General features: G+C 32.9%; 2 protein-coding genes across 2 annotated transcripts; both read left to right on the top strand.

Annotated features, from left to right (window-relative positions):
* The first annotated feature begins 17,428 nt into the window (after positions 1–17,428).
* LOC143084044 (uncharacterized) lies at positions 17,429–59,143 on the top strand. Its single transcript, XM_076260462.1, has 13 exons — positions 17,429–17,515; positions 20,686–20,761; positions 26,942–27,184; positions 27,852–28,340; positions 29,467–29,573; positions 39,335–39,788; positions 42,910–43,682; positions 44,361–44,391; positions 46,080–46,351; positions 47,139–47,166; positions 51,041–51,367; positions 53,429–53,728; positions 55,759–59,143. The coding sequence occupies exons 1-13, from the start codon at positions 17,444–17,446 to the stop codon at positions 56,091–56,093; spliced, it is 3,507 nt and encodes a 1,168-aa protein (XP_076116577.1). The 5' UTR covers positions 17,429–17,443; the 3' UTR covers positions 56,094–59,143.
* Positions 29,973–32,167, top strand: LOC143084096 (uncharacterized). Its single transcript, XM_076260503.1, has 3 exons — positions 29,973–29,979; positions 30,205–30,447; positions 31,735–32,167. The coding sequence occupies exons 1-3, from the start codon at positions 29,973–29,975 to the stop codon at positions 32,124–32,126; spliced, it is 642 nt and encodes a 213-aa protein (XP_076116618.1). The 3' UTR covers positions 32,127–32,167.
* Positions 59,144–71,650: the final 12,507 nt, after the last annotated feature.

Genomic DNA, 71,650 nt, shown 5'->3' with positions numbered 1-71,650 from the left:
AGAAATACTAAAAACTATATCAAGAAATATTAAAAGACAAACAACAATCCCTAAAACATAGCAGCTAAAAAAACATAAAATATGTCATTACACCATTTTGTACACACTACACGGAGCAGCTCAAAAAAACATAAAACGTCATTACACACTACACAGAGCAGCTCAAAAAACATAAAACATGTCTTTGCACACTACACAGAGCAGCTCAAAAAACATAAAACATGTCATTACACACTACACAGAGCAGCTCAACAAAACATAAAACATGTCTTAGCACACTACACAGAGCAGCTCAAAAAACATAAAATATGTCATTACACACTACACAGAGCAACTCAAAAAAACATAAAATATGTCATTACACACTACACAGGGTAACTCAAAAAAACATAAAATATGTCATTACACACTACACAGAGCAGCTAAAAAAACATAAAATATGTCATTACACACTACACAGAGCAGCTAAAAAAACATAAAATATGTCATTACACACTACACAAAGCAGCTAAAAAAACCATAAAATATGTCATCACACACTACACAGAGAAACTCAAAAAACATAAAATATGTCATTACACACTACACAGAGCAACTCAAAAAAACATAAAATATGTCATTACACACTACACAGAGCAGCTCAAAAAAACATAGAATATGTCATTACACACTACACAGAGCAACTCAAAAAAAAATAAAATATGTCATTACACACTACACAGAGCAGCTAAAAAAAACCATAAAATATGTCATTACACACTACACAGAGCAGCTCAAAAAAACATAAAATATGTCATTACACACTACACAGGGTAACTCAAAAAAACATAAAATATGTCATTACACACTACACAGAGCAGCTAAAAAAACATAAAATATGTCATTACACACTACACAGAGCAGCTCAAAAAAACATAAAATATGTCATTACACACTACACAGAGCAACTCAAAAAAACATAGAATATGTCATTACACACTACACAGAGCAGCTAAAAAAACCATAAAATATGTCATTACACACTACACAGAGCAGCTCAAAAAAACATAAAATATGTCATTACACACTACACAGAGCAGCTAAAAAAACCATAAAATATGTCATTACACACTACACAGAGCAGCTCAAAAAAACATAGAATATGTCATTACACACTACAGAGCAGATAAAAAAAACATAAAATATGTCATTACACACTACACAGAGCAGCTAAAAAAAACATAAAATATGCCATTACACACTACACAGAGCAACTAAAAAAAAACATAAAATATGTCATTACACACTACACAGAGCAGCTCAAAAAAACATAAAATATGCCATTACACACTACACAGAGCAACTAAAAAAAACCATAAAATATGTCATTACACACTACACAGAGCAGCTCAAAAAAACATAAAATATGTCATTAGGCCAATTAAAATTAATTGATAGATTTTCATCCCGACCGCCCCTCTGAAATCTTCCCGCCCCGATTTTTTTTATTTTTGAGAAAATTACGATTTCCAGATTTTGTTCATTTCCGTTACTGGTAACCGTCGATAATTTCGTTTCATGTGAAACTTCCTGTTTCTAGTTTCGGTTTTCGTATTTCTTAGAGAATTCTTACTGAATGATTAAGTCTATATATTCTGTTGATATATGATGACAACATCATTTACCGAGAATAGAGATTGATTACGAGAAAGGCGTGAAATATTCGGGTTACGAGTAATACGCTGTGTCTAAGAACGCAAATCGCAGTATGTCACAAATGACACAAATGTTTGTGAGAAAAACACCTTGGATATCTTTTATTTATACAATGACTATGTGTCAAGAAATTTGGACTGGGAATGAAACCCAAAAGCGTAAGAATTGTGGAACACGTTTGACTGGAATACAGAAATTGACACAAGCATGAACTTTATAGATTGGTGACCGTATTTTGAGTTCAGAAAATCGACAAACATACACATTTTTAATTTATTAATTTATAGCAAGCTCTTAGATTTTAATAAATTTTTCCATGCCTTTCGTTTTTTGTAGAAAAACAGCAATCATCCTCTGTCCCAATACCCACGATAGAGTCATTAAACAACTTTATGTTCTACATTGTAATCATATTTGCATCTTGCATATTCAGGACCAACCCTATTATTTCAACACTGTTTGAGTTTTCATTTTATTCCGTACTTATCGTACTCGTGTTGCATACCAATGCCTTTGTTTCATTTTATTAGGACAAAAAAAAACATTGCTTAGAAAGCAAAATACATTTGATATAGATAGTTCAACTTCAGAGAGCATTTCTCCACATTTCTGTTGTTTACTATAAAATAGGTTTCTAAAGTGGCAATTACATGTAGAACAGTGGTTGCCAATCAGATATATATATTTACGAATTTGAAAAAGCGGCATCAGCATATGGAGTATATGTGTCTCAATTGATACGTTACTCTAGAGCTAGCTAAAAGTACCTTAATTTTGTTGAACAAGGAATACTGCTTTCTCAAAAGTTGCTAAGACAGGGCTCATAATGAATCAATCAAATTAAGGTCATTACTCAAGCAATTTTATGGTCGCCATCATGAGCTGATTGGCCATTATGACAAAAGAGTGTCAGAAATCATATCTCAGTGATATTCTTCCTCAATCATAACAACCTTCTATCATTACCGAACTGAACAAAGAAATAACATGATGGGTGCCATATATGGTGCAGGAAATGCTTACCCTTCCGGAGCACTTGATTTCACTCCTGGTTTTTAGTGGAGTTCGTGTTGTTTCCTACTTATTATTTGTAACTGTTGATGTAAATGTATTTTGGTTTTATGAGTCTTTGGTTACTCCTTGGTTTTGATTGTTATTGTCTTATTCACGATACCTTATGGATGTATTTACATGATATAAGCTTATTATTTCACTTGCATATATGAATAACATGTGACAAGAAGGTTTCATATGAAATCAAATTTAAAAAATAAAATCCTCCCACCCGCCCCTTTTTTTTCAAAAATTTGGATAAAAATCTAATTAATTTTAGTTGGCCTTACACACTATACAGAGCAGCTCAAAAAACGTAAAATATGTCATTACAAATTACACAAAGCAACACAAAAAAACATAAAATATGTCATTACACACTACACAAAGCAGCTAAAACAACATAAAATATGCCATTACACACTACACAGAGCAACTCAAAAAACATAAAATATGTCATTACACACTACACACAGCAACTAAAAAGAACATAAAATATGTCATTACACACTACACAAAGCAGCTAAAAAACCATAAAATATGTCATTACACACTACACAGAGCAGCTAAAAAAACATAAAATATGTCATTACACACTACACAAAGCAACACAAAAAACATAAAATATGTCATTACACACTACACAGAGCAGCTAAAAAAACATAGAATATGTCATTACACACTACACAGAGCAACTCAAAACAACATAAAATATGTCATTACACACTACACAAAGCAACACAAAAAACATAAAATATGTCATTACACACTACACAGAGCAGCTAAAAAAACATAGAATATGTCATTACACACTACACAGAGAAACTAAAAAAAACATAAAATATGTCATCACACACTACACAGAGCAGCTAAAAAACCATAAAATATGTCATTACACACTACACAAAGCAACACAAAAAAACATAAAATATGTCATTACACACTACACAAAGCAGCTCAAAAAAACATAAAATATGTCATTACACACTACACAGAGCAGCTAAAAAAAACATAAAATATGTCATTACACACTACACAAAGCAACACAAAAAAACATAAAATATGTCATTACACACTACACAGAGCAACTAAATAAAACATAAAATATGTCATTACACACTACACAGAACAACTAAAAAAAAACATAAATATGTCATTACACACTACACAGAGCAACTAAAAAAAACATAAAAGATGTCATTACACACTACACAGAGCAGCTAAAAAAAAACTTAAAATATGTCTTTACATTTATGTCACTAGGTTGCTGTCTCCAAACTTCATAATTATATAAATTGTAATGTGTTTCATTATAGTTCATATGCACTCCTATACTCTACACACATATCCCTTTGGATTTCTAAAAATATTGCAAACATCATAACACAAAACATGAGATATATCAATTCTTCCTTACACAATACATCATAACACAAGACATGAGATATACCAGTTCTTTCTTACACAATACATCATAACACAAGACATGAGATATATCGGTTCTTCCTTACACAATACATCATAACACAAGACATGCGATATATCAGTTCTTCCTAACACAATACATCATAATACATGACATGAGATATATCAGTTCTTCCTTACACAATACATCATATTACAAGACATGAGATATATCAGTCCTTCCTAACACAATACATCATAACACAAGGCATGAGATATATCAGTTCTTCCTTATACAATACATCATAACACATGACATGAGATATATCAGTTCTTCGTTACACAATACATTATAACACAAGACATGAGATATATCAGTTCTTCCTTACACAATACATCATAACACAAGACATGAGATATATCAGTTCTTCCTTACACAATACATCATAACACAAGACATGAGATATATCAGTTCTTCCTTACACAATACATCATAACACAAGACATGAGATGTATCAGTTCTTCCTTACACAATACATCATAACACAAGACATGAGATATATCAGTTCTTCCTTACACAATACATCATAACACAAGACATGAGATATATCAGTTCTTCCTTACACAATACATCATAACACAAGACATGAGATATATCGGTTCTTCCTTACACAATACATCATAACACAAGACATGAGATATATCAGTTCTTCCTTACACAATACATCATAACACAAGACATGAGTTATACCAGTTCTTCCTTATACAATACATCATAACACAATACTTGAGATATATCAGTTCTTCCTAACACAATACATCATAACACAAGACATGAGATATATCAGTTCTTCCTAACACAATACATCATAACACAAGACATGAGATATATCAGTTCTTCCTTACACAATACATCATAACACAAGACATGAGATATATCGGTTCTTCCTTACACAATACATCATAACACAAGACATGAGATATATCAGTTCTTCCTTACACAATACATCATAACACAAGACATGAGTTATACCAGTTCTTCCTTACAAAATACATCATAACACAATACTTGAGATATATCAGTTCTTCCTAACACAATACATCATAACACAAGACATGAGATATATCGGTTCTTCCTTAGACAATACATCATAACACAATACATGGGATATATCAGTTCTTCCTTAGACAATACATCATAACACAAGACATGAGATATATCAGTTCTTCCTTACACAATACATCATAACACAAGACATGAGATATATCAGTCCTTCCTTACACAGTACATCATAACACAAGACATGAGATAAATCGGTTCTTCCTTACACACTACATCATAACACAAGACATGAGATATATCAGTTTTTCCTTACACAATACATCATAACACAAGACATGAGATAAATCGGTTCTTCCTTACACACTACATCATAACACAAGACATGAGATATATCAGTTTTTCCTTACACAATACATCATAACACAAGACATGAGATATATAGGTTCTTCCTTACACAATACATCATAACACAAGACATGAGATATACCAGTTCTTCCTTACACAATACATCATAACACAAGACATGAGATATACCAGTTCTTCCTTACACAATACATCATAACACAAGACATGAGATATATCAGTCCTTCCTTACACAGTACATCATAACACAAGACAAGAGATAAATCGGTTCTTCCTTACACAATACATCATAACACAAGACATGAGATATATCAGTCCTTCCTTACACAGTACATCATAACACAAGACATGAGATAAATCGGTTCTTCCTTACACAATACATCATAACACAAGACATGATATATACCAGTTCTTCCTTACACAATACATCATAACACAAGACATGAGATATATCAGTTCTTCCTAACACAATGCATCATAACACAAGACATGAGATATACCAGTTCTTCTTTACACAATACATCATAACACAAGACATGAGATATACCAGTTCTTCCTTACACAATACATCATAACACAAGACATGAATTATACCAGTTCTTCCTTACACAATACATCATAACACAAGACATGAGATATACCAGTTCTTCCTAACACAATACATCATAATACATGACATGAGATATACCAGCTCTTCCTCATACAATACATCATAACACATGACATGAGATATATCAGTTCTTCCTTACACAATACATCATAACACATGACATGAGATGTATCAGTTCTTCCTTACACAAGACATGAGATATATCAGTTCTTCCTTACACAATACATTATAACACAAGACATTAGATATATCAGTTCTTCCTTACACAATACATTATAACACAAGACATGAGATATATCAGTTCTTCCTTAGACAATACATCATAACACATGACATGAGATATATCAGTTCTTCCTTACACAATACATCATAACACAAGACATGAGATATATCAGTTCTTCCTAACACAATACATCATAACACAAGACATGAGATATATCAGTTCTTCCTTACACAATACATCATAACACAAGACATGAGATATATCAGTTCTTCCTTACACAATACATCATAACACAAGACATGAGATGTATCAGTTCTTCCTTACACAAGACATGAGATATATCAGTTCTTCCTTACACAATACATCATAACAAAAGACATGAGATATATCAGTTCTTCCTTACACAATACATCATAACACAAGACATGAGATATATCAGTTCTTCCTAACACAATACATCATAACACAAGACATGAGATATATCAGTCCTTCCTAACACAATACATCTTAACACAAGACATGAGATATATCAGTTCTTCCTTACACAATACATCATAACACAAGACATGAGATATATCGGTTCTTCCTTACACAATACATCATAACACAAGACATAAGATATATCAGTTCTTCCTTACACAATACATTATAACACAAGACATGAGATATACCAGTTCTTCCTACACAATACATCATAACACAAGACATGAGATATATCAGTTCTTCCTTACACAATACATCATAACACATGACCTGAGATATATCAGTTCTTCCTTAGACAATACATCATAACACAAGACATGAGATTTATCAGTTCTTCCTTACACAATACATCATAACACATGACATGAGATATATCAGTTCTTCCTTAGACAATACATCATAACACAAGACATGAGATATATCAGTTCTTCCTTACACAATACATTATAACACATGACGTGAGATATATCAGTTCTTCCTTACACAATACATCATAACACATGACATGAGATATATCAGTTCTTCCTTACACAATACATCATAACACATGACATGAGATATATCAGTTCTTCCTTACACAATACATCATAACACATGACATGAGATATATCAGTTCTTCATTACACAATACATTATAACACATGACGTGAGATATATCAGTTCTTCCTTACACAATACATCATAACACATGACATGAGATATATCAGTTCTTCCTTACACAATACATCATAACACAAGACATGAGATATATCAGTTCTTCATTACACAATACATTATAACACAAGACATGAGATATATCAGTTCTTCCTTAGACAATACATCATAACACATGACATGAGATGTATCAGTTCTTCCTTACACAAGACATGAGATATATCAGTTCTTCCTTACACAATACATCATAACAAAAGACATGAGATATATCAGTTCTTCCTTACACAATACATCATAACACAAGACATGAGATATATCAGTTCTTCCTAACACAATACATCATAACACAAGACATGAGATATATCAGTCCTTCCTAACACAATACATCTTAACACAAGACATGAGATATATCAGTTCTTTCTTACACAATACATCATAACACAAGACATGAGATATATCGGTTCTTCCTTACACAATACATCATAACACAAGACATAAGATATATCAGTTCTTCCTTACACAATACATTATAACACAAGACATGAGATATACCAGTTCTTCCTACACAATACATCATAACACAAGACATGAGATGTATCAGTTCTTCCTTACACAATACATCATAACACATGACCTGAGATATATCAGTTCTTCCTTAGACAATACATCATAACACAAGACATGAGATTTATCAGTTCTTCCTTACACAATACATCATAACACATGACATGAGATATATCAGTTCTTCCTTAGACAATACATCATAACAGAAGACATGAGATATATCAGTTCTTCCTTACACAATACATTATAACACATGACGTGAGATATATCAGTTCTTCCTTACACAATACATCATAACACATGACATGAGATATATCAGTTCTTCCTTACACAATACATCATAACACAAGACATGAGATATATCAGTTCTTCATTACACAATACACCATAACACATGACATGAGATATATCAGTTCTTCCTTACACAATACACCATAACACATGACATAAGATATATCAGTTCTTCCTTACACAATACATCATAACACAAGACATGAGATATATCAGTTCTTCATTACACAATACACCATAACACATGACATGAGATATATCAGTTCTTCCTTACACAATACACCATAACACATGACATAAGATATATCAGTTCTTCCTTACACAATACATGAGATATATCAGTTCTTCCTTACATAATACATCATAACACAAGACAAGAGATATATCAGTTCTTCCTTTTACAATACTTATGTAAACCAATTCTGTTCTTAACATATACACACTTTACAAACAACTTTGTCATACTAAGCACACAGCATTTTTCACCTTAATAATAAAAACTTATACTGATTTACCATACCTCTACATGTGACACTGGATCATACAACATGCATTTACCACTCTTGTACTGAACATGACATGTGACACCTGATTATACAACATGCATGTACCACTCCTGTACTGAACATGACATGTGACACCTGTTTATACAACATACATTTGCCACTGCTGTACTGAAAATGACACAGGACACCTGATTATACAACATTCATTCACCACTTTTGTACTGAACATGATATGTGATGCCTGATTATACAACATTTATTTACCATTTCTGCACTGATCAAGACTGTGTCACCTGATTATACAACATGCATAAACCACTCCTCTATGAATGTGATATATGACACCTGATCATACAATATACATTTTCCACTCCTGTAATGAACATGACATGTGTCATCTGATCATACAACATTCATTTACCACTCTTGTACTGAACATGACATGTGTCATCTGATCATTCAACATGAATTTACCACTCCTGCACTGAACATGACGTGACAATTGATCATACAATATATGACAATAACATGAATTTACCACTGCTGTACTGAAAATGACATGTGACATCTGATCATGCAATATTTACTTACCACTCCTGTACTGAACATGCCATGTGACATCTGACTATACAATATGCATTTACCACTCCTGTACTGAACATGCCATGTGACACCTGATCATAAAACATGCCTTTGCCATTCCAGTACTGAACATGACATTTGACACATGATCATACAACATGCATTTACCACTCCTGTAATGAACATGACATGGGACACCTGATCATACAACATTCATTTACAACTCCTGTACTGAACATGACATGTGACACCTGATCATACAACATTCATTTACCACTCCTATACTGAACATGACCTGTGACACCTGATTATACAATATACATATTCCACTACTGTACTGAACATAACACGTGTCACCTGATCATACAATATTCATATACCATTCCAGTACTGAACATGACATGTGACACCTGATTATACAACATACATAAACCACTCCTCTATGAATGTGATATATGACACCTGATCATACAATATACATTTTCCACTCCTGTAATGAACATGACATGTGTCATCTGATCATACAACATTCATTTACCACTCTTGTACTGAACATGACATGTGTCATCTGATCATTCAACATGAATTTACCACTCCTGCACTGAACATGACGTGACAATTGATCATACAATATATATATTCCACTCCTGTACTGAACATGTGTCACCTGATCATTGAACATTCAGTAACTACTCCAGTACGGAACATGACATGTGACACCTGATCATACATTATACATATTCCTCTCCTGTACTGAACATGACATGTGTCACTTGATCATACAGTAGTCATATACCATTCCAGTACTGAACATGACATGTGTCATCTGATCATACAACATTCATGTAGCACTCCATTACTAAACATGACATGTGACACCTGATCATACAATATTCATTTACAACTCCTGTAGTGAACATGACATGTGACACCTGATTATACAACATTTATTTACCACTCCTGTACTGAACATGTCATGTGACACCTGATCATACAACATCGATTTACCACTACTGTAGTGAACATGACATGTGACACCTGATCATACAATATTCATTTACAACTCTTGTACTGACCATGACATGTGACACCTAATTATCAAACAACATTCATTTACCACTACTGTACTCAACATGACATATGACACTTGATGATACAACATGAATTTACCACTCCTCTACTGAACATGACATATGACACCTGCTCATACAACATTCATTTACCACTCCTCTACTCAACATGACATGTGACACCTGACCATACAACATTCATTCACCACTTATGTACTGAACATGATATGTGACACCTGATCATACAACATTCATTCACCACTCCTATTCTGAACATAACATGTGACACCTATCATACAACACTAATTTACTGCTCTTGTTCTGAACATAACATGTGTCACCTGCTCATTCAACATTTATTTACCTCTTTCACTGAACATGACTTGATCATACAACATTGATGTGACAACAATGACACTCTTCTACTTTTATACCGACGTGTAACATAGCAATAACACTTTTAACACTCACACCAACATTTGACATAAATATGTCATTCTGTTTCCCCATACAAACATATGACATAACATTGATATTTTTATACGCAACACCAACAAGTGACATAGCAATGACACTCTATTACTCAATCTTATAATATGACATAGCAATAACACTTGCATACTCAACACCAACATATAACATAGCAATAACGTTCTTTTACCCAACACCATCTCAACTCCATCAAGTAACATAAAAATGACACACCATCTAAACACCATCATGTGACCTAGCAATGACACTTTATTACTCAATCTTATAATATGACATAGCAATGACACTTGCATACTCAACACCAACATATAACATAACAATAACGTTCTTTTACCCAACACCATCTCAACTCCATCAAGTAACATAAAAATGACACTCCATCTAAACACCATCATGTTACCTAGCAATCACACTATTTTACTCAATCTTATAATATGACATAGAAATTACTCTTATACTCAACACCAACATATAACATAACAATAACGTTCTTTTACCCAACAGCATCTCAACTCCATCATGTGCTCAAAATCAACATGTGATAAAGCAATGCCACTCTTTATTAAGCACCAACATATGACATAACAACGTCAATCTTATACCCAACACTAACCTCTGACATAACCATGACACTCTTATACCCAACACCAACATGTGACATAGCAATTACTTATAAACTTAACAGCAACATGTGACATAGAAATTACTCTTATACCCAACACCAACATGTGACATAGCAATTACTTATAAACTTAACAGCAACATGTGACATAGAAATTACTCTTATACTCAACACCAACATATAACATAACAATTACTCTTATACTCAACACCAACATGTGACATAGAAATTTCTCTTATACTCAACACCAACATGTGACATAGACATTTCTCTTATACTCAACACCAACATGTGACATAGCAATTACTCTTATACTCAACACCAACATGTGACATAGACATTTCTCTTATACTCAACACCAACATGTGACATAGAAATTTCCCTTATACTCAACACCAACATGTGACATAAAATGTAGCAGTGACATTATTATACTCAACATCAATTCGCTACATAGCAATGACACTCTTACACTCAGCACAAACAGAAGGCATAGCCAAAACACTCTTACACTTAACACCAACATGTGACATAAGAATGACACTCTTATACTCAACACCAACATGTGACCTATCAATGACACTCTTATACTCAACACCATCATGTGACCTAGAAATGACACTCTTTTATTCAACACCATCATGTGACCTAGCAATGACTCTTTTATTCAACACCATCATGTGACCTAGCAATGACACTCTTTTATTCAACACCATCATGTGACCTAGCAATGACACTCTTTTATTCAACACCATCATGTGACCTAGCAATGACACTCTTTTATTCAACACCATCATGTGACCTAGCAATGACACTCTTTTATTCAACACCAACATGTGACCTAGCAATGACACACTTTTACTCAACACCAACATGTGACCTAGCAATGACACACTTTTACTCAACACCAACATGTGACATTGCAATGACATTCTCACGCTCATCACAAACGAGTGACACCTTTTATAGGCAATGCAAACTTGAAACAAATACAAACATGGCTTATTGCAGTTCTTCACACTTATACTCAACACAAACACACACCATTGTTACATTACGCTTATAACAGCTCATATGATATGAAGCAGCTGATATACACCAACATTTTACACAGAAACACCACTAAATACTTTCTAAGCTTTGATCATTATTTTGAATCGACACAAAATACTGTTAATCAGACAGGTTTAATGGACAACAAATATTTGTTAGAATTATATAAAGTGGGGCCTCATTTTATTCGTAACACAGAACTGAATCAGATAGTAAAGGTTTTATTTTGTTTCCTGACGAAAATTATTTTGTAAACATTTGATTTTAATGAGAAGTTGATGAGAACAAGTTGTGTTAACATCTTTAGTCAGATAATGTTAATTCTACAGATCTAATGTAAAACATCTTTTAAAAATAACAAATACTTGACAGAATTATATAAAGTGGGGTCTTATTTTTCTTGTCTCGTCGTACTGAATCAGAAAATATAACTCGTTTTAATATTTCTTGAAAAAAGGTTTTTTTTTAACTTTTTTTTATACTGATTCTAAACAAAATCATGTTGTTGATCATTCTACTGAATCATTGTTAATCAGACAGATTTAATGGACAACAAATATGTGTTAGAATTATATAAAGTGGCGTCTCATTTTAATTGTCATGTCCAGCTGAGTCCATTGATATAAATATTGTTTGTGTTTCTTGATAAAAGTTTTTTTTTAACCTGACAGTTCTGATGGAAGTTCTGACATCTCACAATAAAACATGTTGTTTATTTGTTGTTTATGTAGAATATAAATACAAGTGTGACTGGTCATTAAGTCTCCCAAACAAAGTTTGGAGACTTATTGTTTTTGCTCAGTTCTTATTATTTTTATTATTCTTCTTTTTCTTTTTCTTTTTCTTTTTCTTCCGCCACATTAAAAATGAACTTGTCCGCAGCGTTTCTCCAAAACCCCTGGTCAGATTAACTTAGGGTTTCATAGAATGTTAGACTAATATGTCAAGGTGAGCCCTCGATCTTTCTTTTGTGGATTGGGGTCTATTAAGGGGTATTTTAGGGGGCAGAAAGAAGGGAGGGTTTTACTATAGAACCCTATGGGATTTTTTTTTCTAAAATTTTCAAATGAATATAACTTGAAAACTGTAAGTGATAGATACATGTAGTCTTCAGAAATGATTAAAGGACAATAAAACAAATCACATGAAATATAGGGGGAGTCCCTGGGGGGGTCATCCCCACCCCCTTCAATTTGAGAATATGCTTTTATCTTGTAAACGGTCCAGATCCCCACCCCTAAACCTCCTATATTCTTGAATGGGACAATAAAACAAATCAAATGAAATTAAAGGGAAGTCCCCGGGGGTCCTCCCCACCCGTTCAATTTGAAAATGTGCTATTATCTTGTAAACGGTCCAGATCTCTACCCCTTAACCATATATATTTTTGTAGGGGACAATACAACAAATGAAATGAAACAAAATGGAAGTCCCTAGGGGGTCACCCCACCCCCTCTAGTTTGAAAACTTGTAAACGGCCAGATCCCCACCCCTAAACCTCATATATTCTTGAATGGGACGATAAAAGAAATCAAATGAAATTAAAGGGAAGTCCCCGGGGTCCTCCCCACCCCGTTCAATTTGAAAATGTGCTATTATCTTGTAAACGGTCCCCAGGGTCACCCCACCCCCTCTTGTTTGAAAACTTGTAAACGGTCAACATCTCCACCCCTAAACCATATATATTCTTGTATGGGACAATAAAACAAATCAAATGAAATGTAGGTAAAGTCCCTGGGGGTCATCACCACCCCCTCCTGTTTGAATACTTGTAAATGGTGGAGATCCCCACTCGTAAGCCATATATATTTTTTTATGGGACAAAAATTCAAATCAAATGAACATGGGACCATATGAATGGTGAGTTATGGGAGCTTGTTTGGGAGACTTCATAACAGCATCCTGTTACAATTACTTCTTGTTTTATTCAGTTTTGACCACTGATTCATGTAATATATATTTTGTTTATATTTATTACACAGTATTGTCCAGTTTATGACACAAGTTTTGATGTCTGTTATATGTTGATATTACAGGAAGGAAGGACACCATTAATGTTGGCGGCTTGGGTAGGACACCTGGAGGTAGTGACTTACCTGGTCAGTCACGGCAGTCAGTTAGAGGCCACAGACATCTACGTAATGATAGATATAATCACCTTACTCTGACAAAACATCACTTTATACAGAATCTACACAAAATCATGTTGTTAATCAGACAGGTTTAATGGACAACAAATATTTGTTAGAATTATATAAAGTGGGGTTTCATTTTATTCGTAACACAGAACTGAATCAGATAGTAAAGGTTTTATTTTGTTTCCTGACGAAAAATTATTTTGTTAACATCTGATTTGAATGAGAAGTTGATGAGAACAAGTTGTGTTAACATCTTTAGTCAGATAATGTTAATTCTACAGATCTAATGTAAAACATCTTTTAAAAATAACAAATACTTGACAGAATTATATAAAGTGGGGTCTTATTTTTCTTGTCTCTTCGTACTGAATCAGAAAATATCACTTGTTTTTATGTTTCTTGAAAAAAGTTTTTTTTTTTCACTTTGATCATTCTACTGAATCATTGTTAATCAGACGGGTTTAATGGAGACCTAATATTTGAGAGAATTATATAAAGTGGGGTATTATTTTTCTTGTCTCTTCGTACTGAATCAGAAAATATAACTCGTTTGATGTTCCTTGAAAAAAGTTTTTTTTCAACTTTGATCTTTATACTGATTCTAAACAAAATCATGTTGTTAATCAGACATGTTAAATGGACAACAAATACTTGCTATTATTTAACTTGTTATACTTATATAATTAAGAGGTTACTATTTGTTTACTTGTTTTGTTGAACTTAATGAGGGTTTGGATGGGGTTAAATGATTAAAGAATAATGCCCTTAAAAAAGTAAAGATTAAAGAATAACGGGCACAAAAAATGAAGATAAGAGAAACATGAGAAATGCGTGGTCTACTTTTTGAAGATAAGAGAAAAAAGGGGTTAATTTTTTTAAGATTACAGAAAAAAGGGGGTAATTAAATGTTTACAGAATAACAGACCCCCCCCTTCCAGACCCTCCTTAATCAGAAAATATTTTTAAGTTTATATATTTTAATCTAACATTTATTGTTTTACCCGATGTTATATTTCTTACATTTTGATAAATTGTTTGACTCCTCTTTTGATTTACTATCACACACCATTGATATGTTTATATTGTTATATTGTTATAGGATGGAGAAACAGCTTTACATTATGCTTGTTGGTTTGGACATATTGACATAACAAAATGGTTAATAGATCGAGGATGCAGTCCTTGGGTGAAAACAAAACAGGTAACATTCACTTTTATTCTTATTAGACAGACACTTTATTCTCTAAAGAATAAATACAAGTCAACAGAGAAAGTAGAATGTATATACAAATACAATAGTTAAGTGTAAACAGATGCAGTACAATGTAAATACAAATACAATAGTTAAGTGTAAACAGATGCAGTGCAAAAATGTAAAATATAGTACATCTTTATAATGACATACCTATATAATAAACAGTTAAACTAAATATGAAGAAATCAGTCTGGTGCTTTACGTTTACATGGAGGAACTATCTTTATTTACCAAAAAATGTATACTTTTTGAATTCATATATAGAACAAAAAATTCACTTGATATGATGTGAACCAAGTATTTAGAATGGTGTAGGGATTATCAATTATTAACATAAGTCGTAAAACTGATGAACCACAATTCAAACAATATCAACACAAAGATAACTAATACAATCTTTTCATCTGAATGGTAACCAATCAAATTGTTTACTTGTGTACATACATAATAAATCTTGTTAAATTTTATTATTAATATGTGTCTTTTGTTGGCTTACACTACCAACATACATTGAAACAAGCGAAAAAACAAATGAGACCTTGGACCCCGTAATACTTTATATTTTAATACTTAAACTTGACCATTTATTAACCAACACCAGAGGGTGTGTCATAATGTTTGTACAACTTTCTAGGTCAAAAGTTGGAAGTCAAAAACTTTAGTTTCAGTTGACAACCCCATGTCCTATGGTAAAGATTGTGATCACTCTATATCTTGAGATGAGAGCCATTGTGATTTCAAAGTTTATACTTGACATGTATATTAACCATCAACAGAGGGTGTCATAATCTATGAACAACTACCTAGCTCAAAGGTCAAGGTCAAAAACTGGTTTCAGTTGACAACCCATGTCCTATGGTCAAGATCGTGTTCGCTCTAATTATTGAGAACCGTTATGCTTTCAAAGTTTATACTTGACATGTATTTTAACCAACACCAGATGATATGTTATAAAGTATGTACAACTTCCTTGGTTAAAAGTCAAGGTTTAAATCTTTGGTTTCAGTTGACATCTCCATGTCCTATGGAAATATACAAATTTTTTACGACACATTATTTACAGCTTCACCCACAGAGATGGCTCCGATCTCAATGATGTCTAGTTTATTCATGTTCTTAAACAGTAAAATCTCAATTATTTGTTCATGTATCGCTTATGTCACTTCATATTTGTTGTTTGTTTAGGTTGACTGGTTTTATGTCAAGTATTGTTTAGGTAAAATTAGTACAACAATTGCCTATTATTTAAAGAAGATGTATATATATTTGTATGATTGATAAAAGAGTTTTTGATTGTATTTCAGGGTAAGACTCCTTATGATATGGCAACAATAAAAAGCGATGATTCTGAAGATAAAAAAAGGAAGAAGAAAGAAGTGATGAACTTCCTGAAGGTAAATATTCTGTCATAATTAAAAAGAGATATTTACAAATAGTCACAGATTGTTAGAGACACAACGGTTACCTGTAGTTTTCAATGTCATTGTAGTATTTGTTGTCAGTTAACAATGTACCCAGTAAGTTGACAATTCCAAGCCTGTTGCCTAATATAGAATGTTGAAAGACAAATGTTTGAAATCAGTGTCTGACATCTGTGTTTTTTTGTGTCATTAGTTTCCTGTCTCCTATGTATATACATCACGTCATCTCCTTTTATGTAAACATAATATGTATCTCTGTGCGGAAAATGGGATTTAGATATGGGAAGATGTGGTGTGAGTGCCAATGAGACAACTCTCCATACAAATAACAATTTAAAAAGTAAACCATTATAGGTTAAAGTACGGCCTTCAACACGGAGCCTTAGCTCACACCGAACAACAAGCTATAAAGGGCCCCAAAATTACTAGTGTAAAACCATTCAAACGGGAAAACCAACGGTCTAATCTATATAAACAAAACGAGAAACGAGAAACACGTATATATTACATAAACAAACGACAACTACTGTACATCAGATTCCTGACTTAGGACAGGTGCAAAACAGGTTTATGCAAATATTTATTAATCATGTATGAAAACAAGCACATCTTTACAAAATGTTTAGTATGCTGTCAACCTGTGTATATATTATAAACCTTTCAGTATGTCGCAGGTTGACAAATTCACCTACATAGATAAAACCTCTATGAAATGAGTAAACTCAGTAAAATTAAATTTCCTGCACAACCTTTTTAAATTACATACAAAAACAAATAAATCACATCATCATTAAATAGGCCATGTGCAGTAAATTTTACTCATGTGTGATATGGCATAGAAGGAAAAACAATTACTGTGGCGATTAAACATGTGGTAAAGATGTCAGACCACCAATTCATTCACTCCAATTTATAATGTAAAGTTCTATATTAAATTAGTCCTTCCCTAAAAAATATGTAGTGCTCTTGATTTATTGTTTACTTGAACTAACCAAAAAATTTGCAGAAATGAAATTTTTGGTGACAGAGAAATATATTTAAAGCATTTTTAGACATAATTTACTTGTTCGTGAGTTTCCATTAAAAAAAAATGAGGATTAATGCGCTCCATACTATATTTATTTAAGATTTCCAGAAAAACCAGAGGCTATGTTTAGTATTTACCTTCGGTCGTTGGTATTTTACTATAAGACATATGCATTACACATGAATTATAATTGGCAGGTAGATATATGATACATGTACAATTCAGTATACACCTACGTTCTATAAAGTTATAATTATGTAAAAATATTATAAAGCTGTGAAAGTTGTAAAAATTGTTGTAATAGACAGGGATTTCCATTAGAGGTCTGACACCTTTAAAGCAATGACATGATATCACAAAAATCAGAAAACAACCTTACATCAGAATTTGTGCTTTTTTGCCATTAAACAATGAAAGAAATAAAAAAACAATATGAATATATATATTTTCTCCATGATGATTTTGGTTGATACCATTACTGTTTTTGAACTTGGCAATAGCTGCTTCTGAAAAAAAATGAAAATAAATAAATAAAATAAACATATTAATTATCTTAAAAAGAAGGAATATTACAAAATTTTAGTTAAATTTTATTTGTCGTCCCTTAATTTAGATATTCAGATTGATGATCCCAATCGCCGTAACAACCATGTCTGTGGTCTTTTATCCCCACCTTCTCCATAAAGACTGCTTTGTCTGATCTTCTGCATTTCCAAACATTATATGCAAATTATGGGCAAATTTTGAATTGTTCTTACAATCTTTATTGTCAGTGGCAAAAAAAGGACTTTAAAATAGATGTAAGATGTGGTATCGATTGCCAATTACACAACTCTTCACAAGAGACCAAATGACACAGAATTTAACAACGAGAGGTCACTGTACATCCTTCAAAGAAGCTATTTGACACGTTTTTATACGCCCGTTGTTTTTTAGACGGGACGTATTATGGTATACCGTTGTCTGTCCGTCCGTCTGTCCATCCGTCCGTCAATCGTCCACACTTCGGACAATAACTCAAAAATACTTTCACCATTAAACTTAAGTGAATTGTTTATATCTATTGACGTAATCTACCTTTCGTTTTTTTTTTAATTTCAGATTTTAACTTTTGGAATTATGGGGCTTTATTCATAAAAAAGGGGGATTTTCAACACTTCGGACAATAACTCAAAAAGGCTTTCACCAATGTCCATGAAACTTTGGTGAATTGTTTATATCTATTGATGTAAGCTCCCTTTCAATTTTCATAAATTTCAGATTTTAAGTTTTGGATTTATGGGGCTTTATTCATAAAAAAAGGGGGGATTTTCAACACTTCGGACAATAACTCAAAAAGGCTTTCACCAATGTCCATGAAACTTTGGTGAATTGTTCATTTTATTGATGTTAGCTCCCTTTCAATTTTTATAAATTTCAGATTTTAAGTTTTGGATTTATGGGGCTTTATTCATAAATCAAGGGGGATTTTCAACACTTCGGACAATAACTCAAAAAGGCTTTCACCAATGTCCATGAAACTTTGGTGAATTGTTTATATCTATTGATGTAAGTTTATAAATTTCAGATTTTAAGTTTTGGATTTATGGGGCTTTATTCATAAAAAAGGGGGGATTTTCAACACTTCGGACAATAACTCAAAAAGGCTTTCACCAAAGTCCATGAAACTTTAGTTAATTGTTTATATCTATTGATGTAAGCTCCCTTTCAATTTTTATAAATTTCAGATTTTACATTTCCGTGTTATGAATTTTTATGCTTAAAAAAGGGAGGATTTTCCAATTTTGGGACAATAACTAACACTTTCACAAAACTTTATGCAACTTTGAAAAATTGTTTATATCTATTGACATAAGCTCCCTTTCCATTTTCATAAATTTTAAATTTTACGTTTTCTTAAGTAATGAATTTTTATACTTAAAAAAGGGGGATTTTATGAAACTTTCGTGAATATATTAATGTAACATCCCTTTTGATTTGTATATATATTTCTAGTTCATATAAATTCATTTAAAGCATAAAAGACAAGTTAAAAGAGCAACGGGCGTATCATGCGCTAAAGCGCAGCCATTTATTACATGAGGCATGATAGTTTAATAGATGGGTCTTTTTGTAGACTGTCATGTCAAAGACACCTCCAGAAGTTACTCCTGACACCCAATCACAGGAACATGCAGCACCAGTAGTTGGAGGTAATAATCTAATATTAATTATTCAGATACTGGCTGAAATTATAATTACTTGTTTCTAATATATGGAAACCTCGATGTCTGCTTATAATGGTGGTATTATCATTCCTACTGCTTCATCACACAAGTCTATCATCTAATGTTAATTATTATGTATACTGGCTGGAATGATTTAAAGTTACTTATTTCTAATATATGGACACTGAAATGATTTATAGTTACTTGTTGTCGAGCCTGCAACTTTTGTTGCAGAAAGCTGGACATAGGGATAGTGATCCGGCGGCGGCGTCGTTAGCTAACTTCTTAAAAGCTTTATATTTTAGAAGGTGGAAGACCTGGATGCTTCATACTTTGTATATAGATGCCTCATGTTATGAAGTTTCCGTCAGTCACATGTCCAATGTCCTTGACCTCATTTTCATGGTTCAGTGACCACTTGAAAAAAAAGTTCAGATTTTTTGTAATGTTGAATTCTCTCTTATTATAAGTAATAGGATAACTATATTTGATATGTGCGTACCTTGCAAGGTCCTCATGTCTGTTAGATAGTTTTCACTTGACCTCGACCTCATTTCAAGGATCAGTGAACAAGGTTAAGTTTTGGTAGTCAAGTCCATATCTCAAATACTATAAGCAATAGGGCTAGTATATTCGGTGTATGGAAGGACTGTAAGGTGTTCATGTCCAACTGGCAGATATCATCTGACCTTGACCTCATTTTCATGGTTCAGTGGTTATAGTTGAAGTTTTGTGTTTTGGTCTGGGTTTTTTTCATACTATATGCAATAGATCTACTGTATTTGTTGTATGGAATGATTGTAAGATGAACATGTCTAGCGGGCAGATGTCATGTGACCTTGACCTCATTTTTATGGTTCAGTGGTTATAGTTAATTTTTTGTATTTTGGTCTGTTGTTTTCATACTATATGCAAAGTTTTTGTGTTTTGGTCTATTTTTCTTAAACTATAAGTAATAGGTCAACTATACATGTTGTATAGAAGCATTGTTCGCTGTACATGTCTGCCTGGCATGGTTCATCTGACCTTGACCTCATTTTCAAGGTTCATTGGTCTTTGTTTAGTTATCTTGGTTAATGTTAAGTTTATGAGACAGTTGTAATAAAGCTTCATATTTAGGACTATCAACATAATATCAATGATTAGTATAGAAGGCGAGACATTTCAGCGTATGCACTCTTGTTTCTAATGTATGGAAACCTTGATGTCTGCTTACAATGGCGGTACTACCATTCCTACTGGTTCATCACACAAGGCAATCATCTAATGTTACTTATTATGTATAATGGCTGGAATGATTTAAAGTTTCTTATTTCTAATATATGGACACTGGAATGATTTAAAGTTACTTATTTCTAATATTTGTCATTTGAACACTGGAATGAATTATAGTTACTTATTTCTAATGGAAACCTTGATATCTGCGTTTAATGTAAAAATAATAATAACTTTAGTATAAGTAAATAGAAATCTATGAAATTTAAACACAGGGCTTATGACCATAAAAGGAAGGTTGGGTTTGATTTTGGGAGTTTTGGTCCCAACAGTTTAGGAATAAGAGGCCCAAAGGGTCCAACATTGAACTTTGTTTGATTTCATAAAAAATTGAATAATTGGGGTTCTTTGATATGCCGAATCTAACTGTGTATGTAGATTCTTAATTTTTGGTCCCGTTTTCCAAATGGTCTACATATATAAGGTCCAAAGAGTCCAAAATTAAACTTAGTTTGATTTTAACAAAAATTGAATCCTTGGGGTTCTTTAATATGCTGAATCTAAAAATGTACTTAGATTTTTGATTATTGGCCCAGTTTTCAAGTTGGTCCAAATCGGGGTACAAAATTAAACTTTGTTTGATTTCATTAAACATTGAATAATTGGGGTTCTTTGATATGCCAAATCTAACTGTGTATGTAGATTTTTAATTTTTGGTCCCGTTTTCAAATTGGTCTACATTAAAGTCCAAAGGGTCCAAAATTAAATTAAGTTTGATTTAAACAAAAATTGAATTCTTGGGCTTTTTTGATATGCTGAATCTAAACATGTACTTAGATTTTTGATTATGGGCCTAGTTTTCAAGTTGGTTCAAATGAGGATCCAAATTTATTATATTAAGTATTGTGCAATAGCAAGAAATCTTCAATTGCACAGTATTGTGCAATTGCAAGAAATTTTCAATTGCACAGTATTGCGCAATAGCAAGAAATCTTCAATTGCACAGTATTGTGCAATAGCAAATATTTTCAATTGCACAGTATTGCGCAATAGCAAGAAATATCTAATTGCACAATATGTGCGATAGCAAGAAATTTTCAATTGGAGTTATCTTTCTTTGTCCAGAATAGTAGTTGAATCAATTTAAATCATTGTTTTATACAATATACAATGTATATTCACTTTTACTACCAACTGATAAATTAAAACAATCTTTACAATTCAGTGATAGCAAGCTTTATTTTACATTTTTATGCCCCACCTACAATAGTAGAGGGGCATTATGTTTTCTGGTCTGTGCTTCTTTTCGTTCGTTCGTCTGTCTGTGCGTCTGTCTGTGCGTCCGTTCACTTTAGGTTAAAGTTTTTGGTCAAGGTAGTTTTTGCTGAAGTTGAAGTCCAATCAACTTCAAACTTAGTACACATGTTCCCCATGATATGATCTTACTAATTTTAATGCCAAATTATAGTTTTGACCCTAATTTCATGGTCCACTGAACATAGAAAATGATAGTGAGAAATTGTTTTGACCCCAATTCCATGGTCCACTGAACATAGAAAATGATAGTGAGAAATTCAGGTTAAAGTTTTTGGTCAAGGTAGTTTTTGTCGAGCCTGCAACTTTTGTTGCAGAAAGCTTGACATAGGAATAGTGATCCAGCGGCTACGGCGGCGGCGGTGTTATCTCACTTCTTAAAAGCTATATATTTTAGAAGTAGGAAGACCTGGATGCTTCATATTTTGTATATAGATGCCTTATGTTACGAAGTTTCCGTCAGTCACATGTCCATTGTCCTTGACCTCGTTTTCATGGTTCAGTGACCACTTGAAAAAAAAAGTTCAGATTTTTTGTAATGTTGAATTCTCTCTTACTGTAAGTAATAGGATAACTATATTTCGTATGTGCGTACCTTGCAAGGTCCTCATGTCCGTCAGACAGTTTTCACTTGACCTCGACCTCATTTCATGGATTAGTGAACAATGTTAAGTTTTGGTGTTCAAGTCCATATCTCAGATACTATAAGCAATAGGTCTAGTATATTCGGTGGATGGAAGGACTGGAAGGTGTACATGTCAAACTGGCAGGTGTCATCTGACCTTGACCTCATTTTCATGGTTCAGTGGTTATAGATAAGTTTTTGTGTTTTGGTCTGTTTTTCTCATACTTTATGCAATAGGTTTACTATATTTGTTGTATGGAATGATTGTAAGGTTTACATGTCTAACCTGCAGATGTCATCTGACTTTGACCTCAGTTTCATGGTTCAGTGGTTATAGTTAAGTTTTTGTGTTTTAGTCTGTTTTTCTCATACTTTATGCAATAGGTTTACTATATTTGTTGTATGGAATGATTGTAAGGTGTACATGTCTAGCTGGCAGATGTCATCTGACCTTGACCTCATTTTCAAGGTTCAGTGGTCAAAGTTAAGTTTTTGAGTTTTGGTCTTTTTATCTAATACTTTATGTCATAGGTCAACTATATTTGGTGTATGGAAATATTTTATGATTTATATGTCAGTCGTGCAGGTTTTATTTGACCTTGACCTGGTTTTCATGGTTCATTGCTCAGTGTAAAGTTCTTGTGTTTTGGTCTATTTTCTTAAACTATAAGCAATAGGCTCAACTATATTTGTCATGTTTGTTGTATGGAAGCATTGTTAGCTGTACATGTCTGCCTTGCATATGGTTCAACTGACCTTGACCTCATTTTCATGATTCATGTTAAGTTTATGTGACAGTCGTAATAAAGCTTTATATTTAGGAGTATCAACATAATATCAAAGAAGGCGAGACATTTCAGTGTGTGCACTCTTGTTGATGAAGTTAAAGTTACATCAACTTGAAACTTCGTACACATGTTCCTTATGATATGATATTTCTAATTTTTATTCCAAATTAAAGTTTTTACCCAATTTCACTGTCCACTGAACATAGAAAATGATAGTGCGAGTTGGGCATCCGTGTACTATGGACACATTCTTGTAATATTTTATGATGTATTTAAATGAGTAGTTATTGTTGCAAACTCCATTAGAAATTTGAATTGAGATCAGTTTTGGAAAAAGGGAAAGGGGGATGTGAAAAAAAATGGGGGTGGGGGTTAAATTTTTCTCATTTCAGATTTCATAAATAGAAAGAAAATTTTTTCAAACATTTTTTCCAGAGGATTAATATTCAACAGCATAGTGAATTGCTCAAAGGCAAAAAATATTTTAAGTTCATTAGACCACATTCATTCTGTGTTAGAAACCTATGCTGTGACAACTATTTAATCACAAATCACAATCCAAATTTAGAGCTGAATCCAGCTTGAATGTTGTGTCCATACTTGCCCCAACTGTTCAGAGTTCAACCTCTGTGGTCCTATAAAGCTGCGTCCTGCGGAGCATCTGGTTTATTTTGTTAAAATGTATAAGTGGGTCCTTCTTTTATACCTCATTGATGTCTAAAAAATTTAAATTTAAAAGTTTAAATGAAATCAACACGTTTTAAATTTCAAGCGTCCGAAGGGCTTCTCTGGATTAAACTTGATAATTAATGACACTAAAGGCCTTAACGTTTGAAAGCCACGGATGTATAAGAACCGAAATAGTTGAAGCGCCATAGTATACATAATACTTATTGTTTAAATGTGTATTACCCCACGGGTGACTGGGGAAACGAAATATAATCACTTTGGTCTGTTTAGCTGTGCGGGATGTATCGATGTAAAGAGAGGCCACGCTCTTTGCACTTAAAGAACCCTTCCAACAACTCTTTGAGGGATCTGTAGGTCGCCTTTTGCACAGCAAAGTTTCTGTCCCTATACATCCAATGTACCTGCATTTTCCAGTTGCACTCCAATTTTTCCAGACCATCAACCCGGATGACTTCTTTTATGACCAAACCTACCTATTGTATTTATTGTTAACGTGTTCTCGTCCTGAAATAGAAAGGGAAAGTGATCGAGACGGGAAATTTTGTAAAATAAAAATATTTTTTTTGCAGAAGTGCGTCATGAGCATGTGTGTAAACAAGACTTGTGAAATAAGTTTATAATGTAGCATATATTGTATCCAAATCCTCAGATTAAAACCATGCAGGAATGATGAAGATGAAAATATGCAGAAAATAGGTCTATTTTTTTAAATACAAACATGCAGAAGTGAGATTGAAAACGACGTGTAAACCTGAGCCTAATATTAAAACCGACCAATTTATTCTGTGTATACCAGGACAAATTCAAACTCAATATTTGGTTCATAATTTTTTTTTAACAACCCATGCAAGCATTATAAAAGGTGCGGAAACCACTCTAATATAGAAAAGATGAAGTTAAAGTCTACTGTAATTTGCGGTAAATTTAATCACAAACTTATGACAGAAATATTCTTTAAAATTAGTTAGTTTATTTCCTTATCAATTTATAACACTAGATCATTTGTAATACATATGAAGATGAGTAATCACACGGTCAAAAAAACAAACTTCAATAAGGAGTAGCGTAAAAACTAGACTAAGCATGGTTGCTAAGGACTTTCTTTGCACAGGTGGATTCGTCTTTCATTTTTGAATCGTATATCAATTTTAAAAAAATCTATTGACCAACAAAATAGAATATCTTGATAATGTAAAAATATCTGCTAATTTTGATAATTTTCCCTACAATCCTTTGTATTTTTGGCACGTCATGCTGTTAATTTCTATCTAAAAAAACATCATTTTCTGGTGTAATTTTACAAGCAGAATTCATATGTGAAATTTGAAAAAAATCTGTTGTGTAGTTTAATTACGTACACTTCGCCTTCAGATAAATTTGTTAAAACAAAACGTTTTTCAAAATGAAGAAAATTTGTCTTTGACATTGTCCAGTTTCATGGACAAAAAGTGGAGAAATTATCTTCCAGTGTGTGTATGCATACATTTTTATCCTCAAACATAACGAAATTTAAATTTCAAAATTTTTTTTCAGATCCCATCGGAAAAGGGCAACAGTCTGCCATGTTAAATCGTTTATTAGGGAAGGGCAGCTATGAATCATTTGATATGAGATGCATGGTAACTGGCCAGTTTTCCGTTGGGAAGTCGACTCTTGTAAAGCTGTTAACTGGAGATTGTATACCAGATGGTCGACAGCCGACTGACGGCATTTCTCTCGTTGAAGGTCGCTGTGGCCTTGACGTTGAGACACAAGAGTGGATTCTTATAGATCCAGGTGAGAAAAGGCATAAGTAGAAATATCTGACCACATTTCAAAAAAGTGCTACTTGGTTAACCTCACTATCAGCAGACATGTTAATGATGTTATATTTGTTATACTCGTGGGATTTCGTCTGATGCTTGGTCCGTTTCTGTGTTTGTTACATTTTAGTGTTGTGTCGTTGTTCTCCTCTTATATTTAATGCGTTTCCCTCGGTTTTAGTTTGTTACCCGATTTTATTTTTTGTCCATGGATTTATGAGTTTTGAACAGCGGTATACTACTGTTGCCTTTATTTAAAGCACTGAATTAATAGTAGCACACTGTATGTTGTGCCTTCTATTCACGCACCGTATTAATTCAATATAAAATCTTATTTGTGTATGAAAATCTGAACATCAGTATTAATCTTATTAGAAGGATGTTAAGATTTTCTATTTTGAAATGGAATTTAAATGTTAAAATTATGCGATGAATTAACATTTATTTTCCATAATCAATAGTGTCATCAATCAATCAGTTAAACTATGACTCTCTTTGAAATATGTTAATATCATTATGTGAGTGTTACACCTGATACGATATGATTTTTATCTTAATTCTAATTTTCTTACATTCTTTACTTGGTTTTGACAGTCTGCAGCTGTTTTGGATTGCTCATGATGTATTAAATATAATTTCAGACTCTTATAATGCCCTGGATGTTGTGTATAATAAAGTATTAATGACCTCTCTGGAAGAAGAGGAGGAAAGTGAACAATCCGTAAAATTCAACAAAACTTCAGATACAAGCCCAACTGGTTATACCAAAGCCACACTTTCCTCTTTGCACTCAGAGCAGGCTGCAACCGCACAGTCTCTACCACCTACAAAATCCTCCAATGTGCCTCTCACGGTAAAACAGATGGAAAACAAAATGAGAACAAGAATGACAAAAGAGGAAATAAGAAGGAAAATGGAAAAGGTCCTCAAAAGTGGAAAGTATAAGATGAAAGTTGGACGTCTTATCTTCTGGGACTTTGGTGGACAATATGTTTATCTAACAACACACCAGACCTTCATGACGTTCCGTGCATTGTTTCTTGTGGTATTTGATGGGAGCAAAGATTTGCATGAACAGGTCCCTGATGTGATGTGTTTTCCAGGGCAACACATGACTCCAACTCCAGCAGGTAATAAGCATGTTTATTAACTGACCGATAATGCAAGTAGGGTATCTTTATATCTTTCTATAACAGCAAGGTGATAATTTAAAAAAAATACTGATTTCTCAAAATATCGACCCAAAGACTAAAGATCATTACGTTGGTATTTTGAAGGTGTTGCTTTGCCTGAACCAAAACCTAACACTTTCATATTAACCTGTCTTAGACAAATCATAGCATATGATATATTGTAGTTTGATCCATCAACATTTCATAAAAAAGTCAAATTTTCTTTTTATCAGTTCTTTTACGCATGTTTTAATTGAAGGAATAAAGCTTCTTTTTGATTTATATAATTTTCAAATGATATAATTCCAGAGTTATGGAACTTTGTTCACTACATGATTTAAGTATTATTGAATCTGTACTGAACAACATACATCGTTAGAAACCCACATTTTGTATCCATATTTCCAGTTATTTCATAGAATTTAAAATTTATATACAATGTTACCTTCTTAGAACTGATTAAAATTAGTCAAAATTAATATGAAATATTTAAATAAGATCAAATTCTTGAAAAAATGCTTGATATTTTAGTTTTCCGTTTTGACTTCCTAAAAAAAATCAAAATAAATCTTAGGAAATGTAGACTACTTATCAACTATATTACCTTGCTTAAATATCTGTTATCAAGACAAGGGACACAGTTAAATATAGACCCTACATGTAATATGGACAGTGTTTAACTTGCAAATGGTTTCCATACAACCTGTTAAATTTATTTCCTTATATTTTATGCATAAAAAAAGTAAGTAGGGGGATGACATTACATGTAAAAATAATTTCGGACATCCATTTTGGTAAAGTAGTGATTTGGTCGAGTTTGAACAGGTCAAATTTAATGTATACAAATAAAGCTGTCAAATTTGATTATAGAACCTTAACCTGACATTTTCTATATTTGAGGTAGAGCTATAGATTTTTTAGATATAGCAGGTGTCATTTTTTAATTTTTTCATTATTTTTTTCAATAACGGGTTAACAAGACAAAAGACAATGCAAAACTTTTGTAGGATCACAACTTTTAAAAATGCAGAATGTATATACTTTTTTATACTTCTTTTACAACCGATTTGATTTTATTTTGCAGTATTCTTGCAATATTGGGTTAATTCCATCCTGACCTATTGTAAGGTTGTATATGCAGGCATTCCTAAGATCTTGTTTGTTGCCACTCACAAGGATAAAGTATCAAGGGTAAGCGATATCTTGTTAGCTTTTTAATAGTGAGCTATTGCTATTTGTAATACTTTAATAGTGTGTACAAATTTGCCTAATAAAATATTATGCTTACATAATGATGTCATGACCATATGTATCAACTTGACCTGCATTGTTGTGAAATTACAAATTGAAAGAATAAGATCCCTATTGATTTGTAGGTAGTACACTTAAGATCTGGGGTCTGTTGTTCAACTTGTCGTTAAACTAATCATATGATTAATTTTAACGAGTCGTTAAAAGTTAATCGCATGATTAGTAAATACAATGATTAAATTGTGTTGCTCAACTTATTTTAATCATTGTATTTATTAATCACTGTATTAATTTTTAATCATATGATTAATTTTGGGTAATTAGCAAGTGCCTCCCACAATGCATTGTAAGTCAGGGCCTCTTCAACTTCCTGTTCTGCAATAATAATTATGGCTGACCAGACCATTGATAATCCCTGCCCTGCAAAGCTCCCTCGACTCAGGAAAACCAAATATTCAGTTGCTGAAGAGAACCTGATACAGGAAGAAGCAAGTAAATACCACTATACAAGAGAAGCATAGTAATGAGATTACAAATAAAAAAAAGAAAAAGATTTGGGATTGTATTGCAGTCAAAGTAAACTCCCTGGGTGTTGCCTACAGAACTGGAAATGAGATAAGGGATAAGTGGAGGAACACTGTTTCAAAAGCAAAGAAAGCTTTCACGGAGCAAAGGAGGGAAGTTTCAAAAACAGGAGAGGGTCCACCACCTAAGCCTATCCCTCCACAATTTGAGGCTGTGATCGATTTGATGAAGGACAGTTCAAGCTTCACGGGAATTGATGGAGGACTTGAAACAGACATATTTATTTCAGGTAAATAAATTGAAAGTTAAGAGCTTCCATAACTATTGAATTTTAATGATAGTTTTGTATTAACTTTCATCAAATATAAACATAAACATTTCGCCGTCTGCAAACGTTGTCTACCGGAAAACCCCTAGTCTTTTTTGATAAATGTACGACCTTCACCCCGTCTGGAATTTCTATTTATATAACGCAAGCATGGTCGCTGAAATTATACTGAATTTGACAATCAATGCATGAATACGAACTGTGCACACTTCTAATGGGACATCAAACATACTTAAGAGGGGTTTATATGTCAGGACTCCTCAGTTCCTCATATTTATTCACAGCTTTAAAACGTGCGCCTGTGTGTGTTTTCTGCTGCTGTTCTAAAATCTGGTACCCGGGAATGCTTGGACCAATCGGATTCATATCACATTGCCAACTCGTACCTTTGCTAACTCGTACCCTATTTTAACGCACACGCACTTTCATCGTTCAGTTGTATTTATTCTTTCAAATTAAAAAAAAACCAACAACATTTTAATCAGAAAATTTGTTATATGTTAACCAAACGGCCATCAGAATGAGGAAAACAAATACCGTGTAATTCAGTATTAACTATTTACCATGAAAGGCCGATTTTAGGAGTTTATATGAAACAATATAAGACATGGAGGAAAATAAATAACATTAACCAATTATATATATGTATACCGAAACTTAACTCTATTGTTATTTCTATTCTCTTTGATAAAAACCCACATGTGTATCTAAATATGTACAAACAAATTAAGCAAGATAAAATGAATATCTCAGTATCCCACTGATGGATACCGGCCGTACAAATTCAATATATTTATTCCTAATAAAAGGGCCTATAAAGAGTATATAAATCATGAAAATTACAAAGTTCAACCACACTAACAACACATCTAATCTTACATACATATCAATCGTAAATAATTAAATGTGATTTAAAACAAAAAGATAACCAGTACAAAGAGGAATAACTCTTATTTATTATATAAAATATTTCATTTTATTATATAAAAGTGTTTTTCTGTTTCAAATCATGATGTATTGTTCTATGTGTACATGTTATGCTGTCCATCAAGGGCCCTTCATTGGAATAATAAAATATTCTTATTCTTATTCTTATTCTTATTCTTATTCTTATTCTTATTCTTATTATTCTTATTCTTATTCTATCTATTTATCTTTACTTTTGTCTCTTTTTTTCCTGTCTGATCTGGAAATTTTTATTTAGGTACAATAATGTATATACTAAAATTTGTATCATTTCATTTTCAGGAACACACAATACAAGTCACAGCGATGATGACTTGTTTACAACTCCTTTAGCCAGTCCAACCACCGACACCACTGACACCGTCGCTGAAACTCCAAGCCCTAAGCCGTCAACATCAGCTGCTTCTGTTCCAACAACTTTACCCAGTAAACCAGTATCAACTAAGACTGCAGTTGTTGATTGTAACCATGTACTGCCAACATCCAGAAAACGCAAAACCAGTAGCGATGACATCCGTGAATTACAAGCCCAAGTGCTAAAAGGACAATTAGAAGAGCAAAAGCTGAACAAACAGAAGTTACATCTACAAATTGAGTTACTTAGAAAAGTTACTACTGGTCAAGACTATACCCTGTCATCATCTCAGATGGCTTTACTGACATCTTTGGTTTAGTTATTTATTTAGTTATTTATAATTATGTTTTGAGATTTCATGATTTAAAGTTCATTGTTGAAGAAATGAAATGGTGTTGTTTACTAACTAGAAGATAGCAAACTACATGTATCCACCACTCAAATTTAAATGAAGTTGATACAAATCTCCAACAATAGAAAAAAAAAAAATTGGCTGATTAAGGTCAGAACAATTCAACTTACCAAAAAATGAATACGGAAACTATATATAACCTGACGTGGAAAAAATCAAGCAGATAATGTGGCGGGGTTTAATTATTTGTAAACCCACAACCCTCTACCCAAAATTGGACAGTGATGATACAGCACAACATAAGCACAACCTGTCAAAAGTATTTTCAATGGGCTGACTCAAAAGATTAGTACACTAACAACAATTTGCCTAAACTCAAAAGATTGGTACCATCTACAAAATCATAATTAACATATAAAAAAAACCCACACAAATCACCGAATTAAGAGAGTAAGTATTCGCAGTTTATGAGATCAAGAGCTATAGTTTCAACTATTTTTAAATTATCATGTTCTCCCAGCATACATTTTTAATCATTACTTTACAACGGATTTAGTGTAAAGACAACACGAAAACCTTGATGAGTACTATAAAATGATAAACACAAAATTTAGGAAAAGAAATTTATTGCAATGTGATCTCTAATCCCTTGTCCGTCTTGTCTTCCAACATAAGCAGGTATTACAGGTTGGACATCTTCCTCCTGTTCACCGTCAACATCTGGTTCAAGTCTAAGAGTTGCAATGTTATGCAATACTGCACATGCAGTGATGATCCTACAGGCCTTTCCTGGTTTCATTCTTATCTGAAATACACATAAACTTTTTCAAATAAGTTTTAAACTCCATTGAATAAACAATTGAAAAAATAGAAACAGAAAAAGGCAGTTTTTTTTGCTCCTTTTTTAAAATCATATACAAGCTTAAAATTACTCCATTAAGACAATTTAATGTAATAAATGAATTTGTAGCAGCATATTCCATGTTATGACCCTGATATTGGATTATTTTTTTCCTTTCATTTTTGGCCTCGAATTATTGCCAGTAAACAATTGCTTAAGACATTTATATTTAAGACATTTATAATATAAATGTCAAGGAAACAACAACACATACCAGGAGTTTTAGAGCATTTGAAACCATACCATTCAATCATTTACTTGAAACACATTGTGTTAAACTAACATGACATGCATGACAACAGCTAGAGGCTACAATTGTACTGGCATAATGACTGAACAGGGGAAGAATTAAGGCGGAGGCGCAACTAGTGTGCGTCCCCCTTAAATTTGTAAATCATGGAATGTCCTCAGCTTAATAAAGAATATTTCGATGATTTTAACTCAAAATTAAATTTCTACTGGCTCTGCAGCTCGAAAACTCAAGACTGAACTCCCTATCTTTAAAATCCTGGATGTGCCCCTGACCTATATATCGGAACAATGGAACACTGACTTTTACTTGTGGTAGCGTTTTAGGTGGTCCACTAATGTTTCCCTATTACTAGTCTATTGCAGTTTTGGGGAAATCACCTATAGTATTGATCTGTAAACTTATTGAAGTAGTAAAGAGATGAATTACCTCTGACCCTAATACGTGGAACCTTTTTTTCCAAATTCCAAATACTCTTTCTACTGTAGATCTGGTAGAACAATGACTTCTGTTAAAGCGTTCCTGCATTCTGTTTGCTGGTTGCCTGTGTGGTGTTAGCAGGAAAGGTCTGCATGGATATCCGCTATCACCCAACAACAGTCCCTGTTCAATGCCTTGATAGTTATCTTCAAGATACCTTCCAACTGCTGACGTTCTAAAAACATGGGCATCATGTGCAGATCCAGGCCAGTTTGCATTCACATTCGTTATCATTCCTGTAATTAAACGCATGGTTGAAGTTTAAAATATTCCTAACGTTTGACACAATGTTCTGCTTAAAAAACGTTTGTGTTAAAGGTATTTTTATGGGGTACTGCACTGACAAGCTTTTTCATTGTCCGTTCTTGTATAGGCGACTACCAGTGGCGGATCCAGAAATTTTTAAAGTGGGGGCCCACTGACTAACCAAAGAGGGGGCCGCTCCAGTCACGCTACAATGATATCCTATATAAGCAACCATTTTTTTTCCCAAAAAGGGGGTCCCTGACCCCCTGGGCGCCCCGTTAAATCCGCCTCTGACTACTTTACAAGATCGACCATTATGGTATAAGAGGGACATCAATAAACTGGCTTAGAAATTTTCTGTTCGAATGACAGCATTGTTTACTTCTGGAAGGAGAATCTTCTGACACCTCACCAGTGTTGTCTGGAGTCTCGCAAAGTAGTGTGCTTTTATAGCTGACTATACGGTATGGGCTTTGTTCATTGTTGAAGGCCGTACGATGACCTATAGTTGTTAATGTCTGTGCAATTTTGGTCTCTTGTGTGTGGACAGTTGTCTCATTGGCAATCATACCACATCTTTTTTATATCAGCCCGCTGATTTTTCTCAATTTTATAAATGAGCTCCCAGAGTATTTGTCAGTATCAAACGTTAGACTTTTCGCAGACGTTAGTTTTGGTTCATAACTTTTCTAAAACTGTTTTAGTCCCCTACCGACGAAGTCAAATAGGGCTTTGGGTTTGCACTCTGTATGTCCGTCTGTCCATTCGTCACTCGAGCAAATAAGTTTTCCATTTTTTATTTTATGCTTAAACATGTTAAAAATATTGATTGATATTTGGTGTAATTATTTTTATCATAACAAGTTACAGGTCAAGTTCAATTTTCACGATTTTAGCATTACTCCTTGTTTATTCCGTTGTCGATTCAAAGTAATTTATTTGATAAAAACCGACTACACCATAATATCGGAAGGTCTAGTAGAAACAAGCATACAATTATTTTAACATAACTTGTCAAAAGTTCGGTGGGGTGTACCTGTGATAGCATGTTTTCTGGTAAGCAATTTATTATGAAGTGTTGGTAGGTACAGGAGTATTTGCAAAAAGTAAGCATGCGTGATATTGTTTCATAATATATATATATATTAAATATATCATAGATCGGGTGAGTTTTCAGTTATTTCGGTGGAGCGTGCTACAGTATTTTGGTAAGATTAGTGAACAACGGTCGTCAGAATTATTCCGCAATACTGCATATTATTTCTATATTGTATTGTATGCATTGTATTTGTTAGGGCGAACTTGATCTTGTTTCAAGGTAATTTAACTAGTTTTTGTCAGGGCAGTAATTTCGCTGAAGCAATTTTAATAATTCCAGTCTTAGTGCTATAGGTGGCGATCTGACATACAGCCTTGTACTGTAAGATTATTTCACGCACCTGCTAAAGGTATATTTTGTACAAGTGCATCATATAGATATATAAAGATGTGGTATGAGTGCCAAAATCCAAGTAACAACTCATCAAACTAAACCATTATTTTTCAAGGTACGGCATGTTTATTGTGTGTCTCTGGACAAATGATATCTTATATAGTTGACATGTAATAATAAGGTGGTCTAAAAGTTAAGCGCGAAACGTCGATCTGTCAGTGCCGTTTTCCACATGATTGCTTGTTTTTTTTTAAGCTGAACAGTACTGCCTATTTCTGGCTCATGTCATATCTTCTCAAAAGTATGTGTGGAGGGGGGGTGCAATTAAAAAAAAAGTAATAACTCCTGTAATTATCAACAGTTTATAGATGTATTACATGTATAATAAACCCAATATCTGACTTCACAAGAAAATAGAAGGGTCACCTCGTACTTTAGAAAAAAATGTGAACTGTTTATAAAAACGTTCAAACGTAGCTATACAATATAAAAAGAAATTGTATTTATTCCTATGAAGTAAATATTATCAGTCTAGTGATTATATCATCACGTTTAATTGCCGAATGGCATAGTGTTTAAGAGTGGGGCGAATTGATAGTTGAAAATGTGGGGACGATTTGGTCTAGCTTCCATTTGAGTTGTCGTTCTTATGAAGACTTATTCTCTGTACCTTGTCGAGCAAGGACAAGAAATAGCTGAAGGAACCAGATTTTCTATCGTCCTCGAATATGAACGCAGGAAAAAAAAACAAACGTACCTTGAGAATCACAAATAACCTGGACATTGATACTGTGAAACCCTTTCCTGTTCACATAAGCAGGTTCATCTTCGATAGGTGCTTGTATATGTACATGTGTCCCATCTATACACCCGATAACATTAGGAAACCCAGCTTTTTCATAAAAAGCACGTTTGTTTATATTTTTCTGTCTTTCTGTAGGCCATTTTATGTACTGGTCTTTCCTATCTACCAAGGCGTCGGTAACATCTCTGACTACTCGTGACACAGTAGACTTGTCATAGCCCATAGTATCTCCGACCACTTGCAGCTGGCTTCCACTCCCATAAAAACGAAGGGCAATCATGACTTGCTCTTCAACTGACAAGGCTGTTCTTTTTATCGTATTTCTCTCCAAGTCTGCTCTCAACTCATTGGCTATAAATTCAATGCTTTCTCGTCCAAACCTGTACCTTTGTCGTAGTTCCTCATCACTAAAATCTTTATTCAATGGATTAAAACCTCTGTAATGCTTTTCTCTCCTAACTCTTGGTAGAAACATATCAATGGCAGCCATTTTTTGATATCTTAATCATATGATTAAGATTTAATTCACCTCAAAGAGGTCGATTAAGTTTAACGACAGTGTAAGCATTTGTAACGACGCGTTAAAATTAACGACAAGTTGAACAACACACTAACCATATGATTAATTTTAATCGAATGATTAAGAAATTTTAACGAGTCGTTAGCACTAACGACAAGTTGAACAACAGACCCCAGATTACGGGGCCATTAAATATAGTAGAAAATATGAAGAACCACTAGTAGATTAGGTAAATAATCAATATTCAATTTGATATATCTCATTTTCATTGAGCTCATTTGGCCACACCATTCTCAGTAATGGTCTATTGACTACAACAATTGCTCAGTTTATATGTTAAAGTTAGTTTGTATTTGAGTAAGTTTTATTTCAACGAATATGTTGTCAGTAAGAAACTTTAGCATTTAGTTGTACTGCACCAGATGCATTTTTCAACAATACATTTCAAGGATGCAAGAGGCCAAAATGTTTAAAAGTCCAAAACATAATACACAAATAAAATAGACCAACAATGCAGCCAAAACTGTAGAATGAATGCACGAGGACAATACATTCTTTTTTTAAAAATAAGTCTAATCTTTTATAACTACAATTTTAAAAATATACAATATCCGTATGTTCACGCAAATACCGAAATACTGGGTACTGGGTACTATGCTATTAATAGCCCTGTTTTAGATTTGTTGACGATTCATTATAATGTTACTTATTTTTACTAGTGTTTCCAAAAGCTGGTTATACAGTGTAAATTACAAAAATAAATGCAATAGCAAGTTGTTAAAAATTTGAAAAAGATGTCTGTGTTAACGTTCGTTTTGTAAAATCACAAAAAAGGTTTCGTTAGTTTGAACTAAAAAAAATATTTAATATTTTGAAAGATTTACATTTAGATACAATAACTTTAACGGTACCAATTTTCCTGCACCAGCTGCGCATTGCGACAATACATGTCTCTTCAGTGATGCTCATAGCCAAAATATTTGAAATCCAAAGCTTAAATGAAAGATGAAGAGCTATAATCCGAAAGGTCCAAAATGTTTAGCCAAATCCGTGAAAGGAATCAGAGCTTTGAATGAGGGAGATACATTCCTTAATTTATAATAATTTCTAACAATTTGTAACAGCAAATTTTAATAACACAAAAAAAAATCTGTATTTTCATGCCAGCCAGTACCGAAGTACTGGCTACTGGGCTGGTGATACATCGGGAACTAACAGTCCACTAGCACAGGCATCGACTCAGAGGTAGTAATGACATTAACTGTACCAATTTTCCTGCACCAGATGCGCATTTCAACAATACATGTCTCTACAGTGATGCACGTAGCCAAAATATTTGAAATCCAAAGCTTAATTGAAGATGAAGAGCTATAATCCAAAAGGTCCAAAAAGTTAAGCCAAATCCGTTAAAGAAATCAGAGCTTTGCATGAGGGAGATACATTCCTTAATTTGTAATAATTTCTAACAACTTGTAACAGCAAATTTTAATAACACAAAAAAAAATCTGTATTTTCATGCCAGTACCGAAGTACTGGCTACTGGGCTGGTGATACCCTCGGGAACTAACAGTCCACTAGCAGAGGCATCGACCCAGTGGTAGTATTGACATTTACTGTACCAATTTTCCTGCACCAGATGCGCATTTCAACAATACATGTCTCTACAGTGATGCTAGTAGCCAAACTATTTGAAATCCAAAGCTTAATTGAAGACGAAGAGCTATAATCCAAAAGGTCCAAAAAGTTAAGCCAAATCCGTTAAAGGAATCAGAGCTTTGCATGAGGGAGATACATTCCTTAATTTATAATAATTTCTAACAATTTGTAACAGCAAATTTTAATAACACCAAAAAAAAATCTGTATTTTCATGCCAGTACCGAAGTACTGGCTACTGGGCTGGTGATACCCTCGGGAACTAACAGTCCACTAGCAGAGGCATCGACCCAGTGGTAGTAATGACATTAACTGTACCAATTGTCCTGCACCAGATGCGCATTTTGACAATACATGTCTCTTCAGTGATACTCGTAGCCAAAATATTTGAAATCCAAAGATTAAATAAAAGATGAAGAGCTATAATCCAAAAGGTCCAAAAAGTTAAGCCAAATTCGTTAAAGGAATCAGAGCTTCGCATGAGGGAGATACATTCCTTAATTTATAATAATTTCTAACAATTTGTAACAGCAAATTTTAATAACACCAAAAAAATCTGATTTACTGGCTACTGGGCTGGTGATACCCTTGGGGACTAACAGTCAACCAGCAGAGGCATCGACCCAGCATACAACTATAGAACTTCATAATTTCTTAATTGAAAATTTATTAAAACAATGATTAACAAAACTTTGAGAATGTAAGTATTCTAGAGAAATTTAACCTTTAAGAGTAGATGTATCTATTCTGAAAATTTACGATAAATCTAATGATAGTCTAGTTGGATTATTCCATCATTGAAGATGCACATGAATCATGGTGTGCGATACATGCTCTTTAAGCCTCATTTATATGTATTTATATGGCAACTCTTAATATTTTAATAGGAGAATGTTGATGCACGACGTGAAGAACTTTACAATGGAATTGAGGAGTTGTTTAAAGACCACGAGGGACAACATCATCTGGTCCTTAAGCCTCTAATATTTGTCAATGCCAAAGATCAAGGTGACCCAGAAATAGAAGTTCTAAAGAAAACAATCACAGAGCTAACATTCAGCCACCCATGTTGGGGAGAGAGAATGCCTAATGCATGTGTACCACTAGAGCTCGAGATCGCCGAATTAGTAGCAGAAGGAAAACAAATTATGTCATTGGTTGAAGTTGAAGAATTAAATGCCATCAGCGAGGTGTCTGTCCTGTCTCCTGAGCAGCTGACTGATTTCCTTCATTATCAACACTCTCTTGGGAAGATTGTTTATTTTGACACACCACAGCTGAGAGATAATGTTATCATAAGTCCCCTTCTTATGGTGGAAGTTATGAGATCTTTCATTACAGGTGTGTATATATTTTCATTGAGTAGTGATGCTATTGCTGGTTAAAAAAACAATATGCCAAATATTGTTGATCAGCCATTTTTAAAAGCACTTGGGACAATTGAACGGTGCCCTATACGAATCTTCTTGTTGGTTTGTCAGAGCTTTAGCATGTTTAAAAACATTAATTTTATACTTTTTTCCTCACAGCGTTAATATTTTTGAAGTGCACACATTTGTTTTATTCTGTTAATGCTTAACCAAACTTTTAGAATGCAAGTATTCCTACCCTGTTTTAAATTATTAGTACCAACACAATTATGTTTTGAGACAATATGTCGTTGTTATATTCATACCGCAACTCTTACACCTAAGGGAGTATTATTTGCCAATGTCCAAACAAAATGTCCAAAATTAATATTGTTGATCAGCCATTTTTAAAAGCACTTGGGACAATTGAACAGTGCCCTATACAAATGTTCTTGTTGGTTTGTCAGAGCTTTAAAAACATTTATACTTTTTTCCTCACAGCGTTAATATTTTTGAAGTGCACACATTTGTTTTATTCTGTTGTTAAAAATTTGAAAAACGATGTCTGTTTTAACGTTTGTTTTGTAAAAACACAATTGCAAATTTTGAAGAAAAAAAGTTTTGTTGGCTTAAACTGAAACAGATAATAAATATGCTAGAATATTTAGGTATAAGTATAGAACTACCTAACTTATTAATTTAAAATTCATTAAAACAATGCTTCACCAAACTTTTAGAATGCAAGTATTCCTACCCTGTTTTAAATTATTAGTACCAACACAATTATGTTTTGAGACAATATGTCGTTGTTATATTCATACCGCAACTCTTACACCTAAGGGAGTATTGTTTGCCAATGTCAAAAATGTAACTCTACTCACTTTCTAGTTGTATTGGGAGAAAGAAATCTCACCCAGAAATCTAAACCTTAACAATGGAACATCAATTCCTTGTAAAGTTAATATCCTATTTATCTATTAGAATTACACTGCCTGCGATTAATCCAGTAATCAGTTGTTGAAATATCACATACAATTTCTGTAAAATAAAACTAAAACTTTACCAAAACGAATGGAATGTCTTATTTAGATCAAGTCAAACTCTTAAAAAAAAAGTTTCCACTAGAATACTAGTATACTTGAAGTAGTTAACTTTACCCAAAAAAAAACAACTAAAAAAATGAACATAACATTAAGATCAAGGACAACAATTGACTGACAAAGTGTCAACATAAGTTACTGCTAAGTATCATCTTTTGTAACTCTGAAGTGAAATTTGGCGTAATATATTAAGGTTATTGTCATAATGGTAACACATTCGTCATCACTTGCATCATTACTATACGATTGTCTTCTACCCAATATATTGAATATTTACCAAAGTTGAAATTTAATGAAAACAACCATATATTGGATTAATAACGACTATCTGCCTTCAAATAAACAGTCACTTACAGTATACCAATGATTGTTAAACCCAACAAAATCAATCAGAATTAATAACGACTATCTGCCTTCAAATAAACAGTCACTTACAGTATACCAATGATTATTAAACCCAACAAAATCATTCAGAAAAATGCAAAAAGGTGGTTAGGGACTTCATTACTAAATAAATTTAATTTTCCATCACGAAAAGGAGCAGTTTTGATTGAACCATACATTCAAACCACATTCCATCATTGTCATTTATGTTGCTCGTACAAAACGCAGTTCACACATTATTGAATACATGTGCATGCCTTTTTGTCGAGCCTTGGACTTTTGTCGAATAAGCGAGAGATAGTGATCCTACATTCCGTTGTCGTGGTCGTCCTCCACAAATATTTCTCCTGTGGTAAACGTTTTTGGAATTTTCGATAACTTTCTTAAATAAAGGCAACAGTAGTATACCGCTGTTCAAAATTCATAAATCGATAGAGAAAAAAACAAATACGGGTTACAAACTAAAACAGAGGAAAACGTATCAAATTTAAGAGAACAACGACACAACAGAGACACACCACCGAAACGTAACACACACATAAACGAATTATAATGTAACAATGGCCATTTTCCTGACTTGGTATAGGGCATTTTATGAAGAAATGGTGGGTTGAATCTGATTTTGTGGAATGCGAAGCCTCCCGCTTTAATGGCAGTGTTAATTATAACATTAAAATGACAACATTACATGACAGGGTTACAATAAATAAGCAGATAAATGGGGAAAAATAAAGGACAGAGAAACAAACAAATAATAGCCATCCAAAGGTAACAGGTTAAAAAATATTTGTATACACCAGACGCGTGCTACGTCCACACAAAAACTTCAACTGTCCTAGATTTCTACAAAACTTGGACAGAAGCTTTTGTTTTTAATGTGTTTTATTGTTTGATTTTGCCATGTGATTATGGACTTTCCAAATTGATTTTCTTCTATGTTTAGTATTTATGTGATTTTACTTTTTGTTTATGATCATTACAAAGTATTCAGAAGTTGGTTTTTTTTACAAAAAAATTATATTCACTCTATGGTTAAAGTTTTTAAAATGTTAATAACTATCTGACATTATCCTGGATTTATACTTACACCAAACTTTGACAGAAGCTTGTTTATTATCCAAAGATAGTAGCTAGAAAAAAAATTTGTTAAAATTTTATTCTTGTTTTTCTGTATTTTACTTGTAAATGGACTTAGTTTTTCTAACAGTTAACATTATATAGTCTGCAGTTAAAAATTTTAAAACATTTATTAAAACTATACTGGAATTTTATCAAACATGGACAGAAGCTTCTAATAATAAAAAGATAGTTTAGAGAGGAATATTATATTAATTGTTTTCCTCATTTGTGTTGGGCCTGCGATTAACAGCAAAAGTAGGTGAGACACTGGGTTCCGCAGAACCCTTCAAAATTGTTTGTGGTCATATTTTTCCAAATGAAAAATATTCATTTTTTATACTCAATTGATTTGAATACATAATGAGGAATAAAAATTTGTTTTGCAATAGGACATTTAATTCAATTAACAAGACTAGTTTGTTTTCCTGTGCTGCTCTAGGTGAGCCTTATCAATATGCTTGACTTATATTTCATGTCTTAAGATAACATTTGTTTATTTTCATGACATAGATGTGGAATTCTGGCCAAAAGAAGATAAAACAAGGAAAACCTTCAAAAAGATGTCTGAAAATGGAATGATACGAAAAGTAGACCTCTACCAGATTTGGGAGCAAGAAGAATTCCGTCAGATTTTACCATTTAAAGAGTACATATTTGATATGCTGATACACCTAGATATCGTATCTGAACAGCGTAGATATGATACAAAAACCGGAAGTCGCCTACAAATAGAAAACTTCTTTGTACCCTGTATGCTAACACAAAGAAATGAGACAGATTACTTGACACAAGAATGTACGCCAGAAAGGACTCTCAGTTTGGCCTTTGTTTTCAAAGGAACCATTATACCTCCAGCTTTACCAAATCGTCTCATATGCGCATGTCTCAGTATGTGGACATTGAAGCAATACCATGGAAGGAAACTTATGTTTTCTGGGTTTATCGGGTTATCATTTGATAAAGAGCATGATATTGTTGTCTGTGTAGAAGGAAATAAGATCGTTTTGCACCTAGTCCACAAGCGCTCAAAGGGTTTGATAATACCTGATATAGCCACTGGTGTTCGGGATTGTTTGTTTGTTACTTTAGAGAGAATTTCCGAATTTTATCAGTCTTCCATCCATTGTAAAGCCAGCAGCAAGTTACCCTTCCACACCGAGTATTCCTGCTCGAAATTAAACTGTTTCATTTCGGAAAACAAGATGGCTTCAGACACTGAGGAATGTATTTGTGAACACGGTGAAAACATCAAAAATAGCTGGAGTATCTGGAACAAGAAAAGGGTATGTATTCACTTTTACTGAGTGCAATTTATAATTTAATTTCTAAGCCTGTGCATATGTCGTTAAGCTCCCTTATTTCAGAATTTGCATTCAAATGTTAGACATTCAAACTTTCAACTCTTTATAAGAAATAAGATATGCTTTATGAGTGTCAATGCGACAACTCACCACTATAAACCAAAATGACGTAGAATTCAGCAACTATATGGCACCGTAAGGCTTTCAACAATTAGCAAAATATATGTCACATATCAAGCTCTAAAAGTTGTTATGTAAAAATGTTTTGAACAGCGGTATACTACTGTTGCCTTTATTTATATATTCAGAGACAAATTTATATTTGTACAAACTTGTTGATGTTGGTATGATAGTAACTAAACAGCACAGGACGAATGACAGAGGGTCAAACTGATGCTAATGTTGCTATAACATCTCTTTATTTAAACCATTTTCAGTGTAAAGTAGAGTAGCAGATTGATATTTGTAATATTTACCTGACATTGCTTGTGGTAACTTTTAGCATTTGACAATATTGTATTTTTGTTCATCATGTGTGCTTTGTCATTAATTTCACACATTTTACAAAATGAAATATTTGCTGTGGACCAATAAGCAAGTAGATTGTCTACATGGAATTGTGCAAACACTTGGAATGTAGAGTTATTTTCTATTTTACAGGAACAAAAGCAGTGTGATACTAGTTGTCCAGGTAAATGTATTATGTATCTCTCTGCACTTGCATATTATTGACCAGAGTTAACATTTAAATTATGAAAATATCCTATTTCATATCTCATGTCATAAACCATGCTTGACATGCCTTAGTGCTGATAGTTGTTTTCAACACATAATTATATTTCAAATATATATCAGGTTGGAACATCTGTGGAAGAGTAATGGATTTTTACCATCTGAGTTTACAATTACCAAATATAATAGTTAGATGTGGTATGAGTTCCAATGAGACAACTCTCCATCCAAGTCACAATTAATAAAAGTAAACCATTATAGGTCAAGGTACGGTCTTCAACACGGAGCCTTGGCTCACACCGAACAACAAGCTATAAAATTAAAGGGCCCCAAAATTACTAGTGTAAAACCATTCAAACGGGAAAAAACAACAGTCTAATCTATATAAAAAACTAGAGGCTCTAAAGAGCCTGTGTCGCTCACCTTGGTCTATGTGAATATTAAACAATGGACACAGATGGATTCATGACAAAATTGTGTTGTGGTGATGGTGATGTGTATGTACATCTTACTTTACTGAACATTCTTGCGGCTAACAATTATTTCTATCTATATTGAACTTGGCCCAGAAGTTTCAGTGGAAAATGTTAGTAAAAATTTAGAAGTTTTATGAAAATTGTTAAAAATTGACTATAAAGGGCAATAACTCCTAAAGGGGTCAACTGACCATTCCGGTCATGTTGACTTATATGTAAATCTTACTTTGCTGAACATTATTGCAGTTTACAGTTTATCTCTATCTTTAATAGTATTCAAGATAATAACCAAAAACAGCAAAATTTCCTTAAAATTACCAATTCAGGGGCAGCAACCCAACAAGGGGTTGTCCGATTCATCTGAAAATTTCAGGGCAGATAGATCTTGACCTGATGAACAGTATTACCCCATGTCAGATTTGCTCTAAATGCTTTGGTTTTTGAGTTATAAGCCAAAAACTGCATTTTACCCCTATGGTCTATTTTTAGCCATGGCGGCCATCTTGGTTGGTTGGCCGGGTCAAGCCACACATTTTTTAAACTAGATACCCCAATGATGATTGTGGCCAAGTTTGGATTAATTTGGCCCAGTAGTTTCAGAGGAGAAGATTTTTGTAAAAGTTAACGACGACGGACGCAGGACGACGACGGACGACGGACGCAAAGTGATGGGAAAAGCTCACTTGGCCCTTCGGGCCAGGTGAGCTAAAAAGAGATATGAGAAACACTTATGAACCACATCAACAAACAACAACTACTGAACATTAGATTCCTGACTTAGGACAGGTGCAACCAATTGCAGTGGGATTTAATGTTTTAATGGCACTAAACCTTCTCCTTTATATTACAATTACAATTACCGAAGCTGCATGTATTAGTACCTTTCAAGATTTACAAGATTAATTGCTGTAAATTACTAAAGTATATCCTAAATGTTTTATAAGTTAATTGTCTACGGTTGCTGTCAACAAATAAAGTATATGCAACATTTAAATTAATATATTTAGGTGTATTTCGTGAACATAGTTTCTCAGAAATTAGAATAAGGTCACTGCATATGTTGCTAATATTGCGTACCCAATAGCTATTGATGTTGAATAGTTATCTCGTCATTTATCAGTATACTAACATTCTATCTTCACAAAGTTTATGTTTTTTAAATCATGTTTAGGTTTGAGTGAAGATGCATTATCTCAGATTCCAAGTAACACAGAGTTGCTTCGTCTGTCTGTTAATTGTGAGACACGCATGCTTCACGATTTGGCTCTCCATCTTGGAATGGAAGAGATGGTATGGAATGACATGGAAGACAATTACCCAGGAAATATTCAGATTGTCAAATTTTTGACACTTATGCATTTAAAAGAGAATGATGAAATACGATTCACAGAATTGGACAACGGATTGAGAGAAATGGAAATGACACCACATACATTATGTGTTGTAAGTAATTATTACAATTGACTGCTTCAATTGTATTTATATTTTTATATTATATGTGGCATATAGTGTGTTTTTAAGGTTTATATATTACATACTGACAACATGGTCATCATAAATGGGATGAAAATACGTCACGCAGGCCAGACAGATGGATTTGGCTATTTTATTCGATTCTATTTGGTCTTATAGCTATTTAATAATTCGGTTCTTATCAGTCTTTGACTTTCAAATATTTTACTTTGAGCGTTCCCCATGAAAGCAAACCCAGAAAATCCCTTTGGACGCATCACATTCCTATAACGTGTTAATTACATATTTTTCAGTATGATGTATTATGCTCAAAAAGGACAAGATGGTTCCCCAATTTGACTCAATTACTTCTGTAATAACTGTAGGAACTTGTTAAACATAGTGTAGCTCATGCCCTTGAACATGTATTTCACATCTGGTCTGGACCATTTACTTTTGTAATAACTGTAGGAACTTGTTAAACGTAGTGTAGCTCATGCCCTTGAACATGTATTTTACATCTGGTCTGGACCATTTACTTCTGTAATAACTGTAGGAACTTGTTAAACGTAGTGTAGCTCATGCCCTTGAACATGTATTTTACATCTGATCTGGACTATTTACTTCTGTAATAACTGTAGGCATGTATTTTGCATCTGGTCTGGACCATTTACTTCTGTAATAACTGTAGGAACTTGTTTTCATATAACATACATCCATGTAAGATTTAATTCATCGACCTGAAATGAAGTGATGCTTAATATTTATATATTTTCAGGTACGTCGTAGAAAACAAGTAAAATCTAGTAAGTATACTTTGATAACTAAAGGTATACTTATCAAGGATTTGTTTTTACTGTTCTGTAGCATAAATGGAATTTCAATCAAAGATGATGAACTGGATCTGCCATCAATGTATTGGATACCTAAACTGCATAAGTGTCCTTAAAAACAACGGTATATTGCTTGGTCTTCCAAGTGCTCTACGAAACCTCTTTCTATATTATTAACATCTATCCTATCAGCAATCAAAGACTGGCTTCAAAGTTATTGAGAAACTGCCTATTCTAGAGGTGGCGTGAATCAGATGTGGATACTTAAAAATTCAAAAGATGTTTTAGAGTACATATGATCTAACTCTCTTTCATCTTGTAATAGTATTAAAACATTTGACTTTTCTGCACTTTATATAAGTATTCAGCATTCCAAACTAAAAAACAAATTGAAAGAGTTGGTATTGCTGTGTTTCATAAAAAAGAATGGCCAACGAAGATTCAAGTATCTTGTCTTAGGAAGGGATATATCCTACTTTGTAAAGGATCACTCTGATTCAAACAAAAAATTCTCTGAAACTGACATTATCAAGATGCTTGATTCCTTGATTGACAACATATTTGTTACGTTTGGAGGACGTGTTTTTCAACAGACTATCAGCATTCCAATGGGAACGAATTATGCCACTCTTCTTGCCCACTTGTTTCTTTATTATTATGAGGCTGACTTTATACAGGAACTTCTTAGGAAGAAAGATATAAAGTTAGCAATATCCTTTAACTCTACTTTCTTCTATATAGATGATGTACTTTCACTAAATAATTCAAAATGTGGTGACTATTTCGAATGCATCTATCTCATTGAACTAAAAGAATACAACAGATACAGTGAAGTCGGCCTGATATCTTGACTTACATCTAGAAATTGACAATGAGGGTCAATTGAAAACAAAACTTTACGACAAAAGAGATGATTTCAGCTTTCCTATTGTGAACTTTCCATTTCTAAGTAGCAACATTCAAGCAGCACCTGTATACGGTGTATATATCTCCCAATTGCTACGATATTTCCGTACTTGCATTTCCTATCATGATTTTCTTGATAGAGGGTTGTTTCTCACAAGGAAGCTATTAAACCAACAGTTCCATCATCTCTTCGTAAATTTTACGGATGCCATCACGAGTTAGTTGACCGTTATGGAATAACCGTTTCCCAAATGACATCAAATATGTTCCTTTCGTCGTAACTACAATCCCCTTCATTTTCATGAATGTGACCTACCGAATTAAACTATTTACCAGATTTGTTATCACATAAACAACACGACGGGTGCCACATATGGAGAAAGGATTTGCTTACCCTTCCGGAGCACCCGAGATCACCCCTAGTTTTGGTGGGTTCGTATTGTTTATTCTTTAATCTTCTGTGTTGTGTCATGTCTACTATTGTTTGTCTGTTTTTCCATTTCATTTTGAGCCATGGCGTTGTCAGTTAACTTTCGATTAATGAGTTTGACTGTCCCTCTGATATCTGTTGCCCTCTTTTATGTTGGTAAAATATCTGATTAAAGGTAGAATATGTCTCAATTAGTCATCTTTCCATTTTACATATCAATGCAACTTGGAATTTTCACATGTCAAAGGATTGACCAGTAATCATAATGTTATTGTCTTTGTCATTTGTCTATGTGTCTTTTTTGATAAAAAAAAAAAAAAACAGTAAGCACAAACCTTCGAATAATAAGCAGGTAATCTTCTTTTGAAATCGTTTAGTTTGTTCAATTATAAAACAGTAAGAAAATTCTTAAAAATCTAAACACTATCTTTCCTTATTTACAGATGCTATTTTCTTCCATGAATATTTCTGCTTCTGACTGCTTCCCTGAATTTATTCCAATTAATTTGTAATAATTTTAATAATGTTTCTGTTGTTTGGTTGTTTCATCTTGTTGTTGGTGTTTTTCTGTTGGATTTGGTTTGTGATCCGGATCTGCTTTCTCTTAATCGAGTTGTGGCTTTCAAGCGACGGTGTGCTACTGTTACCTTTATTGAGAGGGCACTAAGTGCATTAATTAGGTGCCTTTTTTGTAGTCCTTCTTTCACATCCGTGTATACTTTCATATAGGCGATGTGAGCAATTGTTAACAGTTTGCATCAATTGCCAGTCATTTTAAATCTCATCTTCTGAAGCTACGTTCTAAGTCAACCTCGAACAAAACATACAATTTTGTTTTAAATAGTTTATGTTTTGATGTTTTACCTGGGGAAATTAACTACGATAAACTAATTTTGCTGTTATAACTTGTCCATGATACTGTGTTCAAATGTATGTCCAATCTAGAAAATCCTTAACAAATGATACTTTCAATGGATCTGTCTGCAAAACATTCACATTTTCTCCGTTTTAACATTTGATTGACTAATGTCTATGTCCATCATCTAATAGTATTAATATCTTAAACAAGTCAGAAACTATTGAACCAATATATTAACAACTTTGAGAGAAAGGTTTTTAGAGTATGCAGCATAAATATTGTCTTGTCAACAAACATGGCTGATATGACTTGACATAGGACATACAGTTACAATGATTTGTTTTGTCTAAATAAACATTTTACTAGCAGATTGAAAATAATAATATAACAGGAGCAAAACACATATTGTCAATTTTCCTGTAGAACTTGTATCATTTTCATAACAAATTTATAAAATTAGCAATGGTGAATTTAATGAATCATACATTTTTCTATTTTGTGTTTCGCATCCGTTTGTCTTTTGTCATTTTTGTCAGAATTGTGACAACAGTTGCTAAATGTGAGACAATCTAGTGACGTTAAAGTATTCTATTAACAATGATTAAGCTTTATATTTTGACTGTCCCTCTGGTATCTTTCGTCCCTCTTTTAGATAGGACAAAATTCACCTGAAATTAACCTTAATTCATGATTCAGGTTCTCTTTACATTGTCAAGTTAGTATCTCAAAAGTCAACTAAATTTGGTGCATGTAATGAGTGTAACGTGTACATATCTGACTGAACTTAACCTCATTCTCATGGTTCATTTGATTTGTCAACGCTGTTTTTTATGACAGGGCATTTTTTCAGATACTATTAATATACGTCACCTATATCTAGTGTATAAGATTATTGCAACAATACAAATGTCCATCTGGCTTGATTCTCCTGACCCTGACCACATTTTCATGCTTAAATGATAAACAGTTTTCCTGGTGAAGTAAATATCACAGATAAGTAAAATGTCAACTATATTTGATGTATCAAATGATTGTAAGGTTTATATGTCCAGGTTTTGTTTGACTTGGTCTCATTTTCAGAGTCTATTGGTCAATGTGTTGTTTGGTAGTTTTCCCTGTAACAACATATCAGGTACATTTGATTCATGGCATGAACGAACGTGAAGATGTCCATCTAGTCATTTTGTCTTATCCTAATCCCATTTTCAGAATTTATTGGTAAAAGTTTTGGTAGTTTTCTTCGTTCCGTAATACTAGTTTTTTTAAATGTTTATGTTGGATGATTGTCTGAGTGGAATTCTCTCTTAAATGCTGGTCATGACCCTTTAAGAATTATCCAGGAGACGATTAAGAGAATTGGGATGAGAAATATTGATAAGTTTTGGCAGTCAAATATAGGGAATGAAGAACATGCCCTTGAATAATGATGGGGGGGGGGGGATAAAAAGGTCCGCTTTCAGTTTCAGCTATGGTCTTTTTTCAAGAGAGCATGAATTGCATCCAAATGCTATATACAATACATGTACCATACTTGATTGTTAGTACCAGCTTGAAATATAAATTCAGTTCTCATACACATGCATTTATCTTTCGAGGATTTTTGAGTCTTTAATTAGTTTTGATAGATATATTTTATTTCTTGTTCTATATAGGTATTCCTGACGATATTCTAGACTGTATTCCATCAGATGAAATTTTAGATAGATTAGCACCACTGGTTGGCAAGATAGTTTTTCAACTTGGAATACAACTTGGACTGTCTGTAGAAGATTTAGAGAGTATTAGAGAGAAATGGGATCGTGATTTGACAGCACAGAATAAGGAAGTGTTGTTTAAATGGAGGAGGGACAGAACAGTGAAACCTACAATACGGGTACTTGAGCAAGTTTTTGTAGATATTGGTAAAGGAGCAAGTTGTTTAAAAAAAGTTGTGAAAGATGTTGATCCCAAGACACTTAGAGCAGTGGAAATGGTTACAGGTAACACTTAATGAATATTCTGAATAAATAAAACACACTGTTAGTACAATGCCTTTCTAAAATATCACTTATATGGAAAAGTCAAACACATCAGCTATATGGAAAAGTCAAAAACTGCAGGGTAGGCATCTGTAATTGTGAGTGCTAATAAGACAACTCTCCATTCAAGACACAATTTGTAATAGTGAAGCATTCTAATATAACTCATGTATATCATCATTCCCAATGTGAATTTATAATTGTTTTGAATAAACGTTGAACAACAAAAATTCTTCCTTTGACGTTAACATTTTCTGACGTCAGACAAGCAAAGCAATGCATGTGTTTTTGTCGAGCCTTCGACTTAAGTCGAAAAAGCGAGACTAAGCGATCCTACATTCAGTCGTCGGCGGCGGCATCCACAAATATTCACTCTGTGGTTAAAGTTTTTGAAATTTTAATAACTTTCTTAAACTATACTGAATTTCTACCAAACTTGGACAGAAGCTTGTTTATGATCATAAGAAAGTATCCAGAAGTAAATTTTGTAAAAATAAAATTCCATTTTTTCCGTATTTTACTTATAAATGGACTTAGTTTTTCTGCGAGGAAACATTACATTCACTTTGTGGTTATAGTTTTTAAGATTTTAATAACTTTCATAAACTATCCTTGATGTGTACCAAACTTGGACAGAAGCTTGTTTATGATCATAAGATATAATTATCAAGAAGAAAATTTTGTAAAAATAAATTTCCACTTTTCCGTATTTTACTTATAAATGGACTTAGTTTTTTTGCCAGAAACTAAACATTCACTCTGTGGTTTAAGTTTTTAAAATATTTATAATGTTCTTAAACTATCCTGGATTTCTACCAAACTTAGACAAAAGCTTGTTTCTGATGATAAGATATTATTCAGAAGTAAATTTTGTAAAAAAAAAATTCACTTTTTTCATATTTTACTTATAAATGGACTTGGTTTTTCTTCCAGTTAACATTACATACAGTCTGAAGTTAAAGTTTATAAAACATTTATTAGATTCATAAACTATCCTGGATTTTTTACCGAACTTGGAAGCTTCTTTCAATCAAAAGACAGTATAGAGAGGGAAATTTTTATTGATGTTTTTCTTCATTTGTGTTGAGTCTGCGATTAACAGCATAAGTAGGCAAGACACTGGGTTCAGTGGAACCCTTATGATTTTTTTTAAAATTTGATAGATATTTTTGTGCTTTTTTGTAAAGGATTGTTTGTTTTGAGATTGTGACACAATGATGACTGGTGTACCAATATTTTGACTTTTATTTATTATGTCTGTTTTGTTAACAAATCGTTGTAAGTATAACGGAATTTGATGCGACTGTCATACAAGAGAGAGGTTTAGTGCTATAAAACCAGGTTCAGTCCGCCATTTGCTACGTTTTAAAATGTCTGTCCATTCGTTTGATGTGTATTGTCATTTTATTTTAATTTGCTATTTGATTCGGGACTTTACGATTGAACTTTCCTCGGTGTTCAGTATTTTTGTGATTTTACTTTCCATTATAGGCCATAGTAAGATCTTCAAGATGCAGACTTGGATCACACCGAGCATGTTTATCTTGTTGTGTATATCCAAAAAAAAATTATGAACGATCTAAGTAAAAAACACTATTAGTTATTATGTATTTAGCAATGTTTATATAGTACAGGAAATATGTATATCATAGATTTATAACAGAAATATATAAAATCAGTGCTAAACCACTATTTGTAAAATAGTTTTGCCTAGTATATCACAATGCCCCTGATGTTATGTTTTTTTTAATGAAATTACATACAATTAGAAAAAAAATATAAAACGTTGATCTATTATACCTCACCATATGGTTAAGCATATCTTCTCTATCGCCATTTTCTGACGTATTAGGTTGTTGCTAATGGACTTCAAAAACACTTGCTGCAGGAAAAAGTAGAAAAACAAAAATCAAAATCAAAATCGAAAACAGAAAGATACATAAACAGTAAAGGGTGTGTTTTGTTTACTTGATGATCTACCAAATTTTTGTTTTCTTAATAAACCGATCTGTTCATTTACAGATAGAATCAGAGAAAATGAAAACAGAATCATACAGGATATACAAATCAGTCAAATTTTAGACCATATGATGACTAATTTAGTGATATCAGTAGATGACAGACGTGGTATTGAAAAACATGCTGGGCAAGACGATCAAAACAGAGCATTGCTGGATATTGTGATCAAAAGGAGAGAACCTGCGTATGGTGTATTTGTTGACGGATTACGTGTTTATGGATACGAAGAAATCGCTAATGATTTGAAATGCAATTCACACGAAATCAATGCAGATACATTATCAGCATCTGCTGAAACTGAAGGTATGACTGATGAGTTTATTATAAACACAAGCAAAGAAGTTTTTATATTGAAATAATTGTTAAATCTCATTCATTCAAATTAGATATAATGTAAGTGCTTCTTCCAGATCTTTTGTGTCGTATTTAATTTATCATAAGTATACTACTCTTCTGGCATACCAAAGTAGGTCACTGGTATATATGATGAGTCTTTCGAGACGATTTTAAGTTAGTGTTAATTAATTGTGTTCTTAGACATTGTGACTTTGAGATCAATATTCTTTTCTAGTTATAGGATAGACAACACTTGGTAATGTTTTATGAAGATTTATACTAAAACGCGTGTCTGGTGTATTAAATTATAATCCTGGTACCTTTGATACCACGGGGTCGATGCCACTGCTGGTGGACGTTTCGTCCCCGAGGTTTATTTTTTCGAAAAACTAAGGATTTCCTTATTCCAGCAATAGATTACCTTAGCCGTATTTGGCAAAACTTTTTGGAATTTTGGGTCATCAATGCTCTTCAACTTTGTACTTGTTTGGCTTTATAACTTTTTTTATCTGAGCGTCACTGATGAGTCTTATATTGAGGAAATGTGCGTCTGGCGTATTAAATTCTATTCCTGGTACCTTTGATATTAGAACATATCCACACTTTCGAGGGACCTTACAAATTATCCTTTCCCATTGCGATATTCAAACCTAAATGAGAGTTCATTTTTTATAATGAATTGGATGTAAAACATAAGTAATGATAATGTCAATGGAGTGAAATAGCACTGACATATTCCACGAGGACGAAAAATATGGAATATTTTTTTTCTGTTTCAGATACAATTTGATACTTTTATATCTTCACTTTTTTCTAAATCACACAATGTTATATTAATCCGTGTTTTTTTTTTTAATTCGATTTTTTATAATTATAAAACTCACTTTATAAGTATTTGAATTCAGACCATTATACAATTATGGCCCGTTGAAAATGTGAATATCAAAAATTGTCAACAGGAGAAAGTTATTTCAATAAGGGTTGACAGTTTTGGATATTCATCAATTCTAAGGGACCGCAATTGTTTTATTATACCGAACTAACAGTAGAAGGGCCTTTTGAACATTTACTATATTCTTTTCAAACAGTGAAACACGAGCCGACGTTTTCAGAAATTATGTTTGTGTTCTATAATTTCTCGAATGTACAACAAAGGTAGAATCTTTTTGTAAAAAATGGATTGTCCTGAAAAGGACCTTTCATAAGATATATCATCAGCTGCTGGCACTCTATTCATGCTTAACGTATTATTTCCTCGTCTCTCAACGGGCTTCCAGTGTAACGTGAACGCTGCCATATTGTTAATTTACGTCTGTGACGTCATTTTATGGGAGATAACTCGAGTGCAAATCTAGAAACTGAAAAGGTTATTCGCCGGTGAATTAATTATAGGGTTATTCAATGCTGGTGTATATTTTTAGGGTTATTCTCTTTGCAATTAAATGAAATTTAATTAAATTATTCTATGTCACGTGATAAGGTGTTACCTAATATAATTGTTTGTAATATATGTAAGGTATAAAAATCAAATGTAATTTATATAATTAAATAAATATTAGTTTGCTTCATTTGTTCACCAATTTATTTTTTTGTTTATTGTATATGTGTACCATTACAAAATGTTTTGAAAAAATCAAAATCCACAATGTTTTTTTTTTTTATTATTTTCTGTTTCATCTTTAATCCGTATGCTATTTTCCAAAAGAAAATGCCTCAGGAGATTGTACACTTGTTAGTGTAGTTATTTTAAAGAGTTCACTTTCATAATTAATCGACAATGAAAAGTCATTCATGTAAAGCATTTCATTGTGCATGGAAAACCAATTGTTATAAATCATGTCAGTACCGATGTACTAACGATTGAGCTGATGATACACTAGGGAAATGAAAGTCCAGCTGAGGTTTCCATCCAGTGCTGTAAAATATAATGAATACAGCATGTGTCCGAATCGTATTTCTGCATATGTATTTACCTTTCATTTCTTTACATTTTGTAGACTTATCAGACTGGAATGTTCCATTGTATAAAGTTCGTTTACAGAAGAATTACCTCAAGGTCATAACAGATATACAACATGAGAGCATAGTAGATCATCTAATAACAAGAGAGGTAGTGTCAATTGATGATGGGAAGAAGATAGAGTCTGGTAAAACCCCACAAGAAAAGAACAGAAACTTAATAGACATGCTTTTACGTAAAAATGAACAGGGCTTTAATGAATTTATCAAAGCCCTACGAAAAGACTCAGTTTATGCAGATCTTGCAGATCAAATAGAAAAGACTGACGTAACGAGCAGAGATATGGCAACCCTTCGTAAATGCTTGAAATAGGATGAATGTATTTTCTTTCAGAAAAAAAAACTGTACACAACATCTAAGACAAACACCTGTAAACAATTAATAGGAAGAGGTATAGTCGATCCATTGTTCAATGATTTGGTCACTTAAACCATCTCTTATACTAAAATGGATCACAATATACTAGAGACATTTTTTATATTATATTATGTATGTTGGAGTTAGTTTTTGTTGCAGTCAAGTGTTTATGTTGTCCTGTTGTTTTCCTCTTATATTAGATGTGTATCACTTAGTTCTTTTTTGTAACTCAGATTGATTTTATCTAAATCAATGTATGACATTTGAACAACAGTATACTACTGTTGCCTTCATTTATATTAAACATATTTCATGTTTGAGTGTCATACATGGCAAGGAAAAAGTTAAAATATATACTCATCCCTTTTACGTGTGTTCTTTGCTAAACACAAATCCCCTTTTTGGTGTTCGTTCTTAAACAGATATGATAATTATGAAGCAGTCATGACATATTCTGTTCAAGAAAATAATTTTAATGTATTCTGATATAATTATTGGAAACCAGTAATTGGAAAGTTAATATGCACTACTATTTTATCGAAGATCCAAACATTTGGCTGTGCGATATATATATTTATATTTATATGTATAACTGCCAGCCCTCCCGTTCAAATGACAAAATTCGGGAAATCTCTTGTACGGGAGTACAGAACATCCCTCCTTTGGATATTTCAACCTTGAACGACAGGTGAAAATTTACTCCGTTTTTGTGTCACTGATGAGGGTTATGTTACCTGTAAATCACAGACCATGAGAAATCAAATGGCTTCACTTGACAGCTGTGGTGTCAAACATCGTACTACTTAAGCTTTGTGTGATTAAAAACACTTAACAGAAATTTCTAGTTACTTCCTATGTTTAATCCTGTTTTAAGTTATCCTTCTTAAAATAATGTAAATTGATAAAACAATATAAATTAAATACAAATCGAACAAAGAGTAACAAAGAATAACAAAAGAATGGCAATTCAATGAATTTGTATGCCTTAGGACACTAAAAATTATTATATTTAAAAAATTCTACTTACTGTTTGAATTGAAATTTATAAGAAATGTATTAAACCAAAATTGTTGAAAAGTAATTGTGCATTCACATAATGTACCATCCATGACAATAAGGTTGAAATTGAAATAGAGATAACTTATTACAAAGGTGTCCTGATTGTAGGCATATGTCAAATATAATGAAAACGTAAAGAAACAAACTACACACCTTGTATAAGATATAAACTTATTTAAAGAAATAAAGTATATCTATTAACTCTTTTATATGTGTTTTGTAGATGATTAAATAAACAGGTCATATATTTCACTTGAAAATGTCCATGATGTTATTCGTGCAAAATATCCCACTCAGTTGTCATAGCTAAGGGGGGATCATCCTCTTTGAAGGTTTCAGGGGTTGGCAGGTATAAATATAAAATATATGCCTCAAACTTCCAAGAATTTAAACCTATATACTTTATTCCTCTTACTTAACAGTTGGTCCTTCTCAACTTCAATTTGGCCACTATCTATTTGCATTCATACTGGTAAAGTTCCCAAGTTGTGTCTCTTTGAGATGCAACATACATATCATATCTGGGAAGCAGTTGGTAAACAAAATATCTAGCAAAAGTATATATCCCAAAAGAGGCGTGGTTTGTGAAACTGATGTTTTTACAAAGTGCAACCTTAAGGTAATGTCATAGCTTGATGCAATATACTATATGTACTATTTTGAAAATCCTACATAGCTGTATTTAGGTTATTACGAATTTCATTTCAGTCATAGATGAAGTCTAATAAATGATAAAGTATGTAAATATGAAATAACTAATTCAAAGACCGTTTTCGTGTCTTTGAGGTGTTTATGAATTTTTGACAGTAGCTTGTTGTAAATACAGCTACTTTTATTTGTACATTTGTAAATAAAAATGGCTCTTCATAAATATAGTTTTGAACAAAAATGCAACGATATGCTCTTACTATGTAAATATTGTTGTTTTTACATTATATTGTATTTTACAACTTTTTTTTTATTCGTCATAACAGCTCTGTTTTGTTCAACAAACCCATCTTTCATCTATCAGAAAACAGAATTTTTAATCCAAACATATCAGTGATAATTGTTTTGTTATATTATATTGATCAATTATGAACTTTTGACGAGGTCTTTAAGTAATGTAGCGACCTATATGCATGTAGATTACATTGACCAAGCACAAAGTCCATATAATCTAACAGGCTAATATATAACGTACTGACTGAGTAAAAATTCATGATTTATATATTACATATTTAAATAGTGTATTATGAAAATGGACTTTAATGTTTTTTCTGTGTAATTTAAGTTGTATGTTTAAAGATTGTTAGCATGCCAGTGAAAATATAAATATTCTTCCAACAACTTCACAGCTTGGTGCGTTAGCATTCTTGTATTCTTATATATTTTAGCGTTTAACAGCATACCATATATATTTTCTTCTGACAAACTTGCAAATCTTCTTTTTATCTGCAGTTGTGCTTCTTGCATTATTGTTTTGTGTAACGTCTTAACGAAGAGTAATTTCGGACACCATAAATACACTTTAAAATAGAAACAGATTCATAAAACAACCTTTGTAGAACATGATCGCAATATCCAATGAAAACAGGAGAATTCTACACCATATGTGATATTAGCAAATATTTGAAAGTGTTTGAGAATATGTTAAATGTCAAAAAACATTTATGGACCTACATCCGATCAAATGTAGGGCATCTACCAAGTCATGTGTTGTTTGTTAGTGTTTTAACGCAATGCTATTTAACGTCCTACTGGATTTTCCTTTACACGTTTCATTCGATTGTTGCTGATGAGTCTTTTACTAAAATTAATTTTAGAAGATACCAAGACATTCTTTATTGACATAATTAATAAGTTAGATAAAATTTTGGAGGATTGCAACACAATTTCATATAGCAGTCCTAAGTATGAAATTGTTCAAATTATTATGGCATATTGTTATTCTAAACTATTTCCCAAAATTGATCGCCCTGAAGATCATAAAAAACATTTTATTAAAATAAAATATGTCAATAAAGGTTTTGATTTTGTAAATATTGCCGTTATATTTAACGACCATTCTGTTAAAGAACAAATTCCTGGATATTTTGACAATACTGAGCTACCTCTTATTTGTTATGTTTACAAGAAATCTACCCGGAAATTTGGGTTTAATTATAGTCAACTGTGTAAAGATGTTAATATCAGTGAAAATACACCTACTTCATGTAATTGTAGTACCTCCAAATGTATTTATGGACCCATTTCCCATGTTATAACAGGAGATCTTAACATCATTCAAGACCGAGAGTTAAAATCATTTCTCAGTAAAGGACCTAAATATCGTCCCCCGTCAATTATTAATTGGAATGAGTGTCGTAATATCATCCACGACTCACTCCATACTTACTGTATGAAATGGATAAAACGGGAAAAAGCTGACAAAAAATCTTTGGACTCTTTTTTTAATTCAGTAATGAAGATAGTTGATATACGTATTCAACATTTTAAAGAACATTTTACTATTGACAATAACCACAAAAAACCTATTTCTCGTATCAAACATAAACTAAAAGAACTAGCCAAGAAATTTGTTTTTGTCCCGGCCGATAAAGCTGCTACTAATATTATTATTGTTTGACGTAAATTTTACATTGAGGTTCTGAAAAAAGAAATCACCAATTCATCAATAATATTAACGGTATCAATTTTCTTGCACCAGATGCGCATTTCGACAATACATGTCTCTTCAGTGATGCTCGTGGCCAAAATATTTTAAATCCAAAGCTTATATGAAAGATGAAGAGCTATAATCCAAAAGGTCCAAAAAGTATATCCAAATCCGTGAAAGGAATCAGAGCTTTGCATGAGGGAGATACATTCCTTGATTTATAATAATTTCTATCATTTTGTAACAGCAAATTTTAATAATACAAAAAAAATCCGTATTTTCATGCCAGTACCGAAGTACTGGCTACTGGGCTGGTGATACCCTCGGGGACTAATAGTCCACCAGCAGAGGCATCGACCACATTCCAACTGACTCTATTTTCAGAAAACGACATCTGTAACAAACATAAACTTTTAGCTACCGCTTTACAAGCAGAGCCAAATACAATGAAAGTTCCAACTATGTACTGGCTTCCGAAGCTACACAAAACACCTTACAAATATAGATTTATTTCGTCTTCAAGCCATTGTTCCACTGCTAAATGGTTTATTCTTCTTACCAGCACACTTGGTACCATTAAAAACCTGATAATAAATTGTTCAAATAAGGCCTTCCAAGATAGTGGAATTAATTGCTTTTGGAGTGTCAAGAACTCGTTGGAAGTACTTGATAAATTGCATGCTTATATTGGTGATTTTGAATCTGTTCAAAGTTTTGATTTTGCTACCCTGTATACCACATTGCCTCACATCCTCATTAAGAAAAAATGCACACACCTAATTAAATGGGCATTTAAAAAGTCAGAATGTGAATATATATGTTCAAACTCTTTTAGGTCATTTTTTAGTAGCAATAAACAAAAAAACTATGTCAATTGGACATGCTTTGATACTATATATGCCCTTGAATTTTTACTAGATAACATTTTTGTTCGCTTTGTGGATTCCGTATATCGTCAGATTATCGGAATTCTAATGGGGACTAACTGTGCACCACTTATTTCGGACCTGTTTTTGTATTGCTATGAGTTACAATTGATGACAAAAATAAGCAAAGACCCATCGAAACAACATCTGATAAACAAATTTAATAATACTTTTAGATATTTGGATGATATTTTGGCTCTCAATAATGACGACTTCAGTATGTATATTAAAGAAATTTATCCTGTTGAACTTACTTTAAATAAAACTAATACTAACAATGACCACTGCCCTTTCCTCGATCTTGATATCTATATCACTAACGGAAAGCTGAATACTAAAAGTTATGATAAAAGAGATGATTTTTCATTTCCTATCGTTAATTATCCATTTTTAGATGGTGACGTTCCCTTGTCACCATCTTACGGAGTTTATATATCTCAACTTGTACGATTCGCTCGTGTATGTAACAATGTTTTAGATTTTAACGAGAGAAATTTATGTATTACTGAAAAATTATTGCACCAGGGTTTTCGATATCACAAACTAGTCAAAACATTTACTAAATTTTATCATCGGTATAAGGACATCATTCGTAAATATAGCTCAACATGCAGACTTCTTATACGTTCAGGTATTTCACATCCAATTATTTATGGAAATATTCTTTATAAAGCAAAAAGGTGTCAGTATTCACCTCAAAAACTAACAAAACCTTTGAATAGACTTATTAAGAAGGGATATAGTTACGATACTGTTGTCATGTCATTAAATATTGCTTATTTTTGCGTTAATATTGACTCACTTAAAAGGTCTTTGCATCGGAACTAAACACATTTATTCAAAAACCAGTTGTTGGCATGACACGGGTTATGTTCTCCTCATATATGTTATGATGGTATGATACTAAGGTAAATGGACAGAAAGTCACAGGACAAAAAGTAACAGGACATAAAGTCACAAATTTGGTAGGACAAAAAGTCACAGGACAAAAAGTCACAAATAATATGTTGACAATTGTTTGAATATATAAGAGAAATATCTTGATACTAAACCCCTAACGGGAAGGATTGTGCCTGATGTTCATATGATGAAATCATAATCTTTCAGTCAGTTTAATTGAAATCTGGAGCTGGAATGTCAGTTAACTGCTAGTAGTCTGTTGTTATTTTATATATATTATTGTCATTTTGTTTATTTTCTTTGGTTACATCTTCTGACATCAGACTCGGACTTCTCTTGAACTGAATTTTAATGTGCGTATTGTTATGCGTTTACTTTTCTACATTGGCTAGAGGTATAGGGGGAGGGTTGAGATCTCACAAACATGTTTAACCCCGCCGCAATTTTGCGACTGTCCCAAGTCAGGAGCCTCTGGCCTTTGTTAGTCTTGTATTATTTTAATTTTAATTTCTTGTGTACAATTTGGAAATTAGCATGGCGTTCATTATCACTGAACTAGTATATATTTGTTTAGGGGCCAGCTGAAGGACGCCTCCGGGTGCGGGAATCTCTCGCTACATTGAAGACCTGTTGATGACCTTCTGCTGTTGTTTTTTTCTATGGTCGGGTTGTCTCTTTGGCACATTCCCCATTTCCATTCTCAATTTTATTCATTGACATAATTGTCGTTTTTTTATAGTGATTAAGATTATAACACAATGTACTGCCCTATATATTTTGACGTTTTTATCCACATGTCTATTATAATAGCTCCTGCATTTGGCTATCATACCATTTAGAGATTAAGCTAGCAAAAAAAACAGGTTTATTCCACCATTTCAACATAATAAAATACCTAAACCGAGTCAAAAATATGACAGTTGTGATCCATTTGTTTTGGTGTGTTTGGACTATTGATTTTGCCATTTGATAAGCATGATGAGGAAATTTGTCGGTATTTTTTGTTATTTCATTTTTATTTTTTTGTAAACGATGCACACAATGACGTTCACAGTGATAAGCCCGGAATCTTTTATAAGATTTATTTTTATGTTGTACGTTAGTTTAATTTAGTTAAAGATTTGTATAGTATTTACTATACAAATCCTTTATTTAGGGGAATGAAGTGTGTACAAAAAATTGATTCAATATTCATTATCAGTTTTACCTTTAACTTTAACTTTTTCCTTTCATCGCAAATATCATTTGGTTATAACAATCAGGAAACTTGATTTGATTGCCAATTAAACAACTATCCACCAAAATTCAAATAAAGTAGATGTAGGTAAGTATAGGCTGTACGGCCTTCGACAATGAGAAAAACCAAGAACGTATAGTCGGCTACAAAAGGCCCCGGCATGACAAAAATTAAACAATTCAATTGAAGAAACCAACAGCATAATTTATAACAAAACAATTTACGAAAAACAAGTTAAGGGAGCTACCATTTGATTTTTATGGGGGACTAGGATGAAAAATTTTGTCCTGCATTTTTTTTAGTTGTAATCTCTGTCCTGCCTTTTTATTTTTCACTCTATTCGGTCCTGCCTTTTTTTTTTTAGTTTATCCTGACTTTTTTTACCTAAATTGTCATCCTGCCTTTTTATTTACTCAAAATTCCTGTCCTGCCTATTTTTTTCAAATTTCATCCTAGCACCCCCATAAAAAACAAATGGTAGCTCCCTAAGACAGACATGAAACAACAACAAACACTGAACTTCAGGCTCCTGATTTGGGACAGGCACATACAGAATGTTGCGGGATTAAACATGTTTGTTAGTGGTCATGCCTCCCCTAACCTCGGACAGTGTTTTATTGTTTATTTCATTTTCTTCCCATTATTCTTCAACACCATTATTATCTATGTCTATTGGTTTTATGTGAACAATAGTGATTAGATTTTGCAATAGCAATAATAGTCTGAGTTCATGTAAGATAATTTTCACCTTGTATTCAATCACGCCAAATGTGTATATAAAACCGTATACCTGATTAGTCATCGATTACACAACATTTTCCAATGCTAATACATTTGTTTTCAAACTGTAATCAATAAATTAGCAGATCTGTTTTATTTTAAATACCTACAACTTGTAAAAGAGGAACGAAAAATACAAGAGGAACAGTCAAACTCGTAGAATGAAATTTAACCCTCACGACACTTACCAAAGAGGAAATCCTGGATAATCATAGGTCTGTTCTATGTTCCTTTGGAATTTCAACCAAAGATGAAGAACTGGATCTCCCATCACTGTATTGGATACCTAAACTACATAAGTGTCCTTACAAACAACGGTATATTGCTAGGTCTTCCAAGTGCTCCACGAAACCTCTTTCTAAATTATTAACATCTATTTTATCAGCAATCAAAGACGGGCTTCAAAGTTATTGTGAAACTGCCTATTCTAGAGGTGGCGTGAATCAGATGTGGATACTTAAAAATTCAAAAGATCTTTTAGAGTACATACAATCTAACTCTCTTTCATCTTGTAACAGTATTAAAACATTTGACTTTTCTACCCTGTACACAAGTATTCCACATTCCAAACTAAAAGACAAATTGAAAGAGTTGATATTACTTTGCTTCATAAAAAAGAATGGCCAACGTAGATACAAGTATCTTGTCTTAGGGAGGGATAAATCCTACTTTGTAAAGAATCACTCTGATTCAAACAAAAAATTCTCTGAAACTGATATTATCAAGATGCTTGATTTCTTGATTGACAACATATTTGTTACGTTCGGAGGACGTGTTTTTCAACAGACTGTCGGCATTCCAATGGGAACAAACTGTGCCCCTCTACTCGCCGATTTGTTTCTTTATTATTATGAGGCTGACTTCATGCAGGAACTTCTTAGGAAGAAAGATAAGAAGTTAGCAATATCCTTTAACTCTACTTTCCGCTATATAGATGATGTTCTTTCACTAAACAATTCAAAATTTGGTGACTATGTGGAACGCATCTATCCAATCGAACTAGAGATAAAGGATACTACAGATACAGTTAAGTCGGCTTCATATCTTGACTTACATCTAGAAATTGACAATGAGGGTCGGTTGAAAACAAAACTTTACGACAAAAGAGATGATTTCAGCTTTCCAATTGTGAACTTTCCATTTCTAAGTAGCAACATTCCAGCAGCACCTGCATACGGGGTATATATCTCCCAATTGATACGATATTCCCGTGCTTGCATTTGCTATCATGATTTTCTTGATAGAGGTTTGCTGCTCACAAGGAAGCTATTAAACCAAGAGTTCCAAATGGTGAAGTTGAAATCATCCCTTCGTAAATTTTACGGACGCCATCACGAGTTGGTTGACCGTTATGGAATAACCGTTTCACAAATGATATCGGATATGTTCCTTACGTCGTAACTACAATCCCCTTCCCTTTCATGAATATGACCTACCGAATTAGACTATTTACCGGATTTGTAATCACTTAAGCAACACGACGGGTGCCACATGTGGAGCAGGATCTGCTTACCCTTCCGGAGCACCTGAGATCACCCCTAGTTTTTGGTGGGGTTCGTGTTGTTTATTCTTTAGTTTTCTATGTTGTGTCGTGTGTACTATTGTTTTTCTGTTTGTCTTTTTTATTTTTAGCCATGGCGTTGTCAGTTTGTTTTAGATTTATGAGTTTGACTGTCCCTTTGGTATCTTTCGTCCCTCTTTTAATTGACAACGCTATGGCTAAAAATAAAAAGACAAACAGACAAATATAAGTACATAAGAGTCAACATAGAAAAGTAAAAACTAAGCAACACGTACCCCACCAAAAACTGTGGGTGATATCATGTGCTCTGGAAGGGTAAGCAGATCCTGCTCCAAATATGACACCCGTCGTGTTGCTTATGTTATTATAAATCTGGTAAACAGTCCAATTCGGTAGGTCACATTCGTGAAAAGGGGAAGGGTATTGTAGCTACGACATAAGGAACATATCCGACATCATCTGTGAAACGGTTATTCCCTAACAGTCAACCAACTCATTTTAGCGTCCGTAAAATTTACGAAGGGATGATTTTAACTCCACCATTTGGAACTCTTGGTTTAATAGCTTCCTTGTGAGCAGCAATCCGCAATCAAGGAAATCATGATAGGAAACACAAGCCCGTGAATATCGTATTAATTGGGAGATATATACTCATTATGTAGGCGCTACTGGAATATTGCTACATAGAAATGGAAAGTTCACAAGTGGGAAGCCGAAATCATCTCTTTTGTCGTAAAGTTTTGTTTTCAACCGACCCTCATTGTCAATTTCTAGATGTAAGTCAAGATATGAGGCAGACAACTGTATCTGTAGTATCCTTTATCTCTAGTTTGATGGGATAGATTCGTTCAACATGGTCACCAAATTTTGTATTATTTAGTGAGAGAACATAATCTATATACATGTAGCGGAACATAAAGTTAAAGGATATTGCTAACTTCTTATCATTTTTCCGAAGAAGTTCCTGTAAAAAGTCAGCCTCGAAATAATAAAGAAACAAGTCAGAAAGAAGAGGGGCACAATTGGTTCCCATTGGAATTGCGACAGTCTGTTGAAAAACACATCCTCCAAATGTAACAAATATGTTGTCAATCAAGAAATCAAGCATTTTGATAATGTCAGTTTCGGAGATTTTTTTGTTTGAATTAGAGTGATCTTTTACAAAGTAGGATTTATACCTCTCCAAGACAAGATACTTGTATCTACGTTCGCAATAGATTTCAGAAAGTGAGCATAATGAACATAAAAGTTATATTTTGGCCAGCATAAAAATAACAGTACACTCCCTGCAAAAAAGTTCCTATTAAAATTTGAAATGATTAACTGTGGTTTTATTGAGTGAAAATTCTCAATATAGTTAACAAATGATTCGACAAACATTCAATTAAATTAATCTAATAACTACAACAATTTAATGTCAAGCCTGCGACTTCTGTTGCAGAAAGCTTGACAAAGAGATAGTGATCCAGTGGCGTTAACTACAAATGTAAGTTCTACAAATCTTTATAGTTTAGAAGGTAGTAAACCTGGATGCTTAAAGCTTTGTGTATAGATGTATGATGTTTAATGTTTCCATCTGCCATATGCCAATTATCCTTGACCTCATTTTCATGGTTCAGTGACTTCTTGAAAAATAGTTGAAGATTTTTTTAATGTTACTTTCTCTCGAATGATACATACTAAGGTGACTTTATTAAGTATGTGTATACCTTGCAAGGTAATCATGCCTGTCAGAGAGATTATATATAAGCAAACAATAAAAAAAAATTGGAACTTAATAAGCCCAAATCTTCCATTTATTGTGCATTTGTGCCTCAATTTTGTTAACTGTAAATGAAAATATATGATTTATGAAGTTTCATTGAATGCAATGAATGAAAATTCAATTTCTATTGATATGTTACACCCCCTTTTTTAAATAAGGTTTTTCTGAATTATAAAATTTGTTGAAAAAATTAAAAAAAAAGTGGTATTTTATTATGCTTCCTTGTGAACATGTTGAGCATATATCATATAGTTCTAGCAAGAGACGGATGAAAAGTGTTATTTCATTCCTCAAAGTATAAATGGTTTGTCTGCGAAGATATGGCTGGACTAACTCATATAAGTATGCAGGTGTCATCCCATTTAATATTTTATAGAATAGTATAAGCTTATGTTTATTACGTCTATTCTCCAGAGTTTCTAAACCTAATTCAATATAAAGTTTTTGTCTGGAGGAATTACGTCGTAATCCTGTAATAATTCTAGCAGCTTCTATCTGGATATTTTCAAGAAGCTCAGTCTCATGCTGGGAGCAATTGCCCCAAACAACATAATATAGGTCTTATAAAAGCATAATAAATACGTATAAGTGAACTGCTATCTAAGAAGTGTTTAACTTGACGAAGCACAGATAGACGAGAGCATGCTGTTTTTATAAATAATATCAATATGCGTGTTCCATGAAACTGATGACTGAAATGTTATCCCAAGATAACAGTGAATATTTATTTTTTCAACCTCTTCGCCATTTATCCCGAAAAATACAGGTGGATGCTCCCTTTCCCTTCTGGTAAATACAATAGTTTTAGTTTTCTTAGTCCGTGATTTTGCCAAATTTGAGATAGCATCCAAGTCATCAGTCAAAGAAGCAGCCGCTACAGCATGATCATCATCTTCTATGACAAATAAAGAGGTGTCATCTGCAAAAAGTATAATATCATTAGCAATGTCATTTGCTATATCATTTATATAAATAGGAAACAGAAAGGGTCCCAAAACTGATCCCTGGGGACCACTTGCATGTATACTTCTTAAAGTTGACGAAAAGCCTTTAGAAACTACCTTTTGTTGACGATCTGAAAGATAACTTTCTATCCAAGTTCAGAGCTGATCATTTAAGCCAGATTGTATAAGTTTGAATAAAAGTCCGTTATGTCAAACTTTATCGAAAGCTCTAGATACATCACAAAATACAAACCTTACATCCCTACCACTATCCATATTACTAATAAGTTTATGATTTATTTCGATTAACTGATTAACAGTAGAATCACCTGGTTGGAATCCAGATTGCAACTTTGACAAAAGTTTATTACTCCTCATATAATTATACAAATGTTTTTAAATAAAACGTTTTCCATAATCTTACAAACAATACTAGTAACAGATATTGGACGATAGTTTAGAGCTGAATGTGGACTACCTTTCCCTTTAAAAATAGGATTAACATGTGCAATTTTGAAAATTGGAACCTGTTTAACTGATCGAGAAATATTAAATAACTTAGTTAAAGGTTTAGAAATAAAGCTATCAACCTCTTTTAAAATTCTAGGACTGATACCGTCAGGTCCAGCTGGTTCATTAACATTCAAAATGTTATACTGGTCTAAAACTTCTTTCTCAGTGATGACAAATGTGTTTAAATGACATGGAGGAGGCTCATTATTTTTTATCAGTAATTTCTGGTTCCTTATCAATATTAGCTATATCAGCAAAATGATTGTTCATGATCTCTGATTTGTCCAATGGATGAATAACAATTTGGCCATCATGTTCCAAAAAAGGGGGAGTCTCTGTTTTTAGTAAAGTTTGATACAGACTTGGCAATGCGCCACCATTTACCAGGAGGAATATTTTTGTCAATAAGTTGTGATGTCAGTTTGCACTTATAATCATCTTTTGCCTTTCTAACTAAACTGATAATTTCATTACGAATTTCCCTAATTTTTGTCCAGTGATCTGGATTATGTGAAGTTTTCGCTTTGTGGTGAATTATATAACGATGTCTTATCTTGTTTCTTATCAAGTTGTTCATAAATGGTTTATCAGTTGGTCTAACTGTAATAGTTTTAGTAGGTATATATCTATTGACAGCACTTTCGAATGTTTTGACAAAGTTCATATAAACATCATTTATATTATTTGAATTAAAAAAAAACATCATCCCAGTCAGTATCATTCAACTGGTTTTTAAGACCTTCACAATCTGCACGCTTAAAAACTCGAATTTGTCTTTTAAACGAGTGTTGTTTAAAAGTTTTAAATGAAATTTCGACTGAAACAGGAGAATGAGAACTGCATATCGGTGTAAGTACAGATACTGATTTAAATAAGTTTTTTGCGATTAGTAACACATAAATCAATACAAGTTCCAGTTTGGGTTGTAAAGTTGGTAGACTTCCAAACAACTTTTTCCAAGTTTAACTGGTTAAGTAACTTTTTAAAAGAGTTACTTGAGTTTGACATCATATCACAATTGAAATCACCACAAAGGAAAATTGGCAAATTACAATCAAGTGCTTTATCTACTGACTCACTAAATAAGTCCCATATATTAGAATTTGAGGTTGGTGGACGGTATAAAACAGCAACTAAATTTTTTTCATTACTACAATTCCTCACTTTAACCCAAAGTAATTCAATATTGCTTACAGATATGTCATCCCGTATAATAAAATGTAAGCTATTTTTTTCATATAAATGGTCACACCTCTACCATGTCTTTTTCTATCTAACCTAATAGGTTTATGAAACCCATCTAGATTAATTTGGTCATCAGTAATTGATTGTCAAGACGAGATTTTAATATACAAATAATGTCATACTCGTGTAGTTCATTGTTAATGAGATCTAACTTAGGAAGTAAACTACGCACATTATTGTGTACTATTTTCAAATTATTTTTGTTACTCTGATCTGGACCTGGATTTCGCTCAATTCCAGCAACCAGTAATAAAAACTGTATTATACTACTGAGGATAAAAACATTTGTTTTATGGTTAGGGAGGATTATGTTGTGAATAATAATATAGTTTACAAATTTACAGATTAATGTTAAAAACATTGATCAGTCAAAACTATCAAACTTTATAATGAATATATAGTGAAACATAAGCACATGATGTACACTTTGAACAAATCTTTGAAACCGAAAACTGACGTATACATTGATTAACAGGACACTCAAACATAGACGAGATAAAGTACAAAACAAAACATACATTGACAGAACATATATACAAAAGGGAAACAGTAATAAAATACAGATGTTGATGATATCAGATATCACTTATCTTGTGATACTGTAATACTATTGAAAAACATATAAAAGTAAGGTCTGTGTTCATGTTGAATTACAAAGATGTACAATGTATGTCAGTAATTGTAACAAAAAAAAAACAAAAGCAAAATAAATTAAAAACAAATTGTTCAGAGAACCATTGATGGTCTTTCCACCAGTAATGATTTTTTTTATATGAAAATATTAAAATTTGGTTTTAAATGTCAATTTCAGCGTCAAATGACAACTTAATGTACGCTGATTCCAAAAATATAAGGTTTCTACACAAAAAGATATAAATAAGGGAGATAATTTTCTACTTCCGGTTCAAATATGTTACTTCCGGTTGTGTCTTATAGTTTACTTGACGCTGATTCCAAAAATATATGGTTTTACATACTTTTACAACAATTTATTACAAAAATTAGCTACTTCCGGTTTACATTGCTTGCAACCTAATGCAAAAATCTGATAGCTATAACATGAATACATATGAGGTAAAAGCAAAGGTCAAAATCTAGAACGTTAAATTAACATATGACCTTGAGCTCAATTTCAAGGTCATAAACCAAGGACCTCAAATCAAAAGACTCTAGGTATTTACTTTATAGTGTTAATGAGTTATATTACCATACAACTGATATTAAATATAAAAGGGGGGAAAACTCGCATCAAACATCTACTTATGCTTTCGACTAAAATTTATGTGTAACTACATGTCGCGACTTACAATTGTGTGAAAATATTTTGTCAATATCTTATAAGATTTCTAAAAATGAGAGATAACAAGCCAAAAGCAAAATTTTGAACATGACCTTGAACTTTGACCTTGACCTAGTTTTCATTTTTTTTAACCAAGGACCTCAAATCACTTATGGGTTAGAAATGCATATTCTCATATCAAACATAAAAGTGGGGGAAACTCTTATATGGAATCCAGCCGGGAAGCCAGTGACGCAGGAGAGTTCCTCTAGACGTTTTTGATCACGTGATTTAGACGTAAACAAAATGACGTTTTTGATCTGCAAAATCGGGAATGAATTTTCCGTTTTTGCTCTTTATGTGTCGATGCTATGTTGGTATTCAAGCATCATAATGTTTACTTGGAACATTGTTTATCTCCGTTTTAAGCGATTCCGCTCAGAATTCACAATGTGACGTAAAAATGATGTCCTGACAAAAGTTGAATCAGTATTTTCCGGCGTTGACACCCTAGAAAATAGTAATTTATTCCCTTAAATCGTGATATGCTGGTCGTATTTCATTTATTTACAGTAGAAACATTATTACAGATTGTGTTTATGTTAATAAAAGAAGGATATTTGTTCAGGGATGAAAATGTGTCAGTTATCAGTGCCAGTTCTAAAGTCAGAATTTGACTCGAAGCGGTAGGAATCCCGGTCTTC

Source organism: Mytilus galloprovincialis, chromosome 7 (genome assembly GCF_965363235.1).
Source record: "Mytilus galloprovincialis chromosome 7, xbMytGall1.hap1.1, whole genome shotgun sequence".
Taxonomy (NCBI): Eukaryota; Metazoa; Mollusca; class Bivalvia; order Mytilida; family Mytilidae; genus Mytilus; species Mytilus galloprovincialis.
Note: the sequence above shows the minus strand (reverse complement) of the source record. Positions and strands in the feature narration are given on the sequence as shown.

Coding starts and splice junctions, on each gene's coding strand:
- LOC143084096 (XM_076260503.1), top strand. Junction 30,448..31,734: donor AACAGACATATTTATTTCAG/GTAAATAAATTG, acceptor TTTCATTTTCAG/GAACACACAATACAAGTCAC.
- LOC143084044 (XM_076260462.1), top strand. CDS start 17,444: ATGGCAACAATAAAAAGCGATGATTCTGAAGATAAAAAAAGGAAGAAG. Junction 20,762..26,941: donor TGCAGCACCAGTAGTTGGAG/GTAATAATCTAA, acceptor ATTTTTTTTCAG/ATCCCATCGGAAAAGGGCAA. Junction 39,789..42,909: donor TATGAGATCTTTCATTACAG/GTGTGTATATAT, acceptor TTCATGACATAG/ATGTGGAATTCTGGCCAAAA.